The sequence below is a fragment of the Myxine glutinosa genome, chromosome 6 (genome assembly GCF_964187855.1).
Source record: "Myxine glutinosa chromosome 6, kmMyxGlut1.1, whole genome shotgun sequence".
NCBI lineage: Eukaryota > Metazoa > Chordata > Myxini > Myxiniformes > Myxinidae > Myxine > Myxine glutinosa.
Window position 1 is genome coordinate 74292996 of NC_136266.1, and position 72089 is coordinate 74365084.

Genomic DNA, 72089 nt, shown 5'->3' on the forward strand with positions numbered 1-72089 from the left:
GACTGAACATTTTACCTCTTGTATACCACATTCCCACTGATAGGCCAGATCTGGATTCGGACCTGAACCAAAATCTAATTGCTTGTTCTTGTCACTTAACCAACTCATCCACCGAGTTTTATCATAATCCGTCCACACATTTTTGATATATCATGCTATATATCGTTTTTGCCCTCTCACTCAATGGTGAAAAATCACTTTAAAATAAATAAATTAAATTCTCACATCCGGATTTGGATCTTCAACAAAGTCGAATTGATTTGTCCTTGTCACACACCCAACCTGTCCACGAAGTTTTGTCCAAATCCATCCACAACTTTTCGAGATGCAAAGTTAGAGGTGAAAGTTTTTCAGTTATTCCAAGATGGCACCCTACCACGTGACCTATGACGTCATAATTACCATTACGAAAATCTACAGGTGGAGGTGGTCCTATGGTAAAAATTTAATGTCAATCAGACTAACGGTTGCTGAGAAAACCAATTTTAAAGGGAATAACCCCGCTGGTGAAAGGGACATACATACAGTATGTAGTGACTTCGAGTTTTACATGCATAATTTTCTACTTGGACAGACAGTGCATACAGAATCACTTCACGAAGCTTGTTCCTCACGTAATGATTCACTCCTACAAACGTTCGGTTAGTGTGGCATGATTTAAATCCAGGAACAACCAATCAACTCTGAGTACACGAGGAGGAAGCACAAGGATGAAGAAGAAGAGGATTTGTTTTACGCAGACTCTCTTCCCTCGAGGGGCTTGGAGCTAAAAGGCACAATAACGTGGAACTTTTCTTTGGTTTCCCTTGGGACTATTAGCAGAGGGCTACTTCACCACCCGCTCACTGTTCACGACAACCCGACAAACATTTCTACTTCCCGGGGTTTTTTTGTTTTCTTCCACCATTTAGATCACTTTTTCCGGTGGAATATTCATTTTGTTTAACTATTGCACTGGTCACCCCGAAGCATTGCTATTTTTGTTTCCTGAAAATCAACATTTCACAACGGGTTTACCCACCGAGACCTTCAACCAGCTTCTGGGAAACATTGGCTGCATCTTCGTGGAATATCCACATTTACTCCCGTTTCGCCACGTTCGTTGAGCGTAACAGAGACGGAGGATTGCCAGCAAGCATCTAACCATTGAATGACCACACATGAATAGAAATTCACACACACACACATCATTTATACACATACATACACCAGACAGACAGACAAACACTGTTCCAGGCGGCATTGCCCTACGGGCTACGCCATAACAATTCTCAGATCTAGATCCGGATCCAGATCTTCACCAAAATCTAATCGTCCGTCCTTGTTAGATACCCAACTACTCCACCAAATTTTGTCTGAATCCATCCACAACTTTTTGAGATATCCTGTTCACAAACAAACAGACAGGGGTGGAAATTAAAAATCCCTCCCCTAACCTACACAGGGCATTGAATCAGTAGCACAGCTGCTACCTCAGCCAATGATCATATGAGCGTTGTGATGCATAACGAATGAAGAAGAATTCTAAATGAAAAACCAAACCCTTTTAGGGAATTTAAGTGGGCCACTGGTCAAACGCCAGCCTTGACATAGGAACAGTGTGGATGATCATAAATTACATGGGATTCCGCAACACTATGATTTTACCTGCGACATGTCTGTCGCAAGTCTATAGAAGAGCTTCACGTTGCTGTTGTTGGGGTTGTTGTTGTGGGTCGAATGTTGAAATGTGCACCCATTTGTCAGACAGCTGCCAGACCACACCTACAACTGTCGCTTGGTTCCACCCACCATTGTGCCAAGACAAAATTATTTGGCCGCCATCTTGTTCCCCGGTGGGCCTGACACATTCAGCATGACTGTATAGCCCTCTGATGATTATACACTGTCCGGCTTTGTTCCATCAGGTATCCATTGGCTTTGTTTGGGTCGAGTGTTAAATTATTAGTAAGGGTTAAATCAAGCCCATTGAAATGTGCCTCCCCAAAAAAATAGCATTACATAATTTTTGAATGGCGCCATATGTGCATCAATGTGCGTTTCCCAATCAGCCTGTTACCCGAGTTTTTAAGCCAATTCCGTCGCACTTAATCGCTTACCTCGAATGACCATGTACAGGTTTTTATGAACAAAAGTTTTATTACCACAGATAGAGTGGGAGGGTGGAAACTTGGGGCATAACTGAGGACTGTAATCGTATCTACATAACTGAATACTGAAATCGTATCTACATAACTGAATGCTGTAATCGTATCTACATAACTGAATACTGGCACTAGCCTAGATCTACTGTAATCAATATACCACAGAGAGGATAATAACAAAACAATACCCTTCCTGCTGCTCCTGTATGGCATGGGTGCACTGGTGGCCTGAAAACAGACCTAGCTGTCCATCAGATTCGTAATTGATATTGAACCAAACCCTAAAGACTTTCGGAGATGACTTGTATAATACCTTAAACAGCAAGGATGAGGGAGTTGAGTGGACAGAGGAGGTGAAAATATATATATTATGTTGCAGGTTGTGACCACAGTACAGTCATTCTTGTTTTCTTCGTTAATATCAATTATTATTTATGAGAACACTTGCTATGGGAAAGTTGGTCAAGCAGTAATGTGAATGCAAAAGATTCCTGTGAGAACTATGCAAGCACTTTCTTTTTTTTCTTTTTTTACGGGATCCAAGGCTTGTAGTGAAGCTGCCACACACATGTGTCACACACATGGACATACAGACGAATACACGAGACACAGCGCAGGACTGTTAGACAATAGTTGGGCGGATATGTGACAAAATATCAGAAAGATGTTCACCTCTGGCAGGAAGCATAAAAATTGGTATACTGTATAAAGGTTTTAAGGTATGCTGAATTGAAATAGATGTGGAGACATTTGATAGGATCAACGTAACGTTCTCAAAAATGAGGTTTTGGGGGACGGGGTAGTTTTGCATTTTTTGCCAATTTCGCGCTATTCGCGGTAGGAGGGTACAGTTGGTTCTTGGCCTGCCATCTTATTGTGGCTTCAATGATCATTTAGCAGCATACATTACTGGAATGGGTATATAAATACCTCTAATTTGGTGTTTTACTTATCACATTGTGTTAGTTATCTCACTCTACATGGACTCTCAACCATAACTGCTGGCATCAACTGCACTGCGAAATGAGAAAAAATTTCGATTTCTTTAAATGTGCCACAATTTAATAAATTTCAAAATACACCTGCATGTATATTTCTTCCAATCCATGCTAAATGGAATAACAGTCCCAAATAAGTAATATAGAGTGTTCCTCTGGGAACATGTAGTGTTATGTGCTATGCTGCTGGTAGTCGAAAATTGCAAAAAGACAGATACTTTTTTTCTCTTTTTGGAAGTTAGATGTGTGGGCAGTAATATACGTATGTATTCTGTTCAGAAAGTTGACAACAGACAGATATGGAAAGACTTATTTAATTCACAAAAAGATGTAATATGCAACATACAGACTTGGCATTTAATATGGTATATTTTTTTTGTGGGGGTGAACTTACTTTTCAAGATGACTTAGAACCAAAAGTTCATTGGAATTATGTTGAAATTATTCTAGATTTTGTTAATGTGACCTTTAAAAGAAACAAAAACCACATTTGACATTTCAAAGCAAATAAATTGATCCTTGAAAGTGATGTAAACTGATATCGAACTCAATTCACTGACAGTACTGTGTTAAACTTCTGTACGTTTTCCAGAAGTAGCTCTTATTTTGCACATTAGCCAAAAAAAAATTCAACAAAAACAAAAGCTAAATTATGACTGGGATTACGGACAGTAGAATTACAGTTCAGTACTTCATGTAACCCACACGAGCATTCAGGGGAGCACGTACACGTTGAGGCATGCTGTTCACGAGATTTGCCAAGGTTTGGACAGGAATCGCTTGCCATGCAGTGACAATAGTCTGCTGCAATTCACGCACAGAGGCAGGCTGCTGGTCCAAGTTGTCGATTTGACGCGTTAATTCTGCCCACAAGTTCTCTATCGGATTCATATCCGGGGACATGGCAGGCCACTCCATATGCTCTACACCACGGTCAGCAAGAAAGTGTTGGATCATGCGAGCACGATGAGGCCGTGCATTGTCATCTTGGAAGACAAAGTTTCCTCGAAAGGCTGCACGAGCAAATGGAAGCAATGTTTCTTCCAGAATGACCCTGTACTTGAACTGGTTCAGGTTTCCATTCAGAACAACCAGGTCAGTTTTTCCCCCTGCATGAAAAGCAGCCCAAACGGTCACCCTACCACTTCCAGCTTGGACTCTTGGCACTATACAATCTTCGTTGTGGGCTTCCTGCACTTGTCTGTGCACTCGGACGCGGCCATCTTGACGATAGACCAGAAATCTAGACTCGTCACTGAAGGTCACGTGATTCCAGTGTCCTGGCTGCCATTGACGGTGCTCTCTGGCCCACTGCAATCGGCGCTGGCTGTGTTGTCTGGTCAGGCGTGGCTTTCTCAGGGGACGCCTGGCACGATAGCCTGCTTGAACCAGTCGTTGGTTGACTAGCCTTCTGGATACAGGCACATTTGTCAGTTGCTGCCACTCAGCACTAAGCAGATTAGCTGACTTGGTACGGCCATTGCAGACTAACCGGTGCAGCTGGCGATCATCTCTCCTTGTGGTTCTGCGTGGACGTCCTGGCCTCGGTATTGGAGTAGGGACACCCCTCTGAGCATTTCATTTCAGGATCTTTGACACCAGACCTTGAGTGATGCCATACTGCCGAGCAATAGCACGCTGTTTCATGCCAGAATTTTGTAAAGCCACCACTCCATGACAAACAGCATTGTCAAGTTGATGGACCATCTCCAGAGGAAGCGGCAATAACTTTTGTAGACGTGCAGCAGTTGTTTTCCACTAATACAGAACGCAACAACCCTTGTATACCCGATTGTGAAGCCGATCGTCAAATGTACCTGTCCTTACATTTTGTCACGCCACCTGTGATATAATCCTGTTATTGACTTCTTGCTGCGAAAGACAATCAGTGACATGGTTCTTTCAACAAAGACATCACCAAAGGGTAAAATCAACTCACCAGCTTGATATACTGAGTGAAGGAAGTAAACCCAAGTCAAGAAAAAAAAAATTCCATATTAGATGCCAAGTCTGTAGTATACGGCATTTTAAGGCCATTTTCCCTGCAAGAGCGGGGTTAGCCTTGCGGCCCCCATGACAATCTTCTCCATATTGCCCTATTTTCTGCATCTCCCCTTGTTAACCCGCTTGCCCGCATTTCTTCTTCCACCATCTTTAGCCAAGTCTTTCTCGGTCTTCCCCGTCCTCTACTTCCTTCCACATTCATTTCCATCACTCTTCTCAACCAGTCACTTTCATCCTTCCTCAACACCTGACCAAACCATCTCAATCTGTTTCTCTTCACAGCATCCATCACAGGCTCTATTCCCATCATCTTTCGCAATTCATCATTTGGCTTCCTCTCTCTCAACGATACTCCACACATCCACCGAACCATTCGCATTTCCACCCTTTCCAGCCTGCGTTGCTGCTCTACGTTCATTAGAATCATTACCCATGTCTCGCTCCCATAAATCATAACACTTCTCACACATGCAGCATTGCAGCATACACCTTTCCCTTCAGCTTCAACGACACTCCCCTCCTTGTCAGCATGCCACTCAGTTCCCGAAACTTCTTCCAAGCACATCTCCCTCGAGCAACCGTTGCCGAGTCTGATCCACCCTCTCCATTCAGCATGTCTCCTAGGTAACAAAATGTTTTCACACCTTCCAGCTTCAAGCCGTCTCCAAGATCGAACTCAACATTTCCTCCATCTGCAGCTCCCTCTGTGCACACCTTACACTTGAATGTAGCTGCCACACTGGTTAATGACCCTCTCAAACCACTACATTTTTGAGGAACCCACTCAGCGCACATTATACATTGAATTGAGTTCACTCCGACACCCTTCCTGCACATAGCACATGGCCACTTCCCAGTTCTTTCCACCTCACCACATGCTTTACCACTTGTCATCACCTTTGTTTTTCCGATATTCACCTTCAGACCTTTTGCCTCCATACATTCCTTCCACTTGTTCATCTTCTCCTTCAGTCCATCCATACTTTCTGCAATCAACACCAGATCATCTGCATACAACAAATCCCATGGTAAACCCTCCTTTACGTTCCGAGCCAGTACCTCCATCACAGATACAAATAGTCGAGGACTTAGTACCGACCCCTGATGCACTCCCACCTTCACGTCAAACTCACCACTGTTCCCGTCCTTCGTCCTTACAGCTGTGTGGGCTCTTTTGTACATTGCCATCACTACTCTGGTCAACCATTCCTCCACTCCTAACTTCCTCAATGCCCATGTCACTACTTCACGTGGAACCCTCTCAAATGCTTTCTCCAGATCAACAAACCCAAGAAACAACTTCTTCCTCTTCTACATGTACTTCTCCTGCAACTGCCTCACAATAAAAAGAGCATCTGTCGTTCCTCTTCCTGGCATAAATCCAAACTGCATTTCGTCAATCTTCACTTTCTTCCTTATCCTCCTCTCCAACACCCTTTCCAATACCTTAATTCCATGCTCCAATAACTTTATCGCTCGATACGAGCCACAGTCCAGAAGGTCACCTTTCCCCTTGTATAGAGGGACGAGGGTACTCAGTTCCCAATCCACTGGAATGCCACCTTCTTTCACCACCAGATTGCAGGTCTCGGTCATTCTCTTCACACCCCAATTTCCCGCTGCCTTCAACATATCTCCCACAACTCCCGTCGGCCCACCCGCTTTTCTACTCTTCATTGCTTTTATCGCTTCCTCAACTTCCTTCTCGGTTATCTTCTCTGCCGGTCCTAAAACTGGGTTACTCTCTATGTTGCCATCCCATTCATTCTCTGCATTCAACAGTATTTCCATATATCTCTTCCATCTTCCTTTAATCCCATCTGCGTCCACAACGATTTGTCCCACTTCATCCTTCAAGCAACTCACCCCCATCACATCACACCTCTCTTTCGCTATCTGCTTTGCAATCCTGAATGCTGCTCTCTGACCCTCTTCCAAATCCAAGCGTTCTCCGAACGTTTTCCTGCATGCCTCCTGCGCCTTTGCTGCCTCTTTCTTTGCAGCCTACTTGGCTGCCTTATAACTTTCATGCTCTTCCTTTTCTGCCCCCGTACCCTTCGCCTTCTGCCACTCCTTCAACAACTTCCTCTTCTTGTCAATCTTCTTTCCAACTTCATCATCCCACCACCATGTTTCCGAGTGCCTTGGTGGTCCTTTTGTCCATCCACATACCTCACCAACCGCTCCCAACAGACTATCTTTCATTGACATCCAACCACTTTCAAGCTCAACCACATCATCCTCTACCATACTCACCCTCTCTTTTAATGCCTCCCTCACTGTCACCTCTTTCAACCTCCACACCTTCATTCTCGGTTGGTACTTCACCCGCCGAGCTCTCCTCGCACCTTTCAACCTTATGTCGCAGACAACCAAGTGGTGCTGTGAAACACCCTCCTCCCCCGGGATCACCTTTGTGTCCCGGAGGTGCCCCCTATCTCGCCTGCGCACCATCAGGTAGTCAACGGTTGGCGTCGACCCACCTGACGTGTATGTAACAAGCTTATTATCCTCTTTCTGGAACTGAGTATTACAAATCAACAAATCAGCTCCATCAGCAAACTCCAATATCCTTTCCCCTTCTCCATTTCTCACACCATATCCGTAACCCCCATGAACTCCTTTAAAACCGTCCATACTCCTTCCCACATGTCCATTTAGGTCTCCTCCTACCACAACAACTTCCTTATCTTTCACGTTTTCCATCAGCTTCTCTATTGCACACCAGAACTTGTCCTTCTCTTCATCGCTCCGACCAACCTGCGGGGCATATCCCGAGATGACGTTCACCAAGAGCTTTCCAATCATCATTTTCACCATCATCAACCTTTCATTCACTCTCGTCACACTCACCACATTGTCTACAAACTCCTCAGGAAACAGGACACCACCACCATTCACGCCTTCTGGGCACCCTTGCCACACAAACTTGTATTTCTGTCCCTGCCTACCCTTCACCATTCTCACACCACTTCCCTTCCATCTTGTCTCCTGCACAGAATATGCAACATAGTATAAGCATGAAATTTGGTAACAAACATGCAGAGCCCTTGATCGCCTACATTTACCCACAATGTCAGTTTCTGCTTAATTTTCTAAATGCTTGAATATACCCCATGGCTGCTCAAACATAGGCAACAATGTATGACAGGGGAATTTTAAGATACCAATTACTCTGTTACGCAAGTTATCGATATTTAGAAATGCACCAGAAATAAAGCCAACCAGCTGAATTTCATAGAACCAGACAAAATAAAGTCTATGGTTAAACAGTCCACAAGTGCACCTCGATAAGTTATATGTCAAGGACAATGTTAATTAAGAAATAAAAAATTGCATTATTTGTACATAACAAATGTACATGTTGTGTTATGTTATGATTGTGTGTTCTATAATAGACGGACACATCTATTGTTGTATATATAACACAATGGACATGTAAATAAGATGTAAACCTCTAGCAAGAACATTCTCAACCAATTCTCTGACATCATCAAAAATTAGTACCACGTTGAATGGCTGTCAAATGTCAAATGTCAAAAATGTCAAAAGTCAAATGTCTCCACATCAATTTCAATTCAGCATACCTTAAAACCCTTATATACCAATTTTTATGCTTCCTGCCAGAGGTGAACATCTTTTTCACATATCCGCCCAACTCCCAGACAAACAGCCACTGAGCTTGGGGGAAGTGCCGTCACTTCCTGGGGCACTCTGAGTACCACCAACAATGGTGCCGCCTTTCACACCGTACTCAGTGGGGCATTGCCTAAGAAGGAATTTCCTCCTTCCGATGGATGCCAACCTATGGGCATGTCCGTGCTCTATCCTTTAACTGCTGAACATCGAGCAAAGAAGCAGCATGTACCATTTTTTAAGTCTTTGGTATAACTCAGTTGGAGTTTGAACCACTGAACTCCCAGCCTCAGAGCGGACTACTCCAACCATTACACCACTGAGTCTGGTTAACCATTACACCACGAGATACACACCTGAGAGGGGATTAGATGTAAATGAATTATTCATTCATTCATGAGCAGTTTATATGTTTTACTATATATTTCTAGCATTTTTGAATGTTGTAAGAAATAAAAAATCTTTTTTTAAAGAATGATCTCCCCATCATATCCACATTCTACAAAATAAATCGAATTACTCATCCCACTGCATACAGCCTTGAAATTGAATTGTAAGGATTTATTCAATTGTTGCCCACACAATATGGAAGTTATTAGAAACAACTAAAGTTGACACTTCAAGGTTTGTTTTCCAAGATTGCAACAAGTTGACGATGTGCTGTACTTGTTTGTTTAAAGAATTCTTGGCTTCCTGTTTTGTTATGACGCTTCCAAGCCACATATTCTTTGTCTGAAACAACAGTTGGCAAACTTCTGTGGTTGCAGAGTGACACACACTGGATATTGCGAATGCGTTTAGGTTTGTTAACAAGGCAAGTGTGCTACTTTACGAAACCACCTCCATGGGTTGTCATCGCAACTTTGAAATCCACCGAGATTTATTGAACAAAGTCTTCCTTTGGGGTGTTTTGGCCACTAATTAAGTAAGGAACTATTTTCACTTTAATGTTGAGCAATATAATAACAATACATCCAAAGAGACAATGTACTCATAACAACTTTTAGAAACCAATGAAGTCTTAAAAATCATACGAGATGATGCAAACTTCACCTGAACATGCACTGAGTAGTTTTAAGATATTACTTATCATGTAGATTATGACTTAATTTTTATTTTTTTTAGCCAACATCTTACTGGGAACTAAACATTTATCACCACCAGAAGGAAGCAGCACATACCATTATCAAAGCCTTTGCTATGACTCGGCCCGGGTTCAAACCACCGACCTTCCAGACTCAGAGCAGATGCTCTAAATCTAAACATTACGTCACTAAGTCTGCTTCATTTTCTTAAACTTCTTGGTCTCTCCACCAGCGATGACTTCTCTGGAGCTGACCACATCGCAAACCTGCCCTCCAGATCCAGCTGCAGACTGGGCATCCTCTGTTGTTCCAAGTCATTCCTTGAAAAAGGCAGAACGACCTAGCTTACAAGGCCTGTGTCCAGAATTGAATTGCGGTAGTGCTCTCCACTTTGGGTTGGCACCCCAGCCACACATCTTTCTCTCCAGAAATCTGTGTAATCTTTTGCTTTCAACCTAATTGTCATCTTCTATAAAGCAGCTGAAGCCAACACCTGCTACCACTGACTTGCCATTGCAGGCAAGTAAGTGGCCTCGCCCTCTGTTTTATTTTTATTTTTATGCCTCTCCTTCGATAATGCTCCCTCTATTCTCTCACCCCTCAGACCATCTTCAGCAAATCCCTGCTGCAAATGTTCTTGCAGTATCTCTCTCCTAGTTAAACTCCCCAAATTCAGGCTTACTGCACACCTCAACAGCACACCTTTTGTTCCTCTTTTCAATAATTTGTCAAACCGCCTTCTTGAGGCTGGTCAATCCCTCTCTTCCCTCCTAGTTTTCAAAGCAGGTGGTGCATCACCATCTCATGTATTCCTCCATCCCTACTTGCAAATCTTTGCTAGCCCCATTAACTCGACCTAAACGAACCTAACACGTATTTGCAGATAACTGTGATTCCGCTCCTCATCTCCTGTTTGTTCATCCCCTTGCTTATTGTGTCGAATTGGTGCTGCATGTCATTTTGTGCCCTTTTACCCTATATCATCTCACTCTTCCATGAGTTTTGATCTTATATAGAAAGAAAACTTTTCAGGAAGTGTAGTAAAGCTCAAAGGTTGAAATTGGAGGAACCATGAGATTACTGTTAGCAGTAGACATAAACGCATGGAGGGAAGAGCACGAGTAAACACACTGAAAAACGTGAGAATAAAATGGTTAGAGTTTCCGCCATAATGATCACAAGTTGCTGACGTTTCAGCCTATACCCTTCCTCTTTTGCTCCGACGAAGGGGAAAGCCTGTTTCGTCAACACCTTGTGATCCTTTACGGTGGATAACTCCAACCTTTTTATTGTTATATTTTGATCCTCTCGTGCCATTTTACTCAGGAAGAAAGTTTCACAGGTGAGAGAAGAGGAAAATGAATGAATGGAGGCAAATGTTGAGGTCAGGGTTTCTGGTAGAATGTGTGTGACCTTTGGGGTTTGTTCGTAGTTGAGTGGAGAGGCAAGAGGATGGGAGAAGCAAGAACAAGAGAGAAATGGTAGTAGACTGCAAACGCACCCACTTGTCTGTGAGTGAAAAGCAGACCCTGAGACTGTGTCCTTTTGTGAGATACCATTGATACCAAGGGCTTCAGACTACACACTACACAGCCTCATGGAAGGCAAGGCAGGAAGTAGCAGCTGCAGCCGAGAAAGAGAGAGAGGAACCAAAATTCCATGGCACTTCAGATGAACGTTTTGTACACCATTATATGGGGTGTTTCAAAAAGAGTGATACAACTTTAAACGTTTATTTACAAAGAAACAGAAACCTCAGGAATGTGAACCAAACATTTATTGATATCTTATGACATGGTATTTTCTATCACTGATTGTTATTGCAGTAAGTCACTGCTAGAGTTAATGAGAGCCCAAGGTCTGAAATTGGCATTTACGCAAAATCCTTGTAATTGATATTCTCGATGTGTACCCCTTCGGGTTCAGACAGGCATTGATCCTGCCTCCAAAGTTCTGTCCAACTTTCCTGTAGGTCTCAGGTGGTTCTGACCCCAGAAAATGTTGTTGCGGTTGTTGATGGCACTGCTCAAGTGGAAATGGGCTTCATCACTGAACTACATCATGTTGATCCAGTTTGGGTACCACTCCATCCTGTCACTGAGCCAATTGCACATATCAGATCTCCTTCTCATGACACCTTGAATCCGTTCATGCCTAATAGAGATGATGTATGGGAAAAGCTTCAGTTCCTTAGTGAGGATACACCAGACTGATGTTGGTTTGATGCCCAGCTCTTGGGAGCACTGGCGGTGTGACTTAATGGGATTGTCCACTGCAGAATCTCGCACGGCGTCGATGTGGGCTTGGCTCTTGGTTGCTGATGCTGGCCTGCCACTGTTGCCCTTGCTTTGGTTGTTCACTGTACCCTTGTGCTCAAAATATTTCACGATATGTTGAATGGCACAATTTGTGGGTCCATCACGTGCTCTGAGGTTGTATCCCCGGCAGAATCTCCGGCGGGTGTCTGCATATGATTTAGTCTCATACCACAGAGCCACCACTTTTGTCTTCTGCTCCACTGTCAATGGCATAGTTGAGCTATGGAGCTAGAAATCCCAGGAAACAAATACCACAATAACACCACCAAACCCTGAAAAGGAAAACAGTATAGGTCAAAGAACAAGGAAATGGCAGGAAGTCAAAATGTATCAATCTTTTTGAAACACCCTGTACACAGTCACAGAGGATGGATGAGGAAAGGCTTAGTCCTGCAGATAATTCTGAGCAATGGCTGGATTTGAGGGCCAGATTGGCCAGATGAGGCTGTGACTGCCAAATACAGGCTGTAGCTGGTCATGAGTATCTATACATCTCCCTGATGCTTAACAAGTAAATACATTGAGGAATAAACCATCCGGTCACTACGGAGAGATAAAGTGAGAGTGTGGACTTTCCCACAATAATTTTTTTTCCAAGTAATATGGATGACCTGTTGCTCATTGTCTCTACATTAGCAGCAATTATTACGAACAGAGTGGAGGCGTTAGGAGCAGCCCTGCATCAGGTAGAGGCATCTCCAAAATGATGCACTCGGATTTTCCAATGATGAAGAGAGGTCACTAATGTCAACCAAGAACAAGATTGGTTTTCGACAACTATCTTTAGGGATGCTCGTCTCTCATGATAGGGCAAGGGAAAGAATTTAATCCATAGCAACCCCCTGTTTGCTCTTTTAGAGGAAAGATGATAGCCCTATATACTATTAAGTCCCTGAAAAGCATTAGGTTTGAGTCTGGAAAGCAGGGCAAGGTCCCGGATATTGTTGTAAATGTTCAATGAGATGGCCTTGACCTCTTGTTTGACATTAAGGGTATCCATCGATTGTTGACACAGTTGAAGCAGCATGTCCAGACTGGAATGACCTGGGTGAAAGCCAAATTGATGATCCAATATCAGAGAGGTCTGTTCCCAAGATCAATTCCCTTACTTTGCTTATGATAAGGAAAATGCTGACTGGTCTCTAATACTCCACTTTCAAAATGACGTATTGATGCCAATGAGGCCTTTTGCACATGCGCTGTGTGTGTTTATAGTGACTTGGTTTTTCTTGCCAGTCACTTTTAACCTGCTATTACTAGCATGAAACCTGGAAGTGAAAGTGTTTTAAACATCATTTTCAGCATTCAGATGAAAGAGTGGCAATTTCAGAATGGTTAACCGTAATTGTTCTGTTCAGATGTTCTGTTCTCTTCAGATGATGCAAATCCGATTCACGGAAATCCTACTTTATTAAATAAGGCAATTCTCTGTGTATGTATGTGTACGTCTGAAAATCATAGAAAAAAACAGAGCTGGTCTGATCACAACATTTTGCATACATGTTGGTAGTACCCAGGGCCAGGTCATGGGCACAAAAACAATTATTGTAAAGGGGGGAAGGGTGGGGGGGGGGGGGAGATATGACTTACGATTTTCACCTGTACACGTGTCGCAGTGCAAGTGGTTTACTGACTCTTGTTGCAACATGGGGATTATTCGGCAAGATAAAAAATATATTTGCTCCACTTCCCACATTATTCCCTCCCACCCCAGGCTCTTCCCAAAGGGATCAGGTGTTTCTAGTATGGGAAACATAAGAAATATCCATAGATGTGAGGTGTCGAGTTCCTTCCATTTCCTGTTTGTCCAATTGAGTGGTATAAATGGATATAACACACATAGACACACACACACAGATGGACACTTCTCATTTTACCAATAGATGCAAAAATTTAGTATAAATTCTCTTATGGCCCCTGAACCAAACAACAATATACAGTATATTTAAAACGACACCCACAGCCCATACAGCTCCCACTGCCAACACCTCCTCTCCTCCTCCCAAACATGATTAATAGTAAATATCGTAATTTTAAACTTAGCCTGCACATTGTCAAGCACCAGATATGACCTTCCCATTGGTGTGAAGAAGCAACCAAACCAGAGACGGTCCCCCCCCCCCCCACCCCCCCTTTTAGACTTCCTCAATGTTGGGAATGATGGCATCGTCTTTCCGATTGCAGACATCTTTAAATAATTCACTGAGCCTGCCATGTTCATACAAGGTAATCCTGCAAGGTTCAAAGCCCACTCACTGGCAGCAATGGTCGAAGGTTTGGGTAGAACGTGCCTGTCTCCAAACTTTCAGGCCTTGCATTAGTCCATGTCCTCAGGGGTTTGTAGAAGGATCTGCAAGCTATCAGCTTTTCGGACGAGGTCAGAAAGTTATTCAACTCTTTTGTTGCTTCCAAGTATTTTTGGGTTATTTTAGAAGCTTTGGGAACCATTTTAGGTAACAATCCTTGTCTCGCACACACGATATACGTTCACTTGTTCAGCTGCCCTGATGACCCCCATTGCAAGGGGCTTCTACGCATGAGCTCATTCTGGGTCGGATTACATCATTTCAAATGCAGCTTATTAAGAGGGTCAGGTTTGGCACCCTTATGGAGTGGGGGTAACTGGCAATTTTCCATGATGTAAGTACTAGGATTATAATCCTCATACTTCTAGAACTAGTAGTAGTATAGGAGTTAAGATTGGTTAGGAATTCACCACCTTGATGGGAGAGAAGCTCAGATTTCTGTGAGAGGGGGTAAGATGTAGGGGGTTATATGTTGTACAGTTTCGAACATTGTAAAATAAATGAAACTGAATATTTTTTTTCTTAATAGGGATGGTTCCTGAGCATAATATAAGGAGGGGATTTATTGTTAATTGTGAGTAAGTCACGATACAATGGGCAAGGAGGAATTTTCCATCGACCTCTCCACATTTCAAAGGCACTACCCAATACGTTACAGTATCTAATCTGGTGCATGAAGTACCAGACTCAGTGACTTAATTGTCAGAGCATCCACTCTGGGTCTGGGAGGTCAACGGTTCAAACCTGACTCTGGCCAAGTCATACTGGTCAAAGACTAAAAAAAGGAACAAAGTATGACAAACAACCGCGGGTTACCAACGATTGTCAGGTGCAATGGGCACCTTTGGCCTCTTCTTGTGTTGAAATTCTTTGTAAGGGAACTCGTATTAAGTCAATATAATTACTATATTATTACTTACTGTTGATTTACTTTGAGTGACGTTCACTTGAAGGTGGCCCTTTTGGAAGTCACGAACCAATTACAAATTCAGCAAAAAATGATGCCGCTTGCCTATTCTGCCAGGTGATAGTTTTTCTTCAGTTCCTGTAATTGTGCTGATGCAGGGGAACTGAGATATCAGCTGATGGTGTAAGTGCCATCGTGTAAAAGAGTGTCTGTGCCATGAAGAATATGGAGGACAATCACGTGCAGAGCGATGCATATTCCTGAAGAGTTGAACATTCTTGTAGGCCTGTGGACACACTCCACAAATATGGGCCTTTTTGGAAAGTGTGTAAAAGTGTAACTTTGATTAGCACCACTCTCGTGTATCTTAGCAGTTTTTTCTGTACATCATGGTATACCTTTCAATGCACCACAGACGCATATCTTCAATGGTGCATTTCAGACACAAGCTAACTGTTATTAAAGAATCTGAAACCAGTTGCGAACCAGTAAAACTTTTCAGCAGCAATTGATGCCTCTCGAGTGTCCGAAACTTCAGACAGTACTGCGAAACACCGATTCGACAGTTTTGGTCTCGTCGGAAATCAAACCCAGACTTAGACATCGAGCTCACTTTAGTCTGTTAATAAATTAATTTTTTCTCTTTCAGGTATTGAGCGAGGCTCATGGAAGAGCAAAACAACGGAGAGAAATGAACCAACAGCCAAAACGGGTCAAAGGCAACACGGTGGGAGAACAACAAACAGGTGCACCAGAGCATGAGGCGAGGATTTGCAGGACAAGGTGGGAATGTATTTGTATGTTATAATGTTAATAGTAAAATACAGTACCAAGTGTGAGATCGAGCCACATTTAGTGCGGAGAGTAACCCGGATTGTTGCACAACACCAACTGGTTCTTATTTATCATTTTAAAAGCTAATGAGCTAGCTCTTTTTCAACAATTCCATGACCTTGATTCTGATAGGATGCTCCATAAGTGAAGACACACAAACATTCACCTTACAACTTACAAATTTCCTACAATTTGTCTCTGAAATGATGTCGGCCATACTTTCTTAGTGCTTGATCTATAGATTTCAACAAAAATGTTTCTATAGATTTAAACCAAAAATATCACCCCTCCAGCGAAACGAATCCCCCATTCAAATGAGCAAATACAAAGAAATATTTTCATGAAATAAGACCTGCAAGTTGTACATCGTTCCAGCATTCAATTTCCCCTTTCAGGAGCCGGTGCAAAGCATTGCCGACGCTTGTACAGTTTGTGGCCACCGTTGCGATAAAGAGAGAGCTTTATGAGGAACAGAGTGTGTCATGTAGTTTCGTTTTTCTATTATTTTTTGGTGAAAATGGAGTTCACCCCTCCAGTAGTATCAGCGCCCATTGCATAAAGTTCATCTGTTTCGCTCTTTTATCAGAACTCAGCAATCTGAATGCATCGTTTCCTATCCAGCAATCCATACATTTTTAGTTCTACATAAATGCTCCTACAAAATACTATCTGATGACATTCCTAGAAATTAAGTTACACTCAGGGTGGACTTGGCAATCGCCTTTATCTTGGATCATACAACTAGGGCTGATCATGTGACATGACGTGTGAGTCCCAGAGGTACGACATAACAAAAGGCATTTCAAAGGGAATTGAGGATTAGGTGGGAGAAGGAGGGAGATAGAAATAGGTGAAAGACTAGCTGGGTGCTCAGGATTGTGTACCAGGCTTCAAGTGCCCCCACAAAAGTTAAAATTACAGTAAATGAGCGAAGATAAGTAGGAAGAGGTGAAACAAGAAACCTTGGAATGTGATGTTTAAGGCAATCGTAAAATTCACCTCCATCTTCGGAAAGAGTTCGACCCAACAAAACCTGCGTGCGATCAGCTTTAGACTTGCGTTCAGGGACAATGTCAACTGCCATTATTTGAGAACGTTTCCACCAACTATGTCAAAACTCTACTCTCAATCGATCTCGGCCACGGTTACAGAAAGAGAGAGAAACATTTATGATTGCTTCGTGAGTCTGACAGTGGTATGAATATTGAATAAATGGGAATGAACTCATTGAGTGAAGCTCAGTGGGAATTTTCTGACTTACGACATGTGCTATACTATGTGGTGAGTCAAGTGTGGTGGGAGACCTATTCGAGGCAATGCAATTTAATTTCAAAGTTTGTCCATTATGGTTCAGGGCTGTTCACGTTATGGTGGTGGTTTTCTGATGAAACCCCGGGACAAAAACTCGAGAAATGCTTCTAGTGAGTGATTTTGTGGCATTTTACAAATGCGTCTTTAATGGCAAATGTGACAAGACAAGTGATAGCTTAACGTTATTGATTTATAACTTCTGAACTGATGAAAGCAATTTCTTTATGATGATCAACTTATTATTACTATATATTACACTAGCAGAAGTACCCGGCATTGCCGGGCGGGGGAGGGGAGGGGGGAGGGGAGGGGAGGGGAAAGGGGGGGAGGGGAGAAGAGGGGGGGAGGGGAGAAGAGGGGGAGGGGGAGAAGAGGGGGAGGGGGAGGGGGAGAGGGGAGAAGAGGGGGGAGGGGGAGGGGGAGGGGGAGAGGGGAAAAGAGGGGGGGTGGGGAGGGGGAGGGGGAGGGATGGGAGGGGGCAGGGGGTGGGAGGGGCGAAGGGGGTGGGAGGGGGGAGGGGGGTGGGAGGGGAGCGGAGGGGAGGAGAGGGGGGAGGGGAGGAGAAGGGGAAGGGGAAGAGAGGGGGGAGGGGAGAAGAGGGGGGAGGGGAGAAGAGGGGGGAGGGGAGGGGGGAGGGGGGAGGTGAGGGAGAGGGGAGGGGGAAGGGGGAGGGGGAGGGGAGGGGGAGGGGGTGGTGAAGGGGTAGGGAAGAAAGGAAGGGGTAGGGGGGAAAGGGAGGAGCATGGGGGAAAGGGAGGGGGAGGGTATGGGGGAAAGGGAGGGGGAGGGTATGGGGGAGGGGGAGGGGGATGGGGAAGGGGTAGGGCAGAAAGGAAGGGGTAGGGGGAAAGGGAGGGGCATGGGGGAAAGGGAGGGGGAGGGGAGGGGGAGGGGAGGGGGGAAGGGGAGAGGGTAGGGTGGAGGGGGAAGGGTAGGGGGAGGGGAGGGGGGAAAGGGAGGGGGAGCGGGAGGGAGGGGGAGGAGGGAAGGGGAGGGGAGGGATATAGATGGTTACTGGCAATTGATCACATCCACAAATGATGTAATCCACACAATTTATGTACTTTACATAACGTTAATAGGAATACATCTGGCCGTGTAGATGGGAAATACAGTTTGTTTGAAATAAATCACAAATATCAGATGAAAGTGAAAAAAAACCTATGTGGTGTGAATGGCAATGTTCCTCGCTGAAATGTGAAAAACCTGAATTACGGGCGAATGCATAACTGTGAGATTATGGCGGCAAAGTTGGAACATCACGTGATCGCTCTGAGCGAATCAGCGCGCTGCTCTGCGACCAGCTGAGATTCCGTGTATAATGTTACTCGCTGAAATGCGCTGAGGTAAATATGAATAAAAAATTCGATATATTTTCACTTTTACGTTTTGGCTAACTCGCTCGCGAACCTGACGAAGATCCTGAGCAAGGATCGCTACGTTATGCTAACGCTACGTTAGCTACGCTACGTTCGCTACATTATGGCTAAAAATATGGATCTAACGATGAAAGAAAAAAACCCTATGTGGTGTGAATGGCAATGTTCCTCGCTGAAATGTGAAAAAACTGAATTACGTGCGAACGCATAACTGTGAGATTATGGCGGCAAAGTTGGAACATCACGTGATCGCTCTGAGCGAATCAGCGCGCTGCTCTGCCATTCCGGTCATAATATTCCTCGCTGAAATGCGCTGAGGTAAAAATATGGTTAAAAAATATTATGAAATAAATTTTTAGGTCGACCATGTTCGTACCAGGCTCAATGGCCATGTTTGTGCCAAATATCAAGTTTGTGAGCCTCTCCGTTTAGGAGTCTATCGGTAACATTACACACACACACACACACACACACACACACACACACACACACACACACACACACAAACTGTGTTTTATATATATAGATAGAAATAAATATATATATTCTATACAACATTGAGGTTCATTGAAGAACAAGACGACAGAGGATAGAAAGGCAACGGACTGACAGTGGGCCCATATTTGGACAAAACAAGCAAGGGAATAAGCAAAGATAAGGCTGTGAAATTCACTATAACATGTAAGTAAGAGGATTGGATTATGTATGGATAATTGGGGTAGAAAATATCACAGGTTATGATGGTGGAAGACATGGCAAGACCTGAGTTAGATGAATGAGTGGCTGAAAATTAGATGCACCTGAGTGGCTGGGCTACTCAAGGACTTCAAATGTTCTTGTACTGAAGCCATTCCAGTGTTGCTTTGGCTTTTTGCTTGGGGTCATTGTCGTGTTGGAATGCAAATCTTCGCCATAGTCTGAGCTCTTTTGCTTTCTGAAGCAGGTTCTCCTCAAGGATTTGCCTCTATTTTCTGAGGTCTCCATTCATTATTCCCTCTATCCTTACAAGTCTCCCAGTTCCTGATGCTGAAACGCCTCCCCATAGCATGATGCTGCCATCACCATGCTTCACAGTAGGGATGATGTTAGATGGGTGATGAGCTGTGCTCAGTTTCCACCAGACATAGCGCTTTGCATTCAGGCCAAATAATTCAATTTTCACCTCATCAGACCATGGAATATTTTACCTCATGCTCTCAGTGTTTCCCAGGCCTTCTTGCAAATTGCAGGTGTGCTGTCATATGCCTTTTTCTCAGAAGTGGTTTCTGTCTGGCCACTCTCCCATAAGGCTTCGATTTGTGCAGTGCTGCAGAGACTGTTGTCCTTCCAGCATGTTCTCCCATCTCAGCTAAAGAACTCTAGTTCTGTGAGAGTGGTCATTGGGTTCTTGGTCACCTCCCTGACCAAGGTCCTTCTTGCCCGGTTGCTCAGTTTGATCGGACGGTCAGCTCTCGGAAGAGTCTGGGTAGTTCCATATTCTTTCCATTTCCTAATGATGGAGCTCTCTGTGCTCTTGGGAACTTACAACACTCTAGAAAAGAAATTGTTTTATACCCTTTCCCCGATCTCGACCTCCTCACAATTGTACTATCTATGAGTTCTACGGACTGTTCCTTGGACTTTGTGGTAGAGGTTCTGGGTCTGACATGCATTGTCCACCGTGGGACCTTATTTAGAAAGGTGTGTTTCTTTCTAAATCATGTCCAATCAATTGAATTGGCCACAGGTGGACTTCAATCAAGTTGTGGAGACATCTTAAGCATGATCAAAGGAAATTGGATACGCCTGAGCTCAATTTGGAGTGTCTGAGCAAAGGGGTTGAATAACCATTGACTCAAGACAGTACATGGAATAGCCGAGGCAGTATGGTGCACCACACGTACCTTTAAGAATTGGAGTGAAGAGTGCAATTGAAATGTTCTTGGAAAACCTGTTGTGCCTTTCCAATTCCCCTATTAATTTACTTTTTATTTTTTTTCCTTTATGGGAGAGCAAGGCTCATGGAAGAGTAAGGTGTTTCTGGCTGTGGGACAAACATCAAGGGAAATAAAGTATAGGATAAGGAGGGAGGAGTGGAGGATTCACTGAAACTTGCAAATTAGATGGTTGGGTTAAGAAAAGTTAATTGAGGTAATATGGGACGGAATTTGGGTATGGCAAGGGGTGGCAGCTCGTGCACTGCCTGCTTGAAACCTTGAAGAGTGAGACAGAACAGGCTCTGGAAGGTGGTTCCATAGACGGAAGAAGCCAGGAAAAACAGATTTGAGATGTGGAGTCAGCCTGAATTTTGGAAGTTTAACCAGGAGGGGAATTACTGGATAAATGTGTGCATCCTGGAGTAGATATAAGGTCGGATCCTAAACCCTAAGCTTAACTAATCTATGAGAATATGAACATCTTGATATATTATATTGAAACATTTCCTTTGACGTTATATTTCCACCACGTGCACCTCTGGAAGCGATTCAAATACCGTAGGTAGATCAACTTCATGGCAGCCAAGTTCACACTTTGAGAGGAGGTTTCAGTTGAAAAGGTAAACCCTCCAGGTATTCGGATGACGTTGTGATTGGATGTTGAAACAGAAAATCAACGGAAGGTGTTTTATGCCCTCTGACGACAATATGACATCATAGCAGCCCTGCGCAATAATTGTGATTTCAGATTGAAGAAAAACTGTTGGTATTGTCACAGATTCGTGAATGAGAAACGTCACAAGTCGTGAAACAATGTATTGTGCGTCTGTTTTTGCGTCGACGACCTTCAAAGACAAACAACACGTATAATGTATATGATAGCTGAGATTAGATGTATTTATTTGTTGAATTTGTTATTTGTTGGCAACATTAAAAGTTGAGCTGTGCAAAAACAATCCACACATTCTCGAGGAACTGAGGGAAACCATCATCAACGTCTTCCACAATATTCCGCAACGTGAACTCCTGGCCAGTGTTTTGGGAACATAATAAGACGAGTGCTTGGATACCTGTCCTCAAGTTCGTGGAGACCGTTTCCAACATTTACTGTAAGCAGAACAAGCTCAATATAGGTTACTGGCTTGCAGCCTGCAGGTGCACAGGGACTTTTCGATCCCGCTGCAGTATATTCTCCTTATGTCTATATATAGACTATAGTCATATCATTTGTTCATTCATTTGCTCTTCGTTTGGTCCCAGCCCACTTATGCACTTCTCTCCGCCCTCTTATGCACTTGTCTCCGCCCTCGTACGCACTTCTCGACGCCCCTCTTTAAGCTCTTTACTCCGCCCCTTACACAACTCTCAATTCACCTCCCCCAATCTCCCTCTCCACCCATTTCCCAACCTATGCTCCGCCCTGTTGGTCTGCAGCTCTTCCGGGGCGCGGACATTTTGCGAACCGGAGTGAATTTTTTCGATTCGTTTACTCGATTCTGTCTTTATCCCGCCCCTCGTTTTCCTCGTCGTTTTTATTTCTCGTTGCCCCATTTTTTCGAACCTACTTCCCCCTCTCTCTCGTTCTCTCGCTCTCTTTCATTCCGCCCGCTGCCCAGCCATGGCGGGCCAAATGCCGGCTTGTGTGGTCGACTGCGGTACCGGGTGAGACGATGCTTCCTTCACCATGTCTATCTCTGTGTTTGTCTCTCGGTCGTCTCATTCCGTAACCAGCAACACGCTTCAAGCGGAAGGACATGGAGTATCTGGCTTGGTGACACCGCTACTGTCTCATGGTATCCACCCCGCACTAGGCCAAGGGTGTGTGTGTGTGTGTGTGTGTGTGTGTGTGTGTGTGTGTGTGTGTGTGTGTGTGTGTGTGTGTGTGTGTGTGTGTGTGTGTGTGTGTGTGTGTGTGTGTGTGTGTGTGTGTGTGTGTCAGTCACTGTGTGTGTGTCACGGTGTGTGTGTGTGTATGTATGTATGTCTAGCATTTCCTGAGGTGTCCACAGACCCATTATGTTTCCTCTTAATCCTCTCCCCCCCCCCCCCCCCACCTCCCCAACACCACCTCCGCCTCCCAACCTCCACCACCACCTCCTCCCAACCTCCACCACCACCTCCTCCCAACCTCCACCACCACCTCCTCCCAACCTCCACCACCACCTCCTCCCAACCTACACACCACCACCTCCTCCCAACATCCACCACCTCCCCCTCTCAACCGCCACCATCTCCCTCCTCCCAACCTCCACCACCTCTCCCTCCAAACCTCCACCACCTCTCCCTCCAAACCTCCACCACCTCCCCCTCCCAACCTCCACCACCTCCTCCTCCCAACCTCCACCACCTCCTCCTCCCAACCCCCACCAACTCCTCCTCCCAACCCCCACCACCTCCTCCTCCCAACCCCCACCACCTCCTCCCAACCCCCACCACCCCCTCCCAACCCCCACCACCTCCTCCTCCCAACCTCCACCACCTCCGCCTCCCAACCTCCACCACCTCCCCCTCCCAACCTCCACCTCCACCACCTCCTCCTCCCAAACCCCACCACCTCCCCCTCCCAACCCCCACCATCTCCCCCTCCCAACCCCCACCATCTCCCTCTCCCAACCCCCACCACCTCCTCCTCCCAACCTCCACCACCTCCTCCCAACCTCCACCACGTCCCTCCTCCCAACCTCCACCCAACCTCCACCACCTCCTCCTCCCAACCTCCACCCCCTCCTCCTCCCAACCTCCACCCCCTCCTCCTCCCAACCTCCACCCCCTCCTCCTCCCAACCTCCACCACCTACTCCCACACACATATCCTGTAAACTCTTCTTGGTGACCTCTCGTACTTCTAACCCCCGAGGTCGTTGTTGAAGTTGTGGGGATCATCAGGGCGTTGCCGTGCTCATAACGTTTGTTTGTTTGTTTGTTTTTTGTTTTATCCGAATTTCCCGTATGCCGGATGTGTTGGAATGCCATGCACAGGAAGACGTCCAAAAGGTCTTCCCTGGTGCCTTGACCTTTGGGTGAAAGGGACCAACAGCACATTGCAGAGTCTTGGGAGAAATTTGATTCCGATGCAGACATTGAAGGATGCGAATTGGCAATCATGTCTGGCTTTTATCACAATCACTACCACCACCACTACCCACCACCACTACTACCACTACTACTACTACCACCACCACCACTACTACCACCACCACCACCACTACTACCACCACCACCACTACTACCACAACCACCACTACTACCACCACTACGACTACCACCACCACCACTACCCACCATCACCACTACCCACCATCACCACTACCCACCATCACCACTACCCACCATCACCACTACCCACCATCACCACTACTCACCATCACCACTGCTCACCATCACCACTGCTCACCATCACCACTGCTCACCATCACCACTACCCACCATCACCACTACCCACCATCACCACTACCCACCATCACCACTACTCACCATCACCACTGCTCACCATCACCACTGCTCACCATCACCACTGCTCACCATCACCACTACCCACCATCACCACTGCTCACCATCACCACTACCCACCATCACCACTACTCACCACCACGACCAGTAATACTACTACCACTAGTACCTCGATCACTATTGCTACCACTGCTACTTCCAGCACTACCATTATTTCCACGCTCATGTCTAGTTATTCAGGGAACGTTTGGGGTTGGTGGTACAGGGTTTTGTAATATGGGTACCAGCGATAATTCACCTACTCTTTACGAAAGGCACCATCGGATGTTGAACGACCATTGCTGACTCACGGGTCTTCCGGCTTAACATCCTTCCGATGGACGTCGCATTGATACCTCGCCCTGCCTGCAAAACACCAGGACGATAGTTTATAGCCGGGTTGGGATTCAAAATGTAGACTTCACAGCTCAAAGGTGAGTGTACACACCTTTAAGCTATCCTGCCAGCCATACCTGTGTTGTGTTGACTTAACACGGCATTATTTAACTCCATCAGTCTATCGACTTGATTTCACAGGGGTGAAGTGCAAGGACAACATTGGGACAGGTGTGAAGACATTTTAGTTTGGTTTTTGATTAATCTGCAGGTGCAGTGTTGAGCCTCATTCCATGCGGTGCATGCCTGGTCATGACCATTTACCTGCAATGCAATGCAGCCTGTGACTTGCACAGGTGTTCTGTGGCATGCGGTCGGACAGGTCACTCTATCCTTTATAATGCGCAACACCAACCTCCCTGTTGGATAACCAAGTCATTGTGTCTGCATAAGCCTTTTCGTTTAAAAAAAGAAGTCTTTTGTCGTGTCTGCATTTATCTGCTCATTGTCAGAATGCCTTTGTTTAACATTTCCTTCCTTCGTCTGCAGGTACACGAAGATCGGATATGCCGGAAACACGGAGCCGCAGTTTATCATCCCATCTTGTGAGTTCTGCAAATGTTCGACCGAAACCTTTTAATTTTAACGGTGTCCGTGGCTTACCTTACCCTTTGACTCGTAAAAGCTTTGAGTGTGAAACGCATCGTTGCATTGCTTTCTGTGGACCTTCTTCTTGCAAGCTTTCAGTGAGGGTTTTGGAGCTGTAAAGTGAACGGGTTTTGTAATGCATGCTTTGGTTCTCTCTCTGCACCCCGCAGGCATCTCCATCAAGGAGTCCGCTAAGGTTGGAGATAAGGCCCAGCGGCGGGTGATGAAAGGGGTCGATGATCTGGATTTCTTCATCGGAGACGAAGCCATCGATAAGCCGAGCTATGCGACCAAGGTGCCATGCCCTCTCCTCTTCATTATCACGTCATGACTGTTGTGCTGAGATGGAATTTGATGAAAAGGGGACGGTGCTTTTATTTATTTCCTATTCATTTTGTTGTTACAACAACAGGAATTTTAAGGCCATTTTCCCTGCTAGAACAGCGGCTGTTGCGGTTGTTGTTGTTGTTTTTTGTTGTTACCTCTGCCACCGAAGGTTGATGGAGGTTATGTTGTCACCCGTGTCTGTTTGTGTGAACAGGATATCTCAACAAGACTGAAAGTCTAACGGCAGCGTAGCTGGGCTTGTAAAATATTATAAGCCACAAACACACATTATTTGCTTTTTAAACAGTCGCTAATGCTGTTTATAACATTAAACAAAGAAATTTTTGAGGAAGCCCAACATCCATGAGGTACGTTTTACTTACGGAACTGCGCGAAGATCTACTGTAATCTATATACCCCACAGGGGTTGGGTAAATAACATGACCCTGCAGCTAAAGTAGCGTTTTTCGTAGTGGCCTTTTGAAACCCACCAATTAAGGTTTTGTTTTGAAAACCACCAATGAAACACACTTTTCTTGCTGTTTAGCACGAAACTGAAAGAGAGGAATACCTGGTTGTGCTCATTTACCAAGCAGCTAGCTAGCACTTGCCAAGCCAGCCCATCCTTAACGGTTTTGAATGGAGTGCTTGATCGAATGCCAAAACCACTTGGCGATCTCTCCTCAAGAAACTTGGTAAATGAACACACACCCAATGTTCTTGAGACCCGACCATAGATCGACTGTAATCTATATACCCCAAAGAGGCATGACCCTTCCTGCTTGGTGTTACAATTAGATTTACTATAATATTAACGTTACGTTATCATTATTTCAAAAATGATATCACTATCAAAAAACCGAGGCGAATTCCTTACTTCCGTGGTTGTTAGTACCATACACTGCTTATCATTGATTCAAGAACCATACACCGCCTCAATTCATTAACGTTGTATTCACGACATTGGGATTAAAGTGTTATGGTGATATTTACTATATTGTTATTGTTATTATTAATATTATTACGAAAACTATACCACTGAAACGATACACTACTGTATTAAGAAATCTGGCCTTAATTTGTCTGAAGCGGCCAGAAGGTGAGGCATGAAGCCGAAGGCCTATACCTACCGTATTGTTGCAAGAGACGTAACGCCGATGCTTTCGATATTTGATGGTCATTTTAACAATCTGTTTGTTTGTGTTTCACACTGAATGAAAAGCGTAAAGGTGGAGCCGATTGTGATATATGACGGGTTCGACAATATGTTCAGCTTGAACGAAATTAGAATCAAAATGCCGGAGTGTGGAGAGTCAGCTGCCGTATCGCCGTAATGACATCAGACGTAATGACATCACCCTGTCATGTGACCAGATCCACAGCTCTGATTGGTATACGTTTGAGGGGACATACATACATACATGCATACATACGGATAGACAAACACTGTTCTAGACAGCTTTGCCCTATAGGCTACTCCGTTAAAAATTGTGGATGGATTCGGGCGAAATTTGGTGGTGAGGTTGGTTATGTGACAAGGTCGACTAGATTTTTGGTGAAGATCCAGATCTGCGGCCGAGATTTTAAAAAGTGATTCTTCACCATTGAGTGATAGGGCCAAAAGTGCTATATAATATGATATTTCAAAAAGGTATGGACGACATGACAAAGCTTGGGGGATGAGTTGGGTAGGTGACAAGAGCAGGCCAATTATATTTTCGTTCAGGTCTGGATCCAGATCCGGCCTATCGGTGGGATACAAAATGTAAACTGTTCAGCTTGGCGGAGGGATGTGCTCTCTACTGAGTGGCGTTCGAGTTAATTTTGTTATGAATTGGAGCAGTTTTGAATGAATGGGGAAGTTGAGGATTTTACAGGTTTTCTTCAATTTCAGACAAAATGTGTTTTTCATTTTTCACTTCATCAACTCTACTTTATGGTTGAAAATGGGATGTTTGAGATAATTTCGGTTATTAACGGGATGTTTTTAGATGATTTTAGTTATTAATGGGATGTTTGAAATGATTTTGGTTATTAATGGGATGTTTGAAATGATTTTGGTTATTAACGGGATGTTTTTAGATAATTTTAGTTATTAATGGGATGTTTGAACTGATTTTGTTTTTTTAATTGGATGTTTGAAATGATTTTGGTTATTAATGGGATGTTTGAAATGATTTTGGTTATTAACGGGATGTTTTTAGATAATTTTAGTTATTAATGGGATGTTTGAACTGATTTTGTTTTTTTAATTGGATGTTTGAAATGATTTTGGTTATTAATGGGATGTTTGAAATTATTTTGATTATAAACGGGATGTTTGAGATGATTTTGGTTATTAACGGGATGTTTGTGATAATTTTGGTTATTAATGGGATGTTTGAGATAATTTTGGTTATTAATGGGATGTTTGGGATGATTTTGGTTATTAACGGGATGTTTGAGATGATTTTGGTTATTAACAGGATGTTTGTGATCATTTTGGTTATTAATGGGATGTTTGAGATAATTTTGGTTATTAATGGGATGTTTGAGATAATTTTGGTTATTAACGGGATGTTTTTAGATAATTTTAGTTATTAATGGGATGTTTGAACTGATTTTGTTTTTTTAATTGGATGTTTGAAATGATTTTGGTTATTAATGGGATGTTTGAAATGATTTTGGTTATTAACGGGATGTTTGTGATAATTTTGGTTATTAATGGGATGTTTGAGATAATTTTGGTTATTAATGGGATGTTTGGGATGATTTTGGTTATTAACGGGATGTTTGAGATGATTTTGGTTATTAACAGGATGTTTGTGATCATTTTGGTTATTAATGGGATGTTTGAGATAATTTTGGTTATTAATGGGATGTTTGAGATAATTTTGGTTATTAACGGGATGTTTTTAGATAATTTTAGTTATTAATGGGATGTTTGAACTGATTTTGTTTTTTTAATTGGATGTTTGAAATGATTTTGGTTATTAATGGGATGTTTGAAATGATTTTGGTTATTAACGGGATGTTTTTAGATAATTTTAGTTATTAATGGGATGTTTGAACTGATTTTGTTTTTTTAATTGGATGTTTGAAATGATTTTGGTTATTAATGGGATGTTTGAAATTATTTTGATTATAAACGGGATGTTTGTGATCATTTTGGTTATTAACGGGATGTTTGTGATAATTTTGGTTATTAATGGGATGTTTGAGATAATTTTGGTTATTAATGGGATGTTTGGGATGATTTTGGTTATTAACGGGATGTTTGAGATGATTTTGGTTATTAACAGGATGTTTGTGATCATTTTGGTTATTAATGGGATGTTTGAGATAATTTTGGTTATTAACAGGATGTTTGAGATAATTTTGGTTATTACCCGGATGTTTGAGATGATTTGGGTTATTATCGGGATGTTTCAGATGATTTTGGTTATTAATGGGATGTTTGAGATGATTTTGGTTATTAACAGGATGTTTGAGATGATTTTGGTTATTAATGGGATGTTTGAGATGATTTTGGTTATTATTGGATGTTTGAGATAATTATGGTTATTAATGGGATGTATGGGATGTTTGAGATGATTTTTGTTTTTAATGGGATGTTTGAGACGATTATGGTTATTAACGTGATGTTTGAGATGATTTTAGTTTGGTTTAATGAACTTTGACACGTGACAATAAATGTGACCATCGTGCCTTTTTGCTTTGTCTCAAATCCACATTGTCTCAAAATGAAAGCTGTGTTCGTTTGCTCACCTGTGCTCCCCAGTGGCCCATCCGCCATGGCATTGTGGAAGATTGGGACCTCATGGAACGCTTCATGGAGCAAGTAATCTTCAAATACCTGCATGCAGAGCCAGAAGATCACTATTTCCTGTTGGTAAGGCTCTGGTGGGGCGAATGCAGGAAGATAATGTGCGGGTGATGTGGCTGAATGGATTGTGAAACCTTGCCTCATCCACCACCCACTTCCTCAGCTGGCTCGTTTTCTGGTTGGCTAGTATGCCTGTGGCCAGGCACTGTGGGTCTGTATGGCCTTCTCTGATAGCGAGTTCACTTGTCCAAAAAAGAAAATTTCCTATTTCTCATTTGTGCTCAGTGCTAAAAATAAAAGGGGGTGGAAAGCAGTTTGTGAGTTTGTATGGCATCCAAGAAATGTTCGCCTTTTCTGACTTGTCGCCATGTTTTTTTTGTTTTTTTTGTTTTTGTTTTTTTGTATACAAGATCGAGGCTCGTGAAAGAGCGAACATTAATCACACAGAAAGACAAACAGACACACAAAACAAATAACATCGGGAGCGGTAGACAAGATGGGGAGAGAGGGGGAAGGACACAAACACATGTTTGACTTTCAAAGTTGGCTTGTTTGATTGATATTATTGTTTTTTCATACTTTTATGAAGAAAAAACACGATGCCTATGGAGCATTCTCTTGTGGTCTGTTTCATGCTCTCCAAAATTTTCAATGCAGGATAGCATTTGGAATCTGCTCTGGCTGGTACGGTTTATATTCAGATATATTTTGTAATATTTGAGTAGCATTTATGGACAGCAAAGGTTTTGCCAGTTCCCTTAACCGCTGGAACCTTATCCTTAGGTGTTACAATTGAAGGGCAGGTGCTCGATTGTGCCTCCATTAGCAGGTTCCATATTCGGTGCATACAAGGCATCGAAATGTTTTGGGTTTCTTGCTGTTCGTGACGTATCACCGACACCAACATTTCACCAACATGCCGATAACGGGTATTTGAATGCCAAAATCAGCCGATACTGATAATGGGCTGTTCAACTCAGGAGGGACTCACGGTTTAGCTTATGGAGTACTCAAAATGTCGGTAGTGAAACAAAACCAGGAAATGTTGCAAAGTTACTTTCGCACCTCTGACTTCACACCATCACAAATTTTGGTGACATTCGTCTTTCGTACAGTAGTGTGGTTCGAGCGTTTTCAACAAGCAAAAGAACATCATCTGTCATCCACGATTGAAAATGCTTGACGATCTGATGCTATCATTTTGCCAATTCCCTGGTGGTTACGTTGGGCTCTATGATTGCATACGATCTGCGCTCTTCCAAAAACAACTCATCATCTTCTTTTCTCCACATCTTTTTCTGACTCGCTGGATTTCAGCACCTCCTTGTATTCCTGAAAGTTTCGCTTGTTTGTTTCTCAAATGAAGCACAATATTTGTTGTGTTGAAACTGTTTGTTGTCTTTCTTCCATGTGAAATGGATTGTCGACAAACATTGCAGACAGCAAACCTACTGGTGTTTTCCCCTCACTTAAAGAAGTCCCAGATGACCGACCGCTTCTTTCTATTGATCTTGGTTCTTCCAGTCTCTAATGTGCATGATCTGTTATCGGTATCAGAATGTGGTGTCGTTACCAACACCGATATTCTACAATGGAAGCAATTATGGTTTGTTACCAATAGCTGATACAATTATCTGTGCAACACCAGCTGTTCTTTAGGTATTGTCTTGTTTCATTTGTAGGAATATATTTTCTTCTTCTTCTTCTTCATTTCCTTCTTCTTGTTTTCTTCTTCTTCAACGACCATAATTATTCCTATGAAGCTTGGCCCAAGTTTTTCATGAACCGGTGGGCCAGGCCTGATGTTCAAATAAGCTTGGGACAGGATAGATCACCTACTCTTCACAAAGAAGAGTGGGAACTTTAACGTAACTAATGCCAGCAGACGGGATGCCCAGTTTCGCATCCATCCAAGGAACGGCACACATTGATGAATCACCCGGCCTGTGAAAGTTTACACAGTGATGGCAGTTTACAGCTCGGTCATGATTCTAACCCAGGATAGACAGCTTAAAGGGAGTGTACATACGTCTCGGTCATCCTGCCAACCCAGGAATATATTCTTTGTAATTTTTTTTTTTTTGGATCCATGTGTGCAGACAGAGCCTCCGCTGAACACCCCAGAAAATAGAGAGTATACTGCAGAGATTATGTTTGAGTCTTTCAACATCCCAGGGCTTTACATTGCTGTGCAGGTAAGCTAACAACTTTTTAAGATCTGGATTATGCAGGTCAATTTAATGATTTTATTTTATGAATATGATTTTTATGAATTTTATGAATCTGCAGATTATGCAGATTTGGTACCAATTTGAATTTGTCCTTTTGATCGTTAATTACCTCCGCCACCGAAGGTGGATGGAGGTTATGTTTTCACCTCTGTCTGTTTGTTTGTCTGTGAGCAGGATATCTCAAAAAGTTGTTGACGGATTCGGACAAAACTTGGTGGACAGGTTGGGTGTGTGACGACGAATTTATTTGATTTTGGTGTGGATCCGAATCCGGATATAAGAATGTTTTTAAGTGATTCTTCACCATTGAGAGACGGGGCCAAAAATGATATATCAAAAAGTTGTGGACGAGTTGTGACAAAACTTTGTGGACGAGTTAGTTGGTTAACTAGAACAAGCTGATTAAATTTTGAACAGGTCCTAATCCAGATCGGCCTTTCAGTGGAATACAAAATGTAAACTGTTCAGCCTGACCGAGGTGTGCGCTCTGCCAAATGCTGTTCTATTTTATATTGTTTTGTCTCTGTTCCTCTGCCTCACACCCAGTCCTCACACCTTGTATGTTATTTCCATGAGTTTCACCTTCACAATCTGAGTGCAATTGTAGACTATTTTTGTTTACAAAGAGTGAGGTGAGGGAGAGCAGGCAACATAGAGACAGTAAGACAAAGTGATGAAAGAATTAGGAAGATGACAGAGAGTATAGGGAAGTGAACAGCAACCTCGGGGGGGGGGGGGGGGGGGCAGGGTGGGATAGACAAGATACCACAAAAGTCGGGGGTTGGAATGGAGGAGCACCTGAGGTTGGTGTACTGTCAACTTGAAGTGTTCGGGTGAAGTTTGGGATTAAATAAAATGAGTAAGACTCTTCCTCAAGTTCAAGAAACAAGGAGCAAAGGGATGGAAGTGAGTTGTGAGCTTGGATTTTTAGGAGTTCACAGAGTGGGGTTTCTGAAAGGATGCTTGTGACATGGAGGGATGGAGAGTTGATGTGTTTGAGGGAGCAAGACCTGACGAGAGGTGCTAGAAAATGAAGAGGTCACCAACCTCTCTGCGATGATTGAACCAGCAGCAGGTCATTTGCTTCTGCGGGTGATGGCAATGATGTTGACACCTTTGGATTCCACAGCATCCAGGAATGAGGTGTGAAGTTGTGGCACCAGACTTGAATATAACAATACAATGAGTTTCTTTACTAGGAACAATGCAGGAGGAGGTCATTAAGCTCATCAAAGCCTGTGCTGTGGTTGCCAACCTAATATATATATATATAGATTTTTTTTTTTTGTCCATGCTCCATCTCTTTTAAATGCTGAGGTTTGAGCAATTAAGCAAGTGCACTATCCATTTTCTTCTGCCTTTTGAAGAAGTGGAATAGTAGAACAGGATTCACTCTTTCATACACTTTCTTTCAGTCCCTGGTGTTGGGCTAGCGGCTAGGGTGCCAGCTTAGGATCCAAGGATCCTGGTTTCGAATCCTGGTCGATCGCTGAATTAACGCCAGGGGGGTTGACTCAGCCTGTCATCCTTCCGAGGTCGGCTAATTGAGTACCAGTTCACTGGTAATTCCCTGCTTGTCGTAAAATGCGACAAACAGGGTTGGCGGCAGGAAGGGCATCTGGCCGTAAAACATTGCTTCAAAAAGGGGACCAAAAAACAACAACAACCACGGTCCCCGAAAAGGCCAACCCCTGCTTTGCGGGGAAAAATGGCCTCTAAACGGTGGTATACACAATGGTCAAGGCTCATGGAGGAGTTATAACATTGAATGGATCAGTATGTAACAGACCAAAAGGAACAGCAGAAAGAGGGGGGGAGGGACACAACAGCAGGGATGAGGAGAAAATGGAGGGAGATTTGGAGAATAAGGGATGTGTGGAAGAGCACGGGCTAGGGTAGAACACACAGGGTGGATAAAATGGATACCGCCTCAAACTCTGACCAGTGAGAAAGCGGAAACTTGGAAAGAGGAGGCCTTGGAGGGTTTGGGGGTGGGGAGGAAGGGGAGTTAATGAGGGTAGAAAAAAATCATGGTTTTAGATGGGGGATGATCCAAGATAGTGGTGAACAGCTGTCTTGAAGACCTGGAGGGAACAATGAGATTGAACGGAATGTGAAGGTTGATTCAACCAGTGGGGAATAAAGAGGAACGGATGCGTGGAGGTGAGCAGTGATTCCGGATGTTTGTAGTTTCACCCCAAAGGATTATTTGTCGACCGTGTGCTCCCCTCATAAACCTGGGGGGAGGGGTGGGAGGCATGGAAAGAGCAGAGGTTGCAAGACCAGAAAGGAGGTGGTAGAAGCCAGAGAGACCACCGACCTGTCTGCGATGTGAAAGTGAAGTCCAAATGTCATTTACTTCCACAAAGGGATTTTCTTTTTTTGTGCGTAATGAATCAGCATTGCCGAATTACACGATGGGACATTATCAAAATAGCCTCCCGCGGTTCTGACCGTGAGCAAAGTATTTATACTTTCAAATTCCTAACCAATATTTAATGACGAGGTTTCGATGGGAGTCAAATGACAAGACTGGTGACGCGAGTAAACATTACCTTGATAAACTTCTGCTCGTCACCAGGATCACTGGTATACAAGGTAAGCAAGCACATGGTGCTGCCATGCATGTCTTGGCCTTCGTTTATGTCATGATTTTATTGAACATTCTCCCATTTACTGGTTAAAATATCAGTGAATCAGTAGGACTGTAGTTTATATTGGTTAGTTTATGTCTTTCCAATCTTGTGTCTAGACAGATTGACTGGCTTTGTTGGATTTGGATGATGCCAGTTTTAGAGGTATAAATAATTAAATCTGATTTGAGTGTCGGCCGCATGCTCCTCTGTTTTCCCCAGGCGGTGCTTGCCCTGGCGGCTTCGTGGACATCACGGCAGGTCGGGGAACGAACCCTGACCGGGACGGTGATAGACAGCGGGGACGGAGTTACGCATGTCATCCCTGTGGTGGGTGAAGCGATGCAGTCGAAACGGGAAACGGAGATTTCACACCATTCTCAGCTGCTTATTTAGCATTGCTGGGCATGTTCTGTTGCCAGGAAAATGTAGTGCCCCTCTTGATAGATCGAGCTGTACCCAAGCGTCACTCTTGCTTTTTTAACTTCTGTTGGCAAAAGTCTCAAATGGGTGGAGCACCAAATGAAATACATTGGCTGGTGGTACCAGCGGGATCTTGGTGGTTGCAGCACTATCAGCAAAAAACGTTTGTTTCCCCACTCTGTGGAAAGGCAGTTCCTTATCATGCAAAACAATCTGTTTAATCACTGCAACTGTGCTAAATTACAGTTTGCTCAAAAACATGAAGGAAGTACAAATGCTGATTTGACAGTCCATAAGTCATGTGATCCAAAGCTGCTGTGGTGCCAAAATATTGCAAGGAGAAGCCCATCACGTTGCAAAATGGTATTGGATATTGCAAGGATATTGGAAGGATATTGGATATATATTGGATATATATTGGATAATGGATATATATTGGATAATGGATATATATTGGATAATGGATATATATTGGATAATGGATATATATTGGATAATGGATATATATTGGATAATGGATATATATTGGATAATGGATATATATTGGATAATGGATATATATTGGATATATATTGGATAAAAAAATATATAAAAAAACACCTTTAGAGGCCATTTTTCCCCGCAAAGCGGGGGTTGGCCTTTTTTGGGAACCGTGGTTGTTGTTGTTTTTCGGTCCCCTTTTTGAAGCAATGTTTTACAGCCGGATGCCCTTCCTGACGCCAACCCTTTTTGCCGCCTTTAACGACAAACAGGAAATTACCAGTGAACTGGTACTCAATTTGCCGCCCTCGAAAGGATGACAGGCTGAGTCAACCCCGCTGGCGTTAATTCAGCGATCGACCGGGATTCGAACCCAGGATCGTAGGATCCTAAGCCGGCACCCTAGCCGCTAGCCCAACACCAGGGTTAAATTGGATATATAATATATAAAAAATATAAATTGGGTTAAATTATCCAGGGTTAAATTGGATAATGGATATATATTGGATAATGGATATATACAACAACATGCATTTTAAAGGCCATTTTCCCTGCTAGAGCGGGGGTTAGCCTTGCGGTCCCCATGACAATCTTCTCCATTTTGCCCTATTTTCTGCATCTCTCCTTGTTAACCCCCTTGCCCGCATGGATATATATTGGATAATGGATATATATTGGATATATATTGGATAATGGATATATATTGGATAATGGATATATATTGGATAAAACCACCTTTAGGTATTAAAGGATATATATTGGATAATGGATATATATTGGATTATGGATATATATTGGATAAAACCACCTTTAGGTATTAAAGGATATATATTGGATAATGGATATATATTGGATAATGGATATATATTGGATAATGGATATATATTGGATAATGGATATATATTGGATAATGGATATATATTGGATAATGGATATATATTGGATATATATTGGATAATGGATATATATTGGATATTGCAAGGATATTGGATATTGGTATTGCAAAATATTGCAAGGAGAAGCCCATCACGTTGCCAGTTTCATAGCTCAACTTTTCTTAACTTGTAGAACCTAAAGAATGAACAAACTGAAGTGATATTTAATTTGTGCATTGTGTCCATGATTGTGTATTTACTCTGGATGCTGCATGTGTTTTGTGGTGTTGTTGAGAATGCATTTGAATGTGGTGCTGCAGGCAGAGGGTTACGTCATTGGAAGCTGCATAAAGCACATCCCCATCGCGGGTAGGGACATCACGTATTTCATCCAGCAGCTTTTACGTGAGCGTGAAGTCGGAATCCCACCGGAGCAGTCCCTCGAGACGGCCAAAGCCATAAAGGTTGACAATAAATAAAATATAACGGGCCTGCTTGGACGACGCGGCATTTTGCTCATGTCGATGAACTCCTTCTGAATTTGATTTGCTTTCCTTCCAGGAGCGTTACTCGTACATCTGTCCTGATATTGTGAAGGAGTTTAGCAAGTTCGACACTGACCCTGGGAAGTGGATAAAGCAACACACGGGTGTAAATGCCATCACAAAGAAAGAATTTGTTATCGACGTTGGTTATGAGCGCTTCCTCGGACCAGAAATCTTCTTCCACCCTGAGGTTGGTACTTGATTCACGTAACATTTGCTTGTATGCTCACAAGATCGAGGCAAGGTTAATGGGTGTGAGAACTGACAGTGGGGTAACAGATGCACGCAATAAGGGAATGAACGAACAGGAAAAGAGAGAGGAGAGGATGGGATGGCACACGGTAACCTGCAGGTAAGAGGGTTTCGCTAGGCAGGGTCAGTGGGGGGTTAAAGGAGATTGTGGGACCTTTCCCACTTCCTTTCAGAACTGAAATATTTAATATTATTATGAAGGTGCTGGAGGCATTTTGTTTTCAGGTTGTCTGTCTGTCCATGATCAATTTTTGTTACCATGACATAAACTTGTGAACCACTGAAGGGATTTTTTCCAAATTTAGTACAAGGTTGTATCATGATGAGGAGATGAACTGATTCGACTTTCGGTTCGAAGGGTCAAATACCATGTGACCTTTAGCTTAAAGTAGTTAGCAGAATAACTTGTTGGTTACCATGATAACAGATTTTTGTTACCACGGTAACTTGTCAACTGCTGAAGGGATTTTGACCAAATTTGGCATAATTATGGACTGTAATACAAAGGTTAACTGATTACATTTTGGGTTGAAAAGGTCAAGTGCCCTTTGATTGAAAATATATGCTACTGCATTAACTTATAAACTACTTGAAATATTTCAACCATAATTGACACACTTATTGATTGTAATACAAAGATGAACTGATTGAATTTTTGATTGAACAGGTCAAACATCACGTGTACTTTGGGAATCATTTTGCACACCATAACTCGAGTTAGAAGGTTTTGATGTTATTACCTCTCTCTATTTCTACCTCTCTCTACCTCTACGTCTCTCTACCTCTATCGCTACCTCTATCGCTACCTCTATCGCTACCTCTATCGCTACCTCTATCTCTACCTCTACCTCTACCTCTCTCGCTACCTATCTCTCTCTACCTATCTCTCTCTACCTCTCTCTACCTATTATTGAGATATAACATGGGCGGAGACATTACCATTGACGCATTCACATTAAATTATACTTTATAGTTACCTATGCCACCGAAGGTGGTTGGAGGTTATGTTCTCTCACCTCTGTCTGTCTGTGAGCAGGATATCTCAAAAAGTTATTGATGGATTCATACAACTTCGCGGACTGGTTGGATGTGTGACAAGGACGAATTTGTGTGTGTGTGTGTGTGTGTGTGTGTGTGTGTGTGTGTGTGTGTGTGTGTGTGTGTGTGTGTGTGTGTGTGTGTGTCCGTGTGTGTCCGTGTGTGTCCGTGTGTGTCCGTGTGTGTGTGTCCGTGTCCGTGTCCATGTCCGTCCGTGTCCCCGTCCCTTCCGCCGGCATTTTGCGGGGTTATTCCCTTTAGAATTCGTTTTCTCTGCAACCGTTGGTCCGATTCACACAATTTTCACCATTGAGCACCGCCTCCTGTGGAATTTTAGTGATAATTATGATGTCATAGGTCGTGTGGTATGGGCGCCATTTTGGGAAAACTAAAAAACTTTGCACCTCTAAACCTCCAGAACCGCTCAATGGAAAAAAAGAAAAGAATGGTGGCCCATTGTAAAGTACTCCCCATGGGGAATAACATATGTTAATGATGATGTCATAGGTGCCTTCATTATGTTGTCATAAATCGACAAGTAGAATACTTGATCCGATCAGTATGAAATTTTTTGAGCGTGATTTAGGGATAATTTGGTAGAGAAAGAAAATTGATGATGTCATCGGTCACGTGGTTCGGCTGCCATATTTGTACGGCGTAGCCCGTTGGGGCAATGCCGTCTGGAACAGCGTTTGTCTGTCTGTCTCTGGTGTATTATGTTCCTCACAAAAGTCCACCAATCAGAGCTGAGGATATGGTCACATGACAGGGGGACAGCAGATCCTCCACCGAGCAGGTCAAAGTGTATTACACTCAGCAGATATGCCGTTGCTAGACTCCCGGTCTTGTTTTTAATTTTAAAGTGGTTCTTCGTCATTGAGAGGCAGTGCCGAAAACTATATATATAGCATGATACTGTATTAAAAAAAAATTGTGGACGGATTTGGATGAAACTTAGTGGATAATTTGGGTCGGTGACGAGGATTAAATTTTGGTTCAGGTTAGGATGCAGATCTGGCCTATCAGTGGGATACGAAACGTAAACTGTTCAGCCTGGCAGAGGTATTCGCTCTACTGAGTGCAGTTCTAGTTTTCACTGTTTTGCTTCACTTCTCATGTTTATATTTCGTTGTAAATCGCTTTTTACCAAGGCACATTGATGAAGTTATCGGAGGCATTATGTTGTTGGGTTGTCCATCTATCCGTCTGCGGTAGGTTTTTCGTTGCCTTGATAACTTAGGAATGGCTGAAGGGATCCAAGTCAAACTTGGTACAAGTATGTACAATGATGCAAAGATGAACTGATTAGATTTAGGTCAAATGTCAGAGGTCGCATGAGGTAAAAATTCTGTTACCACACTAACTTGTGAACCAGTGATGGGATTTTCACCAAACTTGGTATGCGTATATATTATGAAGATTAACTCATTCGATTTCGGCATCAAGAGGTCAAAGGCCAGAGCTCGTGGCGAGTAAAAATTTGATACTTGAGAACAGCTGAAGGGATTTAAATCAAAGTTGGTACAAGTATATATAATGATGTAATAATGTGGGTGGAGGAATATTGGCATGACGTCGAATGATGTCTAGTTCATTGTCATGCTGTTTCTAATCGCATGACCCTGGTCAGGTACTCTTTGATATCTGTTGCAAACCTGCCCAATATCTTGGGTGTTGTTATGGCATAGCCCATAGGGCAATGCCGTCTAGAATAACGTTTGTCTGTCCATATGTCACCACAAAAGTACACCAATCAGAGCTGAGGATCTGGTCACATGACAGGGGGAAGCATCTGGTAACCATTACAGTTAGGTAGGTAGGAGGTTTCAGAAATTCCTCAATACAATTATGATTGATACGGACCTTGCTCCCGAATCCGGAAGTGAACAGATGATGACGGTTCGCTAGTTTGATAATGTCTCAATACAATGGTGATTTAACATTATATATTGATATATTTACACTATAGTATTAATTTGTGATTGGAATGATGAATGATGCTGTTTGGAATGAAAATATAGAGAACGTGCTGTCACTGCCTGACTTGAAACGTGTTCGCCTGATGGTGGCACATGAATGTGGAATTTATTGGTTCATGGTTTGCCATTCACCATTTTTTACCGAAGTCATTCACGAACTGGCTGTCCATGTCTGAAGTCAAAAAATTTAATACTTACATTATTTGCTAACAGGTATCCCCAGCCAGGTCATACTATCCTCTTCAACTAAAGTATCAAACAAGCCTGGCTACGCCGGTGCTCGACTTTCGGTCTTGGTTAAGAAAAAATAAAGCTGCAGCCTTGCAATGATTTGTCAGAATGACCCCTTTTTCACTGTTAGTTGTTAAGCTTGCATTACAAAGGTAGTTTTTGATGAAATAATTTTTTATGCAAAGGTATGTGATTCCACCCCCATGCACAGGTTTCCAATCAATGATGTGCTTTGAATGAATTTCTTGTTTTTCCAAAATGCTAGTTTAAATGCAATGCTGAATAGAAAAGTGCATTGTGTTCACTGTGGCCTTCATATTGCCCACTGCTAAAAGATCGCCAAGCTGAATGCAAGAAGTAACGAACCCGTTCCAAAGCTTCTTTGTGAACACGGTGTCTTGTGGGTGTACGATTGGGCTATTTGCACACTGCCGCTGTAAATCCAATCCCCTCACCTTTACACCACTTGTAGCATCAAAGTTTGTGACCTAACATTTTACCGGCCCTCACATCAACACAATGATGGTTTATCGAAACATTTCACAACTTTATTGTGCTGAACTCACTCTTTAAAGTGGGTCAAAGGCTGGAGTTTGAATAAAAGCCGGCGGTTAAGGGTAGGGTTGTTATTATTTTATTATTATTAGCCTTCCCCACCTCTACTTGTAAGCAGCGGTCTTGTTGATTGGGAGAGAGGGTAGGAGAGATGAATGAAGCAACATGCACGAGCTGAAAACCAAGCAGCATACGGTTGGAGCTTAAAGCCAAGGTTGTAGTTTGAATTCTGTGCATTTGGTTACTAGCACGATATGTTTTGAGGCGATAACTGTGCTTGATAAAACACCAGGAATGCTTAGGCATAGTAGATGCTCTTAAGGCCTGCATTCATGTCACTCTGGGCCTTGGCAGGAGAACTTGCACCGAGCGTACACTAGGGGTTGCCAATATTCGATGTTTTATTGGTTTAGGATCACAGCCGTTTGAGAAATTTGTTCTGATCTATAAAGTTGTGTAGATTTTGAGGTTAGAGATCGTCTATATTGCACAAAGAAGGATGGGGATGGGGGTTATGATGGGGGACAGGGAGGGGAGTCTATGGGAAAGGGCAAAATAAAATATAAAAGTTCGAAATGTGTAGATGGCCCTGAAAAGTATAGCGAGAAGGGGCCTGCTGAACAGTTTTATTCTAAGCATGTTGGGAGGTATAAATGTGGCCTTTGGTGGGATGGCTGGTTTAAAATTGCTGAGGTGTTCATTAACCATGTAAGTAACTAGTGAGTTTTGAAAAGGTAGTGTCGGAGAAATAAGGAGAAACTGGTGCAATGTGAGCGTAAGAATTCTCCCTCCCCTTTGCTCACTGGTAAATACAAAATCATGTTGGTTGCATCTTTTGGCTCAATGTGGTGTCCCCTATTTTATCCCCCACTCTCCAGTTCTGCAACCCAGACTTCACCCAGCCGATATCGGAAGTTGTGGACGATGTCATCCAGAACTGTCCAATTGACGTTCGACGTCCATTGTACAAGGTTTGTTGAAGAGACCTGAATGGTGTATCTTGCTTTTGATCTTGCTGACAAAGGTAACAAGCTGATTGTGATTTAGAGATGTTTAGAACATCTCTAAATCACAGATTCACCTGTGATTTAGAGATGATGGAACTAGTACGGTGTTGTTTCCTGAATACCTGATTATAATTTATTAATGAAGAAAGAAATCTCAAGCAATTAACTCCCCTCCTTGGATCCACCTTCCCGTTCCCCATTTTTCTTTAGAAAGTGCATTGTGGATTGACCACCTCACAAGGCAGTTCCTCTTCCATTTGCTCTTTCATCCCACACCTCCTCCCCATCCCCCCGCACTCCTCCACCTCTTCTTTCTCTTGCTTTCTCTCTTTCAGTGCCTTGTATCCATCGGCAAAAGGCGTTCCAATCAATAAAAAAAAACTTTTTTTTTTTTTTTTTTTTGTGTAAAATGATCGAGGCTCTTGTAAGAGCTAACATTTATCATAAAAAGACAAACTGACACATGAAACGTAAAACATATAAAGAGAGCGGGAGACGATATGGAGAGCAGGGACAGCCGGAGATCTGTGGGAGGGAGAGGGCTTGGGGGGAGGAGACATGGGGAAGAGGGGGGGGGGTGGGTGGGAGAGGTATAAAACATGGACACTGCTAGGACTTCAAGGGAAGAAGTCGGTATTTCAAAAAAGTGGATCTGGGGTGAAATTAACAGGGATAGAAAGATCAAGGTTTTGGATCGGGGAAGATAAGAGATGGTGGTGAACAGCTGTTTTAAAGACCTGGAGGGAGGAGTAGGATTTAAGAGAGTGAGGGAGTTTGTTCCAGAGGCGGGAGAAAAGAGGAATGAAAGAGTGAAGGTGAGCAGAGAGTCTTGATTTTGGCAGTTTCACCAGAAGAGGGTTGCTAGCAGATCTTGTGCGACCTGCAGGAATATTTTTGGGGGACAGAGCACAGACTGGAGGAGCTACGCTAGGTAAGTAGGCACGCTAGGTAAGTAGGCTATGTGAGGCTATGTACGTGATTGCTAAATTGTTAGGGTATTTTTTATACCAGTTGCCGATTATAGATGTAAAAGTAATTCTGCTCGTTGCTGACATCCCGGTGTGTACCCCGGTTTAGAATAGGTACACCGTATCCCTGTGTCGTAAGAGGCGACTAAAAGGGTTGGCGTCAGGAAGGGCATCCGGCCATAAAAAACACTGCCTCAAAAAGGGAACCATGACAATTACAACTACATATGGGCAGGGTACAGTCCGAAGTACCCCGTGGGGGACCCCACTCCCTCTCGACAAAACTCAAGGTGGGGAACCCGATCGAAGCAAGGGTGGAAATCACTCCATTTATGACGACGAAACGTCTGATGCCCGACGTGGAGATCAGTTTCTGAGGTTTGGGACATGGAATGTAGGGATAATGACAGGGAGATCAGGAGAAGTGGTGGAAGTATTGGTCAGAAGAAGAGTGGACATATGTTGTGTGCAGGAGACAAGATGGAAGGGAAGTGGTGTGAGAATGGTGAAGGGCAGGCAGGGACAGAAATACAAGTTTGTGTGGCAAGGGTGCCCAGAAGGCGTGAATGGTGTTGTTGTCCTGTTTTCTGAGGAGTTTGTAGACAGTGTGGCGAGTGTGACTGGAGTGAGTGAAAGGTTGATGATGGTGAAAATGATGATTGGAAAGCTCTTGGTGCACGTCATCTCGGGATATGCTCCTCAGGTTGGTCGTAGCGTTGAAGAGAAGGACAAATTCTGGTGTGCAATAGAGAAGCTGATGGAAAACGTGAAAGATGAGGAAGTTGTTGTGGTAGGAGGAGACCTAAATGGACATGTGGGAAGGAGTATGGACGGTTTTGAGGGAGTTCATGGGGGTTACGGATATGGTGTGAGAAATGGAGAAGGTGAAAGGATTTTGAGTTTGGTGATGGAGCTGATTTGTTGATTTGTAATACTCAGTTCCAGAAAGAGGATAATAAGCTTGTTACATACACGCCAGGTGGGTCGACGACAACCGTTCACTACCTGCTAGTGCGTAGGCGAGATAGGGGGCACCTCCGGGACACAAAGGTGATCCCAGTGGAGGAGGCTGTTTCACAGCACCACTTGCTTGTCTCTGACATAAGGGTGAAAGGTGCGAGGAGAGCTTGGCGGGTGAAGTACCAACCGAGAATGAAGGTGTGGATGTTGAAAGAGGTGACAGTGAGGGAGGCATTAAAAGAGAGGGTGAGTATGATTGAGGATGAAGTGATTGAGTTTGAAAGTGGTTGGATGTCAATGAAAGATAGTCTGTTGGGAGCCGTTGGTGAGGTATGTGGATGGACAAAAGGACCACCGAGGCACTCGGAAACATGGTGGTGGGATGATGAAGTTGGAAAGAAGATTGACGAGAAGAGGAAGAAGTTCAAGGAGTGGCTGAAGGCGAAGGGTATGGGGGCAGAAAAGGCAGAGCATAAAAGTTATAAGGCAGCCAAGAAGGCTGCAATGAAAGAGGTAGCAAAGGCGCAGGAGGCATGTAGGAAAATGTTCGGAGAACGCTTGGGTTTGGAAGAGGATCAGAGAGCGGTATTCAGGATTGCAAAGCAGATAGCGAAAGAGAAGTGTGATGTGATGGGGGTGAGTTGCTTGAAGGATGAAGTGGGACAAATCGTTGTGGACCCAGATGGAATTAAAGGAAGATGGAAGAGATATATGGAAATACTGTTGAATGCAGAGAATGAATGGGATGGCAACATCGAGAGTAACCAAGTTTTAGGACCGGCAGAGAAGATAACCGAGAAGGAAGTTGAGGAAGCGATAAAAGCAATGAAGAGTAGAAAAGCGGGAGGGCCGACGGGAGTTGTGGGAGATATGTTGAAGGCAGCTGGAAATTGCGATGTGAAGAGAATGACAGAGATCTGCAATCTGGTGGTGAAAGAAGGCCACATTCGAGTGGATTGGGAACTGAGTACCCTCGTCCCTCTATACAAGGGGAAAGGTGACCCTCTGGACTGTGGCTCATATCGAGCGATAAAGTTATTGGAGCATGGAATGAAGGTTTTGGAAAGGGTGTTGGAGAGGAGGATAAGGTAGAAATTGAAGATTGACGAAATGCAGTTTGGATTTATGCCAGGAAGAGGAACGACATACCCACTTTTTATTGTGAGGCAGTTGCAGGAGAAGTATATGGAGAAGAGGAAGAAGTTGTTTCTTGGGTTTGTTGATCTGGAGAAAGCATTCGATAGGGTTCCACGTGAAGTAGTGACATGGGCATTGAGGAAGTTGGGAGTGGAGCAATGGTTGATCAGAGTAGTGATGGCAATGTACAAAAGAGCACGCACAGCTGTAAGGACAAAGGACGGGAACAGTCGTGAGTTTGAGGTGAAGGTGGGAGTGCATCAGGGGTCGGTACTAAGTCCACCACTATTTGTAGCTGTGATGGAGGTGCTGGCTCGGAACGTATAGGAGGGTTTACCGTTGGAGTTGTATGCAGATGATCTGTTGTTGATTGCAGAAAGTATGGATGGACTGATGTGCATGGAAGAAGTTTCGGGAACTGAGTGGCGTGCTGATGAGGAGGGGAGTGTCGTTGAAGCTGAAGGGAAAGGTGTATGCTGCATGTGTGAGAAGTTTTGATTTATGGGAGCGAGACATGGGTAATGAAGGTAGAGCAGCAACGAAGTCTGGAAAGGGTGGAAATGCGAATGGTTCGGTGGATGTGTGGAGTATTAGTCTACTTGCCAGCAATGTGAACCCGGAAATGTTGAGTACCCCAAAGTTTTAAGTTAGAAATGTACAGTATGGGTCCCCAGCACTTAGAAACTGCCGGATGCTAACTTGCATATGTTGGGCAATTAGCAAAATTAGCATTAATAGCATTAACCCTATCAAACATAGGCCCGGGACACTGAAATTTCTGTTTCGCTCTATTGCTCCACTTTTATTCACAGGTATTAGAGGTAACAAAGGCAAGTACCATACCAAACTAGAATAATATGACTATGGGTAAATAATATCCTCAAAATTAAAACACAAGTATACCCAAAATTATCAGAGCTGAAAAATATGTGCACTAGTTACACAACATAAAACTTCCATCAAGAAAGAGCGTCTTGCACTTCTACTACTCTGCACTGTTGTAAAGCATATCCTCATCATAAAACTCATCCTCATCGTCTTCATCTTCTTCTCCTGACTCTACATTCTTGTCATATTGCTCTTCTTGCTGTGAGTGTGTTGCAACATGTACTATCAGAGCCTTTGCAGAAGCAGTAGCTGGTACAGGCCAGGCCTGCAGCTACGCAGCTGCATTTTGCTGTTAAACAGGGCTTTAACCCAGCTTTGCAGCTACAGCTGATCATTTCCAACACGGCAGGAGGAGCAACGGGGCTTGCATCCAGGATGGGCATGATGACTTCCTCTCCCTTCTCGCCTTCCTTCTTATTCCATCCAAACTCTGTTATGTCCACAGCTGGTGGGTCAGGGCAGTCTGCTGCTTTCCAAAGCAGCACCTGTAGATGGGCATGCCGTCCATTGAGGAGAGCGTTGCGCTCTGTAGGAGGCAGTGTCTTCAGTGCTGGGGGGGTTTTGCGCTTTCGGTAGATGTCATATCTGGCGACGTTCAGAGATGCCGACTCCCTCCGTTGTACAGAGCCAGGAAGAAACCACTCACTGCCTCTGTAATCTGTAAATCAGTAGCTCCCTCCTCTCCGATGAAGTGAAGCAGGTCACCAGGTACTACTCTCATGGCCTTGAGTGCGGACACCTTCCCTTTCCCCGCGGGATAGGAGGTGGTGTCACATTCGGAGAGAGCATGCATAGCCAGGATGGAGCGACACTGCTCACTGAGATTCTCTACTGTCGAATTGATGTTGAGAATAGTGCCATCCCATCTCTCCATCTGCAGGTTACATGTGATACCCACCTTCCAGCACCAATAGACCATGAGTACGAAAACATCAGTGTCGTCGCTGAGAATGCGGACAGTTTCAGCTCCGCGACTGGCTGCATTCAACATGTATGAGATGAGGGAGACGTCAGCCTCGTCATGAGTGACAATACTGTCTGCTTTGCTGACCATCTTGATGTGATCTCCTATGCTGTGTGTGCACAGGAGCTCACCCAGTCTCTGTTTGTTTGTCTTGTTCTTCATCACTTTGTCACGGCTAGGTAGAGGGGTTGTCAGTGAGAGTCGGTACTCTGTTGAGCTCTCCCCAGCTCTTCTCTGCCTCTCGTGGTCTTTGGCAGAGACTTACTCATACCGGTCAAAGATGACAAATGTTTCGGTGATATAGCGATTAAGCCGGCGCCCCATGCTGGCTGCGAGGTCAGCCACAGTGTCTGACGATGGCCACACCACGTGGTAGATGAGCTGCGATGCATCATTGAGTACAACATGTGGTGGGTGGGGATTGGGGGCAAGGATTCCAAGATGCTGGACGATCACAGACTTGTTACCCTTCCTGAGGCATCCATACTCATCGATGATGGATGCAGGGACCGGGCCGAGCTCGTAGTCAAAGAGGGCAGAGAGCTCCATTCTTCTCTTGCTCCCCACCACCAGCAGCCGAGCAAACAACGCCTCAAGGTCACATATGATCTTCGCATTGACCTTCACTCTTTTTTTGGTGAATGTCATTGTCACCACCTTATTTGAGATGGGCGCATGAAATCTCTCAGGAAGTGATGAAGCGAACAGTGTGCTCATGTCCTGTCCGATCTTCAATGCATCTTGCACATTCACCTTTTCATCTGCCACCTGGCCATTTATGATATGGTGGAGGGTCGCGGTCTCTATGGTGAGTGGATGGGAGTTTTCCTGTAGCACTCTCAGGATTTTAGCCCGGTCCTCCGTGTCCAATTCCCGCCATCCTTTACCCTCTTCTTTGTGTCTGTTGGGCTTCATTGTCTTATCCGGTGCTTCAGCATCATCGTAAATCTCATCCAATGACTTGGAGAGATAGGAGCAGATGCCGAAAGATTGGATCCACACGGCGACCTGCTCAGGGTTGGTGGAGATGCCCTTCATGCCTCCTACTCCCTTCCCTTGCTTGATGCATGTCTGCTCCCCAAACATGTCTCCACTCACTGCAGCTGCACCATCAGAGTGGCGGCACACATGGCTTCCAGCGTAAAGGTCATCCTTGGCAGTAGCAGGAAGGTACTGCATATCACGCAGATGCCATGTGATCCATCTTGCGTAGTGCTGATGACCGGCAGCAAAGAAATAGGGCAGCATCTCTTCAAGGCAGTGTTGTTGCAGCATCCAATCACCCTCTCTTTCTGCTCGCCAGAACCTGTGAGCTATTAGGGTAGGGGTGATGAAACAATCCACCCATAGCCGGCCTGTGGGGTGCTCCCTGGCTTTCTCCAGGAATGCCGTTATCTGCTCGTGAGTCTTCTCTCCCTCCTCTAAGAAGTCATGAAGAAGAGCAGACACAACCATACGGAAGGCTCGCATAGCCTTGGGCCAGTCTTTCCCGTTGAAGATGGATTTCAGGCCTCCAAATGATGCACCGACTAGCTCCTCCACACCTGTTGAATTCATCAGTTGTCCGATTGAGCCGATGAATGACATGAGAGTGTGCATCATCCCAGGTCTGAGAACTACTGATGACCATCGCTGCAGATCACTCCACTTGATCAGGCAAGCAATCACGTACAGCTGCATGTCAAACGTGATATGACTGTGGCTCATGCCAAGCTGCCTCAGTGATGTGTCTAAGTAGGCAATGGTACCGAGCACTGTATCAGGGTGGGCAGGGGGCGAGTCGAGCAGTGGTCCAAAGACACTTATCGTCTTCAGCTTTGGAGCACTGTCATCACCATTGCGATCTTGCCATTGTCATCACCATTGCGATCTTGCACAACATTGTAGGCTGCCCAATCCAGGGGAAGAGGGGAAGAGTGGAGCTTTCATCCAGGACGTACCAGGTTACGATCTGTTCAAATAAACACTAACATTGAAACTAGCTCAACATGAGAGTAGGGGCACTAACCGCGCAAAAAAATGTTGTGTGAAAATAAATCCACGGCTTTTACATCCCTTTTTTCACATGAAATTTTGATCGCAGGAAATTTTTATAAGAACATATGGTGTACGTGGGGTAGTTGGGGTGATAGATAGTGGGTGCGTTATGGAGTTCGGATTGAGTCGGGTTGGAAAAGGGGTGTGTGCCCAGTATGGAACCTGAAGAAGCCAGGTGACAAAATGAAGCAGAGAGAGAAAGGGTGGGAGAAGCGAGAAGGGGAAGGAAGCCTGCAGTGGGAGAGATAAGGTGAGATGAGCGAAGGAAACGGGGATGAGGTGAGAAAGGGGAAAGTATTGGGGGTGGAGGGTAGTGATTATTTGATATTGATACCATCTAAACGGTGGTATTGAAACTAGCTCAACATGAGAGTAGGGGCACTAACCGCGCAAAAAAATGTTGTGTGAAAATAAATCCACGGCTTTTACATCCCTTTTTTCACATGAAATTTTGATCGCAGGAAATTTTTATAAGAACACTCACGTAAAGCATATCTGTCTAAGTGTATTATGTCCAAATTTCATACAGATCCTTCAAATAGTTTGCTCACACGAAGCATTCAAACGGAGCAATAGAGCGAAACAGAAATTTCAGTGTCCCAGGCCTATGTTTGATAGGGTTAATGCTATTAATGCTAATTTTGCTAATTGCCCAACATATGCAAGTTAGCATCCGGCAGTTTCTAAGTGCTGGGGACCCATACTGTACATTTCTAACTTAAAACGTTGGGGTACTCAACATTTCCGGGTTCACAGAGGGCTCTATAGGCTTGGCAAGTAGACTATATCGTTGAGAGAGAGGAAGACAAATGATGAATTGCGAAAGATGATGGGAATAGAGCCTGTGATGGATGCTGTGAAGAGAAACAGTTTGAGATGGTTTGGTCCTGTGTTGAGGAAGGATGAAAGTGACTGGTTGAGAAGAGTGATGGAAATGAATGTAGAAGGAAGTAGAGGACGGGGAAGACCGAGAAAGACTTGGCTAAAGATGGTCGAAGAAGAAATGCAGGCAAGGGGGTTAACGAGGGGAGATGCAGAAAATAAGGCAAAATGGAGAAGATTGTCATGGGGACCACAAGGCTAACCCCCACTCTTGCAGGGAAAGTGGCCTTAAAATGCCTGTTGTTTTTGTTGTTGCTGACATTGCAATTTTGCTAACCTTCTTGGTGAATGACATCACCATCTTACAATGGTTAATGGATTGTTTGTGCGAGTGCAAAGGACCCTCTTTGATCTCCTGCAGAATGTCGTGCTGTCCGGTGGTTCGACCATGTTCCGGGACTTTGGGCGGCGGATGCAGCGAGATCTGAAGCGAACGGTCGACGGGCGACTGCGGCTTAGCGAGGAGCTCAGCAGTGGTCGCATTAAGGCATGAGAACGTACACCCATGCAAGACACTCGACTCCAGCTTTTGAACGTTTGTCTCATTCGGCCTACGGCTGCCACTTTTGTGTCAGTTAGCTTGGCAGTCGGGGTGATGGATGATATCCTGATGAGCACTTTTTGACATTTGTTAGTCATAAATGATTACGAACTTTGTCCTGATTTTCCATATTTTTGAGGCTATGTAAGTGACTGTGCTCCTCACCCTATGTCGTTTGCTCTTGCAGCCGAAACCAATGGAGGTCCAAGTGATTTCGCACCACATGCAGCGATATGCTGTGTGGTTTGGTGGCTCCATGCTTGCATCCACTGTAAGTCACAGGACATTAGGTCTTCACAGTAAAATTTGGGAATTATAGATGTATGTATGGTGATCATTTGAACTCTGAACCTTATCGAATGTATGTCTGTCAGAACGTTTTGGAATCGAATGGCATGGCCGATCCACTAAATTCTCATACACGCTGGGGATACTTATGGTCAGGTCATGGGCATAAAATATAAACATGCACTCCAACCCCCCCGCCCCCACCATTTCCCACCCCCCCCCCCCTCCTCACTCCCATGTGGGTGGGGAGGGGAGATGACTTGTGGTTTTTCACTGCACACGTGAAATAATAAAAGTGCTTTAACCAGTGCCCCCTGCTGGAGAGAGAAGGTATTGACATTCCTGAAGGGAATATGTATTATTGTTTTGAGAAATTTAACTTTTTCACTGTTTTCTATGAGCATAAATAATTATTTGACAAGCTCTGAATTTGACAACCTTAGTCCTATTCCCAAGAAGCGAAAATGCTATTTCTAGCCTCGAGGTACTCGCCATTAGATTTTTATTGGACTATTTCCATGAGTATGGTCCCAGTGTGGGTCGATGCAGTTTTACCCGAATCCTTCCTGCAGGTTCCATTAGGCCTCAGTCACACTGGATCGTACGATTTCTGGATCGTGCGATTGATGGCAATCTGGCCGAGGTACGACCAATCGTCAATGTTTGCTCCGCTCTCCATTTGCGATCGCAAACCGATTGGTCTTAGGGGTCATCGTACGATTGGTGGTACGCGTGGTTGTGCGATCACCAACGATTGGAGAAGATCGATCGCAAGATCAATCGTAGGTAATCGTACGGTCAATCGTGGCGACTTGCGACCGCTCGGACTACCCATCGTGAGGTTGTACGACAGGTGGCACCACCAATCATCAGGTGGCAGGACCAGTAGCACGACCAATCGTGCGACTACTTGACCCGCGATCATGCACGACTGGTGGTGCGTCCATGCGCGACTGGTGGTACGACCATGTAAGACCTGTCTGCAACCTCATGATTTGGAGTCGCAGGTCAGAAGTTTTGAACATGACCATCGACCTTGCTGCGACTGATTTTGCTCTGGCAATCACCCACGACCTCTGCGACCAGTCGCGCGCTCTTTCTACGATTTGCCCGCGATTCACAAAATTTTCGGTCGCAGCTATGTCGTAACCTGGTCGCCGGCCCGGTGTGACTGGGGCTTTAGCGATCAATGTTTGATCACCGTTGATACTCGTGCTGATTAAATCTATTTTACTGGAGCTTGTCCTGAGGATGGCAACAGTCTTTATAGCTTAGCATGGAGTTTATTTTCATTTATGTCCTGGATCTGGTGAAGCAATGGCCTGGATTTTTGATGGTCAGTTTGTCAGCTAAACAGCAGATGTTGGTGTATAGCGATTTGTTCATTTTCATTTTTGTGATATTTGTCTCATTAGCAAGTTGTAAATGAATACATGGTAAACTTTAGTGAATTGATGCAATTCATAAATGGATAATCTCTGCCAAACTTGGCAGGAATGTACATTCTGTGATTCCACTGTGGACTTCCACGATCCATCGGTCACAAACCATTATTCGGCCAACCATGTTTGTCTTGCTCTTGTTCTCTCTAATCCCGAACCATGTCCACAGCCCGAGTTCTACCAAGTGTGCCACACCAAGAAGGATTATGAAGAGTACGGCCCAAGCATTTGTCGCCACAACCCGGTCTTTGGGGCCATGTCTTAATGGAGTCCTTTTATGCCACATTGGAAGCGGTCAATAAGGGTCGCCCAATGCACGTGAAGGGCTGTCCATTTGTGTGTCCAAATTCTGACTGTGTCAGCTATTCTTCATGTGTTTGTTCCTCATTTGATTTTTCCACGTTCCTCAACACCCTTGCTGCGAAGCTTTTACTCACTTACTCCTTGGACTCAGCTTGTAGACCTTTGCACACCTGCAGCCTGTCCTGGTCTAATAGCTGCAAAAACCAAGATGACGCCACGTGCTGTCACGGCTCATGGTCGGTCGAAAAGAAAAAACTTAGCGGGGTTTACCTGCGCACTGCACCGATGAAGTGCTTTAATCTCCCTTTTCATCTAGTCCCTCATCCTCAACTGCTCTCTCTCGACCCTCAAGAACTGCCCCTCTCTCCTTTCCTCCCCTAGCCATCCGTACCACTAGTTTGCAAATATCTTGTACATTTCTGTGAATTGGTCATGACAATACATCCTGTACAGGTTTTCAATCTGCATGTTTTGCATTGTTGTATGTCTCTTCTTTAGCAAAAAATTTTTTTTCTGTTTTCAAATCGGTTTTTGTTCCGAGAATTGTGCATGCCCAAAGGAAAACAAACAAATATTGTGTAAATAATGCAAATGGCATTTTATTATTGAAAGAAAATTGATAGAAATACCACATGAGATGAGGTACTATAACGTGGCAGTGTCTCGAGGAGATTTATCATTGTTTAATAATCCCTTTTTCTAAACCTCGATTCCCGATGGCAATCCGGGCAGGTGCGCGTGCGTGCATACTGCCGTGTCCGGCTTCTATGTTCAGCCTTGATTGATTTCGGCCCATTTTTGTTTTTGTATCGCCAATTTTGATCTCTGGAAGGTGCAAGATTTCAATAAAATTCCTTGGAGCTTTGAAGCAAGACTAATTGATGGAAACGTTATTTCTTTTGGATTTTGTTTAGTCCGGGATGCCTTGTTAATTATAACTACTGTATTGATGGCCACGGTGTGAGCATGTAATTTAATTCCAGTTAGGTTATCAAACTGAGCTTTCTTGGCAATGCAAGGTTGTCATTTGGAAACAAACCGCAATGTCGTTGCATTTTGTGGTTGGCTCTTTAATGCCTCCAGGTAACTTGGGAGGCAGATTGAAATGCTACCTGTAAATGCTGTCCACACATCGGTGCTGGCCACCTATATTTGTGGTGATTAAAGACAAACACAACTCAAATTTTCAATGCAAAAGGTGCTGTTTAATCTTCGTTCATGCGCAGCACAAGGTTGCAGAGTATCATTATTGGCTGAGGGGGCGGCTGTGTTGCTGATGCAATGCCCTCAGTTGGTTGGGGCAGGGATTTGGAATTTGTTCATGGTACTGGAGATAGCTCGCCTACTCTTCACAAAGGACACCATGGGATCTTTAACGTCCACCAACAAATTCCGACGGATTGTGTAACGTCCCGTCCATCCGAGGGACGGCACACACATTTATGAATCGCCCTGCTTGTGAAACACTGGGATGACAGTTCAAGATTCAAACCCAGGCTAGACAGCAGGTGAATGAGAGTACCTATAGGCCTTCCTGTCAGTCCTGCTGTTTAATTAATTTCTGAGTTGTTCTATGGAGACAACAATTTGCTTTCTTGAATCCAGCAATGGCCGTGGAGCATCGCCGACTCAAAGGCAAGACATGGCTTCCTCCATAGATTACAACTATGGAAATCCGCTAGAATCTATTTCCTGCTTAGTGTTACATTTTCCATATTATGGTTTAAAGTGAAAAATTATGATCAAATCTAGTTCCCACTTTTTTTTTACTTTTTGAATATTTTCAAGTTTACTGGGTTGTTGGGATAGTTTGGAATAATTGGTACAACACTGAGAACTGTCAGGATAGTTCAGGCGTAGCATAAGTCACCCTGGAGTGGTCAAGTCTGGGTTAATTCCTGACCTGTGTTACGTATTACCTCCCTAAACCCCGGTTACGGTGCACCTCAGAGTTTCGAGAGGGAATGCGGCAGAAAGATTTGTTATTTTGAGTGTTCTAATAAACCATGGTAAAACCACACCAATGCAATTGTAGAACAAAACAAGTAATTGTATTAAGAACTCTCACATACACAATAATAACACGATGAAAGAGTATAATGAAAATGTCCCTTGCATCAAATGAACAATACATATGATGGTGCCATCATTCCGCAATGCTCTCAAAGCAATGAACTCACGATACACCAAACGTGAGTGGAATGTAACATTTCCCAAAGTCCGTGCATGGATCCCCACGCTGGTTGAAGATGGAGGGCGTGCAGAACGGCAAAACAATAGGCAGGTATTGGCGCGACTGTGGATGAGTTACGAGGTGAGAGGTTGATTTGGGAATTGAGCCGATATGTAAACCAACGGCAATCCACACAATGATGTCGATATTGGAATCCCAATGACAAGACAAGATGCACCAAGCGGCCAGACTTTGAGGACTAAATGGCATATAGGCCTGTAATGGAGGCTCTTGATTTTTCTCCAACAATACCTGAGACGCAGGTTTAATTGCAATTGCAATATAGGACGATGTCGCGGGCAATCCCCCCCCCCCCCCCCCCCCCGGGAAGCCTCGACTCATTTGCGACCAATGTCAAAAAAAAGTCAGCTGGCAGCCTCGATGCGACTCACAGCTGTCTCCTCCTCTCCCTGCCAATCTCGATCTCTCTCATGGCTGTCTCCTCCTCCTCCTCTCTTCTCTTGCGGTTCTTTGCCGCGTTGTTCTTTTTCCTCCACAAACATTTATTTTTACCTTTTACTAAAGTCATATCCTAGTAGCCTGGTGTTGGCTTCGCGGTTAGGGTGCCGGCTTGGGATCCTACGATCCTGTGTTCTAATTCCGGTCGATCACTGAATTAACACCAGGGGGGTTGACTCAGCCTGTCATCCTTCTGAGGTCGGCAAATTGAGTACCAGTTCATTGGTAATTCCCTGTGTGTCACAAGAGGTGACTAACAGGGTTGGTGGCAGGAAAGGCATCCGGCCATAAAACATTGCTTCAAAAAGGGGACCACAGTGCCCGAAAAAGGCCAACCCCTGCTCTGCGGGGAAAAATGGCCTCTAAAGGTGGTTCTTTGCTAAAGTCATCTGGTGGTGCGTCCAATCTGGTGGTGCGCTCAAATTATAGTCGGAATCCTCAAGGTTAATTCACTCTGGATAGAACATCGGTGACTACATTGTCTCTGCCCTTTACATGCCTAATTTCAAAGTTGAACTCTTGCAAAGACAAGCTCCATCTCATCAACCTTTGATTTTTATTTTTCATGTTTTGAATGAAGGTTAAGGGGTTGTGATCAGTGAAAACCTTTATAGGAAAGGTAGTAGTTCCCAGATGCACCTCATAATGCTGCAGAGCTAGTAGGAGAGCAAGTGTCTCTTTTTCCACAGTGGCCTAATTTTTCTGAGGTCTGTCAAACTTCCTCGAATAGTAAGACACCGGGTGATCATTGCCATCATCATCTTCCTGCAGTTGAACTGCCCCAGCTCCCACATCACTTGCATCGATGGCCAACTTGAAAGGTTTTTGAAAATCTGGCACTGCAAGGACAGGAGAGCTCATCAATATCGCTTTGACTTGGGCAAAGGCAGCCTGGCATTTGTCATCCCAAACAAACTTGGTCTCTTTCCTCAGCAAATGTGTTAACGGGGCTACCACGTCAGAAAAATTCCTTCAGAACTGCCATTACCAACCCGCCATACCCAAGAATCTCATAAGCTAAATTTTCCCTTTTGGAATTTGGAAGCGATCAATGACTTTTATCTTGGCTGTCACTGGTTGCACCTAACCCTGATCTACTACATGGCCTCGGAACACCACCTGTGCTTTTTCAAACTCGCTCTTAGCGAAGTTGATGGTCAACCTTGCCTCGGTCAATTTCTTGAAGAATGCATGAATTTGTTTAAGATGATCTTCCATTGTCATGGTGTGGATGATGACATCATCCAGATAAGCCTCCACCTCCTCAAGGTTGGCAAAAAGCTTATTTATTAGTCGTTGAAACGTAGCAGGAACGTTTTTCAACCCAAAGGGAAGAACCTTGTACTGATACAACCCATTTGGTATGACTAAGGCCGAAATTTCCTTTGCCCGATCGGTAAGAGGAATCTGCCAATACCCCTTCAGCAAATCAAATTTGCTCACAAATTTAGCTGGGCCTATTCTATCAATACAGTCATCAATCCTCGGGATGGGATATGAGTCTGTCTTTGTCACTGCATTAACCCGTTTTAAATCCGTACAACAGTGAAAACTGCCATCGCGTTTGGGAACCAACCCACATGGTGATCTCCATTCACTGCTGCTTGGTTCGATGATGTCGTTCTCCAACATATACTGAACCTCTTTCTGGAGATAATCCATCTTAACAGGGTTCATCCGGTAGGGGTGTTGTTTCATGGGAATGGCCTCCCCCACATCAATATCATGACATACCAGATCGGTATGACCAGGTACATCTGTAAACAAATGCGCAAACTCAGAAATGAGGTTGGATAATTGTCCTGGTTGTTGCCTCATCAATGACCTAATTTCTGGTCTCGGTTCCTTAACACTTCAGTGTTCGTCAATCTGGGGCAAGCCTGGTCATCAATGCTATCGAACTTCACACTGGCCTCAAACTCTGGATTCTCTTGCACACCGACTACAGGTACGACAGGTGAGACAGAAGCCATTTTTTCCACAGGCTTCCTCATAATATTTCTGAAGCCGATTCACGTGACACAGCTGCTGCTTTTTCCGCCAGTCAGGAGTTGTCACCACATAATCCGTTTCATTGACCCTCCTTTCGTATGCATCGGGACCAAAATACCTAACCTGTAGCGGCTGACCTGGAACTGGAAGCAACACTAGCATTCGGTCCTCAGGACTGAAATTTCTTATCTGAGATTTCTTGTCCTGTCTCACTTTCATTTTGTCTTGTGCTGCTTTCAAGTTTCCTCTCGCTACCTCACAGGCCTTATCCAATCTGTGCCAAACAGTTGTTACATACTCTGACACAGTTGACTGTGACTCCTCTTGTAGCCACTGTTCCTTCACCAGTTTCAACGGTCCTCGAACTGTGTGTCCAAACACGAGTTCAAAAGGACTGAATCCCAATGACTCCTGAACAGAATCCCTCATAGCAAACAGTAACTAGAACGCCACTCAGTAGAGCGTATACTCCCGCCGTGGGTGGCCGCTGCTGAGCCCAATCTTCCAATGGTAAAAAAATCCTTCAAAAAATTACTGGATCTGGAATAATATCCTGAGCTTCACCAAAAACGAATCAATTCTTCCATATCCCAAGGGCAATTATCCCAACAACTTTCATCCAAATCCGTTCAGAACTTTTCCATATATCTTGTTCACAAACACACGAACACACACACGGACGGCCACGATCGAATGCATTACTCCTTGGCGGGAGTAATAAAGGTATTCCCTCGTCCCAATCCTTGTCGCATTCAAAGCAGTAAGTTCTGATTATATTATTTAATGTCTGGTGAAACCTTTCCAAGGCCCCTTGGCTCTCTGGATCGTAAGTACTTGACCTCACTTGCTTCACTCCCAACAGGTGTACAACTTGCTGAAAAAGCTTTGACATGAAGTTGGAACCCTGATCAGACTGGATGACCTTAGGTAGGCCAACCAGGGTGAAAAATTTGATCAAGGCCTTCGCAATAACTGTTGCAGTAATTTTCCTAAGAGGTACCGCTTCTGGGAACCTCGTGGAAGCACACATGATGGTCAGCATATACTGATGCCCAGCCTTAGTTTTAGGTAAAGGACCTACACAGTCAATAATGACCCAGCTGAATGGTTCTTCAAAAGCTGGAATCGGTTTTAAAGGCGCTGAAGGGGCTTTCCGATTAGGTTTGCCCACCAGCTGACAAGAATGACAAGATTTACAGGATTCCGCCACATCACGTCGCAATCCTGGCCAGAAAAAATGTGCCAGAATTCTTTCACACGTCTTATTCACTCCAAGGTGCCCGGCCAAAGGTGCCTGATGTGCCAACCTCAATATCTCCTTCCGGTACGGTTGTGGCACCACAATTTGGTGATGGACTTTCCACTCGTATTCACTGGCACCTCAGGTGGTCTCCATTTTCTCATATGTATTTCCCCTTTCAGGAAGTAACCAATAGGTACCTTCATAGCCTCTTCCTCTGTAATGGCTTTACCAATCAGACTCCGGAGTTTGGAATCTCTGTGTTGCTCTTCAACAAGTCTCTTTCGTACAAGCACGTTTGTTCAACCTCATTCCCAGATGTCTCCGACGGACACTCCATTTTATCCTTTGGACCAGATGAAACCTTATCATTGTGTTTTTTGGTGTCACTCCCTTTACTACCGTGTCTCCCAGACGTTTCCTCCAATACCTCCATGGAACCCCAATCCACATCACCTTCCTTCTCATTCACTTCAGAGCACTTCCTACCCATAGCACGAGCCACTGCACATGATGGAAAGATACCCGGAATCTTCTGCTCCAAACTAGTGGTTTAGTTATGCTATTAGATTAAGAAATATTTTATGACAATCTTTTATTGATTTTAATTATGCAATTAATCAATCAAATACTGTGCACCTCTCCCTCCAAATACAGTCTCTATGAGCTGCACAGTGGTATTGCCGGGCACCCTGGCAATGCCGCGCTGGAGGATATTTAATTATTTGGCATGTACGGTGTACTTTGAATGCATCTGCACTTGTTTGCTTTCTTGTTTTCTTGTTTTCTTGTTTGTCCGGGCGATATCTCAGCCATCATTTGAGATAGGAAGCTGAAATTTGGGCACAATAATAATTTGGAAATTTGGGCTCTATCTCACCCTCTCTCTGTTCTTTTCACCCTATCTTTTGCTCAAGGTCATCTGCCAGCATCCTGGAAATCAGCTAACATTACCGCTTTACACAAAAAAGGTGCAAAAACAGATCCTTGCAACTACAGACCAATCAGCCTGCTCCCAATTATCAGCAAAGTCATGGAATCCATCATTGCTTCGGATATGAAATCTTTCCTCTTCTCCAATGGCTTGATCTCTGATCATCAATTTGGTTTCAGACCAGGTCACTCTACTCTGGACATGCTGCTTCTGCTGTCTCAACAATGGATGGAGGTCCTCAATGCCAAACAGGAAATCAGAGCTGTCTCCCTTGACATATCAAGAGCCTTTGATACGGTCTGGCACCCCGCTCTGCTCACCAAACTCTCCTCCTATGGTATCCATGGAAATCTCCATGCATGGCTTGCGGACTTCCTCTCTGGTCGTAGTCAACGTGTGGCCCTGAATGGATTTCTCTCATCTCCCCTTCCTGTTCAGGCTGGAGTTCCCCAAGGAAGTGTGCTGGGCCCTGTGCTTTTTCTGGTCTTTATCAATGATCTCTCTGACTCTCTGGAAAATCCTCTCTATCTCTTTGCTGATGACTCCACTCTCTGCCGCTCCATTCCTCTTCCCTCAGATCGGCAGTCTGCAGCCTCCTCACTCTCTGAAGACCTGGACAAAATCACAGACTGGTCAAACAAGTGGAACATGTCTTTCAATCCTGCCAAATCTCACTCTCTTACTATGTCTCTCCGAAAAGATCGACTGGACAACCCTCCCATCTACTTTCTCAACAATCCTCTCCAAGAAGTTCTGTCACTCAAGCTTTTGGGTCTCACTATCTGCCATGATCTTTCTTGGGAAAACCACATTTCCAAGCTGGCCTCCAAAGCCAGTCGCCGACTGGGCATCCTCCGTCGTGCGAAGTCCTTCCTCGGCACACCTGAGCTCCTCACCACATACAAGGCTTTCATCCGCAGCTCTATGGAATACTGTTCTCCCCTATGGGCTGGTGCTCCTGCCTCACACCTGGCTCGGCTTCACGCTGTTGAATCCAAAGCTTTCAAAATCATTGGAATCTCCCGCGATGAAGCTATCTCTGAGGGCCTTTCACTCACTCACCGCAGGCAGGTAGGTGGTCTTTCTGTCTTCTACCGACTCCTCTCCGGCCTTGCTCCCCCAGCTCTCTCTGTGCTCTGTCCCCCAAATATTCCTACAGGTCGCACAAGATCTGCCAGCAACCCTCTGATGGTTAAACTGCCGAAATCTCGGCTCTCTGCTCACCTTCACTCTTTCATTCCTCTTTTCTCCCGCCTGTGGAACAAACTCCCACACTCCCTTCAATCCCTCTCCTCCCTCCAGGTCTTTAAAACAGCTGTTCACCACCATCTCTTATCTTCCCCCATCCATAACCTTGATCTTTTCTACCCCCACTAATTCACCCCAGATCCACCTTGTTTGAAATTCCAACTTATTTCCTGGAAATCCTGGCAGTGTCCATATGTTTATACCTCTCCCACCCCCCCCCCCCCCTTCACATGCCTCCCCCCCTTCACATGCCTCCCCCCCAAAGCCCTCTCCCTCCCACAGATCTCTCGATGTCTCCATGTCTCTCGGTCCCTGCTCTCAAATGTTGTGTTTGTGTCCTTCCCCCTCTCTCCCCATCTTGTCTACCGCTCCCGATGTTATTTGTTTTATGTGTCTGTTTGTCTTTCTGTGTGATTAATGTTCGCTCTTTCACGAGCCTCGATCTTGTATACAAAAAAAAAAAAAAAAAAAAATAATAATAATAATAATAATGAAAAGTACTTTGTCAAAAATGTTATTTTTTGTTTTTTGATTAATCAATTAATTGATTAGTTACTTATTTATTATCAATTAATTAAGTACTTATTTATTTCCTTTCTCTTCTGGGCAATATCTCAGGCACCTTTTGAGTTAGGAAGCTGATATTTGGACATGCCAATGACCAAGTGGTTTGGCTGTAGTGGCTATTTTTTCATTTATTCATTAATCAAATAATCGATGAATTATTTATTTATTCGATTAATGACAAAAAATTTTATTTTTTTTAAGTTACAGATTCCGATGAAACGCTGGTGGTTTATCTTCTATATATATACACTGGAACCCCGCTATAACGAACACCAGTATTACGAACTTCCGGATATAACGAACGAACTTCCTGTCCCCCGCATATTTAATGACATTCTATTGTTTAACGTAAGGCAAATCAATATGGCTACACCGTCCCGTAAACGCAATATCTTGTCAGTTGAAGACAAGCTCCGTATCATTGATCGTCTCAGCCTTGGTGAGAAAGCAGCAAACCTTTCCAGAGAACCGATGAAGAAATTATCGCCTCCGTTCGTGAAACAACACTGCAGTGTGACATCGAAAGTGACTGATGACACCAATGAACCACAAGAAGTTCCAGCAACATTTGATGTAATTGCCGGACTTGAAACAGCACTTTCCTGGTTTGAAGGGCAACCAGTCGACAGCATTAAAATTTTACAGCTCCGTCAGATACTAGTACCGACTGCAAAGCCACAATGAGCCGGCGAAGCCAAAACCTCTTGCCACTATTTTACCCATCACCATGGCATCAGTAGGTTAGGTAGTTGGTAGTAGGTAGGTAGGTAGTTGGTAGTAGGTAGGTAGGTAGTTGGTAGTAGGTAGGTGTAGTAGGTACCGTACCTGGTAAGACTTGGTAAAAGAGAAGAGCAGACAGTCCTCCCCAATGGCAATACCTGCATACAATAAATGTCACAAGAAGCTTCAGGAAGTAACTATACGATGTGCGAGCTTAAGGCCTATTTTTAACTGGGCTTAACATACGTTTTCACAGTAAGTGTGTAGTCTTCTAACTTCAGTCGCTGTCAGGCGCCAGGGCTGGTTCTCTGACCCTCTGGGCACGGCAGATTCCTCCACCAGCAGACGTTAGCTTGCAGGGATTAATTCGGTGACTTCCGTCTCAACTTCGGATATTTCCGGCCGTGAAAAACTATCCGTATTTCTAAACTAAATATGTAAACCGCTTATACCGTATTTCTGGCCGTGAAAAACTATCCCATACGGCCGCGAGATTTCTAAAAAATAATTCTTCGTCAATGTTAGAATATTTGACGCCGTTTTCACCGTCCGAAACGCGTAATAATATTTTTTCAAATGCTCGAATCTCATTGGTTCTGGCAAACATGATCGCTTATATGTAAATATGTAAACCGCTTATACCATATTTCTGGCCGTGAAAAACTATCCCATACGGCCGCGAGATTTCTAAAAAATAATTCTTCGTCAATGTTAGAATATTTGACGCCGTTTTCACCGTCCGAAACGCGTAATAATATTTTTTTAAATGCTCGAATCTCATTGGTTCTGGTGTTTGATGACGATTTTCGTTGAAGATAACGAGGTTGGTCTTAACGTATTTTAATTACTAATTAGAGGTTTCATGAGATTGTGAATCAAAGAACGACGGGTGAAACAAACTCCTATTGAACTTTTTCGCAATTGTTTTATGCAAACTTCCGCATCCGGTCGATGGCTGTCTCCAGCACTCCATCCAGTGAGTGATTTCATTTTAGAAATATTTTTTCAAATGCTCGAATCTCATTGGGTCCGGTGTTTGGTGACGCGTTTCGTTGAAGATAACCAGGCCCGTGCGGGCCGATGTTGGTCTTAAAGTATTTTAATAATACATTGGAGGTGCATAAGATTGTGAATCAAACAATGACGGGTGAAATAAACTCCTAATGAACGTTTTAAATTTGTTATGCATACTTCCGAATCCGCAAGATGGCTGCGTCCACTGCGCTTCGGATTCTCGAGCCAAGGCATAATCAGGTTTTCAACATAATACGTACTCGTTTATTGACAACACCGGCTTCGCCGGCTACTAGTACCGACTGCAAAGCCGCAATGAGCCGGCGAAGCCAAAACCTCTTGCCACTATTTTACCCATCACCATGGCATCAGTAGGTTAGGTAGTTGGTAGTAGGGAGGTATAGTAGGTACTGTACCTGGTAAGACTTGGTAAAAGAGAAGAGCAGATCGTCCTCCCCAATACCTGCATACAATAAATGTCACAAGAAGCTTAAGGAAGTAACTATACGATGTGCTAGCTTAAGGCCTATTTTTAACTGGGCTTAACATACGTTTTCACAGTAAGTGTGTAGTCTTCTAACTTCAGTCGCTGTCAGGCGCCAGGGCTGGTTCTCTGACTCTCCGGGCACGGCGGCTTCGTCCACTAGAAGAAGTTCGCTTGCAGTGATTAATTCGGTGAATTCCGTCTCAACTTCGGATATTTCCGGCCGTGAAACACTATCCGTATTTCTAAACTAAATATGTAAACCGCTTATACCATATTTCTGGCCGTGAAAAACTATCCCATACGGCCGCGAGATTTCTAAAAATGAATTCTTCGTCAATGTTGGAATATTTGACGCCGTTTTCACCGTCCGAAACGCGTAATAATATTTTTTCAAATGCTCGAATCTCATTGGTTCTGGTGTTTCATGACGATTTTCGTTGAAGATAACGAGGTTGGTCTTAACGTATTTTAATTACTAATTAGAGGTTTCATGAGATTGTGAATCAAAGAACGATGGGTGAAACACACTCCTATTGAACTTATTCGCATTTGTTTTATGCAAACTTCCGCATCCGGTCGATGGCTGTCTCCAGCTCTCCATCCAGTGCGGGATTTCATTTTAGAAATATTTTTTCAAATGCTCGAATCTCATACCGTATTTCTGGCCGTGAAACACTATCCCATACGGCCGCGAGATTTCTAAAAAATAATTCTTCGTCAATGTTGGAATATTTGACGCCGTTTTCACCGTCCGAAACGCGTAATAATATTTTTTCAAATGCTCGAATCTCATTGGTTCTGGTGTTTGATGACGATTTTCGTTGAAGATAACGAGGTTGGTCTTAACGTATTTTAATTACTAATTAGAGGTTTCATGAGATTGTGAATCAAAGAACGATGGGTGAAACACACTCCTATTGAACTTTTTCGCCATTGTTTTATGCAAACTTCCGCATCCGGTCGATGGCTGTCTCCAGCACTCCATCCAGTGAATGATTTCATTTTAGAAATAGTTTTTCAAATGCTCGAATCTCATTGGGTCCGGTGTTTGGTGACGCGTTTTGTTGAAGATAACCAGGCCCGTGCGGGCCGATGTTGGTCTTAAATCATTTTGTTAATACATCGGAGGTGCAAACGATTGTGAATCAAACGACGACGGGTGAAAGAAACTCCTAATGAACGTTTTAAATTTGCTATGCATACTTCCGCCTCCGCAAGATGGTTGCGTCCACTGCGCTTCGGAATCTCGAGCCAAGGCATAATCAGGTTTCAACATAATACGTACTCGTTTATTGACAACACCGGCTTCGCCGGCTACTAGTACCGACTGCAAAGCCGCAATGAGCCGGCGAAGCCAAAACCTCTTGCCACTATTTTACCCATCACCATGGCATCAGTAGGTTAGGTAGTTGGTAGTAGGTAGGTAGGTAGTTGGTAGTAGGTAGGTAGGTAGTTGGTAGTAGGTAGGTGTAGCAGGTACCGTACCTGGTAAGACTTGGTAAAAGAGAAGAGCAGACAGTCCTCCCCAATGGCAATACCTGCATACAATAAATGTCACAAGAAGCTTAAGGAAGTAACTATACGATGTGCTAGCTTAAGGCCTATTTTTAACTGGGCTTAACATACGTTTTTACAGTAAGTGTGTAGTCTTCTAACTTCAGTCGCTGTCAGGCGCCAGGGCTGGTTCTCTGACCCTCCGGGCATGGCAGCTTCCTCCACCAGCAGACGTTAGCTTGCAGTGATTAATTCGGTGACTTCCGTCTCAACTTCGGATATTTCCGGCCGTGAAAAACTATCCGTATTTCTAAACTAAATATGTAAACCGCTTATACCGTATTTCTGGCCATGAAAAACGATCCCATACGGCCGCGAGATTTCTAAAAAATAATTCTTCGTCAATGTTACAAAATTTGACGCCGTTTTCACCGTCCGAAACGCGTAATAATATTTTTTCAAATGCTCGAATCTCATTGGTTCTGGTGTTTGATGACGATTTTCGTTGAAGATAACGAGGTTGGTTTTAACGTATTTTAATTACTAATTAGAGGTTTCATGAGATTGTGAATCAAAGAACGACGGGTGAAACAAACTCCTATTGAACTTTTTCGCAATTGTTTTATGCAAACTTCCGCATCCGGTCGATGGCTGTCTCCAGCACTCCATCCAGTGAGTGATTTCATTTTAGAAATATTTTTTCAAATGCTCGAATCTCATACCGTATTTCTGGCCGTGAAACACTATCCCATACGGCCGCGAGATTTCTAAAAAAAATTCTTCGTCAATGTTCGAATATTTGATGCCGTTTTCACCGTCCGAAACGCGTAATAATATTTTTTCAAATGCTCGAATCTCATTGGTTCTGGTGTTTGATGACGATTTTCGTTGAAGATAACGAGGTTGGTGTTAACGTATTTTAATTACTAATGAGAGGTTTCATTAGATTGTGAATCAAAGAACGACGGGTGAAACAAACTCCTATTGAACTTTTTCGCAATTGTTTTATGCAAACTTCCGCATCCGGTCGATGGCGCCCACCATTGAGCGCTTTCATTTTAGAAATATTTTTGCAAATGCTCGACTCTCATTGGGTCCGGTGTTTGGTGACGCCTTTTGTTGAAGATAACCAGGCCTGTGCGGGCCGATGTTGGTCTTAAATTATTTTATTAATACATTGGAGGTGCATAAGATTGTGAATCAAACGACGACGGGTGAAAGAAACTCCTAATGAACGTTTTAAATTTGTTATGCATACTTCCGCCTCCGCAAGATGGCTGCGCCCACTGCGCTTCGGATTCTCGAGCCAAGGCATAATCAGGTTTTCAATATAATACGTACTCGTTTATTGACACCGGCTTCGCCGGCTATTATCTTATGCACGCAAAGAAAACGCCACCTCCAAGAGTAAACAATCCAAGATTACCAGTTTCCTCACGCAGTAAATTGAACATTCGGTGAATATTACATGTGCTTGAACATTTTATTTATGTGCTTGAACATGTGCATGTACTTGAACATGTACTTGAATATTACATGTACTTGAACAATGACACAACAGCAATGCTTTTTTCAGTTTTTTATTCCTACAATCGAACAATAAAATGTACATGAATGAACAATACAAAGAGTTTGTTGTTTTGCATATGAATAGGTGTGATAGTATGGTCATTCGTACGTTATGCAGTATTACGAACACTTCAAAATAACGAACTTTTTTATGTCTCCCGAGCAGTTCGTTATATCGGGGTTACAGTGTATATAGAAAGTTTTTGTTTGTTTGTTTGTTTGTTTGTTTGCTTGTCTGCACGTGCTAATCTCCTGAACGGTGAAAGATAGGAGGAAACCTCTGAAACAAAAAATGTCGGTACGGGCCCCGGGAATGTTATAGGCTAGATGGCGAGGCCGGTCGAGGTCACCTCGGACGGGCTGGGCCAAATTCGCAATTAAAAGCTGAGCTGAATTGTAGAAGTCAATCTTCTATGGCCATGAGTAAAAGCTGAATTATAGTAGTAAATTCATTCAAAAAGAACCAAAGATGTCGGGATGGGCCCCAGGAAGGGTATAAGCTAGGTGGTGAGGCCGGTCGAGGCCGCTTCGGCCAGGCTGGGCCCATTTCGCAATTAAAAGCTGAGCTGAATTATAGTAATCAATCTTTTACGGCCACGCGTAAAAGGTGAATTATAGTAGTAAATTCATTCAAAAAGAACTAAAAATGTCGGGACGGTCCCCAGGAAGGTTATTGTCTTGGGAGCGAGGCTGGTCGAAGCCACCTCGGCCGGGCTGGGCCCATTTCGCAATTAAAAGCTGAGTTGAATTGTAGTAGTCAATCTTCTATGGCCGTGAGTAAAAGCTGAATTATAGTAGTAAATTCATTCAAAAAGAACCAAAAATGTCAGGACGGGCCCCAGGAAGGGTACAGGCCAGGTGGTGAGGCCGGTCGAGGCTGCTTCGGCCAGGCTGGGCCCATTTCGCAATTAAAAGCTGAGCTGAATTATAGTAGTCAATCTTCTACGGCCAAGAGTAAAAGGTGAATTATAGTAGTAAATTCATTCAAAAAGAACCAAAAATGTCAGGACGGGCCGCGGGAAGGTTATAGGCTAGGTGGCGAGGCCGGTCGAGGGCACATTGGCTGGGCTGGGCCCATTTCACAATTAAAAGCTGAGCTGAATTATAGTAGTCAATCTTCTATGGCCGCAGGTAAAAGCTGAATTATAGTAGTAAATTCATTCAAAAAGAACCCGGGCAACGCCGGGTGCATTCGGCTGGTCTTCTATCTTCTATCTTCTATCTATCTATCTATATATGTATACGTACGGTCACGTGAAAAAGTAAGTACACCCCATGTAAAGTTTTGACTTTTTCAACATATTTCAATATACAGCTATTTGGTCTTCATTTCAACAATATTGACAGATAATGTGATATAATATAACAAATATCATCAAACATTTACATTTTGTAGTCCATTGTATAATTTAAATAAACATAAATGCAAATTTCACATGTGGAAAAAGTAAGTACACCCTTGGCTCTCATAGGTGGTATTGCCCCCTTTGGCATAAACAACCTCAAGTAGGCGTTTCTTATAACTGTCTACCAGTCTCTGACATCGACTGGGAGAAATTTTTGCCCACGCCTCCATGCAGAATTATTTCAGCTGTGCGATGTTTGAGGGGTTTCTTGCATGCACAGCTCGTTTCAAATCCTCCCACAACATCTCGATGGGATTTAGATCCGGGCTTTGACTTGGCCATTCCAGAACCCTCCATTTCTTTCTTTTCAGCCATTCCTTGGTGGATTTACTGGTATGTTTAGGGTCATTGTCATGTTGGAAGGTCTACCTTCGGTTGAGCTTCAACTTTCCGACAGAAGGCCTCACATTATCCTGAAGCCTCCTCTGGTACAATGAAGAATTCATAGTGGATTCTATGATGGTGAGCTGCCCAGGCCCTGATGCAGCAAAGCTGCCCCAAACCATAAAATTTCCACCACCATGCTTTACAGTTGGTATCAGGTTCTTGTGGTCAAATGCTGTCTTTGGTTTTCGCCAAACATGTCTTCTGGTACTGTGGCCAAATAGATCTACCTTTGACTCATCTGTCCATAGCACATTGTTCCAGAAGTGCTGGTCTTTGCCTCGGTGTTCATTGGCAAACTTTAGTCTTGCCCTGATGTTCTTTCTGGACAGCAAAGGTTTCCTCCTGGTACACCTCCCATGTAGATCAAATGTGTGCAGCCTCTTTCTAATGGTAGACTCGTGCACTTTGAAAACAAGAGTGGCAAGACCTACCTGTAGGTCCCGTGATGACATTCTGGGGTTCTTAGAGACTTCTTTCAGCATCTTGCAGTCTGCTCTCGGGCTGAACTTGCCGGGGCGGACTGGCCTGAACAAGTTGGCAGTTGTTTGGAATATTCTCCACTTGTAGATGATCTTACGGACAGTCGAATGATTGATTTCAAATTGTTTGGAGATCTTTTTAAATCCCTTCCCAGACTCGTAGGCATCTATAATCTACTTTCTGAAGGCCTCAGATAACTATTTTCATCTAGGCATGGTGACGCTGCACACTTCAACAACAAAGAGCAAACCAAACTAAATGTCTGAGGTTTAAATAAGACAGGTTCCTCCAAGATCCTCTCTAATGATGTTCGAATTATTTGCACCTGAGTTGGTGCACCTGATTCTAATTTTAGGTATTTGAAGTAGTGCTAAATGTAGGGGTGTACTTACTTTTTCCACATGCGAAATTTGCATTTATGTGTATTTAAATTATACAATGGACGACAAAATGTAAATGTTTCATGATATTTGTTATATTATATCACCTTTATATATCAATATTGTTGAAATGAAGATCAAATGGGGTGTACTTACTTTTTCATATGACTATATATATATATATATATATATATATATATATATATATATATATATATATATATATATATATATATATGTATGTATGTATGTATGTATGTATGTATGTATGTATGTATGTATATATATATATATATATATATATATATATATATATATATATATATATTGTTACAGACGCAGATTAAAGATGTTATTTTACCGAGCGGTTTGGTATTACCACGTCCGAACAGTTACTCCACGATTAGAACCCGATCCCGCCCGACGTTGACCAAATCGCGCTATGCTAAATCAATGAAGGAAAGGACACAACGGCTGGGATTAATGAAACGACACAAGGGGGTACAGTTCTCAAGACCTCCGGAGGAGGATATAATTGGTGGTGCAGAAAAGGGGTAGATTACAAGGTAAGAGGTAAAGCACAGAAAAGATGGGCACTTAGACACAATCTTATCTTATCCCCGACAGACCACAGACAAACGGAACAAGACTGACTTACACAGGGATTGATGGCAAGGAAGGACAGGCAGTCGATAGCACAAGGTGCACCTTGGCTCAGGGGCAGAATCAAACACGGTCCGGTCCAGAGATGCGGGGAGGTATTGCAGCGCTCGGAGGTGGCGTCTTCTCTCTCCAAGCTGAGGGCGCATCTGACGTCACCTCCCTCTTCCTGCGCATGCTCAGCGGGGAGTGACACGCCCTCGGCTCGTTGGCTCCGCCCCAGATGGAATCGGTCCGCCGCTTCTATTGGGTGCGGGGGGTTACCGGGCTCCGCCCCTTGATGAGGAGCTGACAGCGAGCCCCTGCGTGGTAACCCCGTCAGAGCACATGTTCAATGGCGGCTAACCAAGCCGGAGTGAGGACGCACACTCCCCGCGCCGCCGCCGCTGTTGTTGTTGTTGTTGTTGTACCATGAGGAAGAGCTGCGGGGAGGTATTGGGAGGTCCTAAATTTCTAACGGTGCCATACAATCACATTCTGGTGCAACGAAGAGTCAGAATTAATGGAAACGAGTCCTTAACTGACATACACTAAGAATAACTAGCAAGATGTCCTATAGTTGTCTACGTGAGATGCGGTGGACCTGGATGCGACATTTAATGGGGGAAATAGGGGGAGGTCGGGTCTACAGAGTGTTGTTTACAGAAAATGGGACTAGGGCATGGGGGATTGGGGATAGTTGGGAAGTATTGGGGAAATAGGGGAATATTTACAAGCGGATATGGATGGAGGCCAATCTCATATCCGCAACATTGCACCCTTCTCTACCTCGGGGCGTCCCGACCCGATAAATTTTTACTTACTTTAGTGTGGCACTCAGATGTAGTTCCCTCTACTATTAACTCAACCCTGAGTGCGACAGTTTTACAGATGTTCACAAATGAGTAAATATGTCCCCCTGCGACGTTGCACCCTTCTCCTCACAGAAACACACCCACAGGATAACCGAATCGCGGAAAGAATCCTCAAACTAAACATACAGCCGGTAGGGAGCATTATTTACACAAGACTGATATTTACACTACGATCCAGGACCTGTTCTTTGAGGAACACATGCAGATGTTATGCATAGAGAGAGCACGCATGCCAGCATCGATACACCAACCCACGAGTGCCCTGTGGCCCTACGGCCTTTAATAATATGCAGAGCACCCCATCCAAGCACCAAAAGCACCACCCCATACATACAGTCAGCACCATCCGGTGCACCAATAAAGTGTTCATAGTCACCGGTGGTGTCGCAGCCGGCCGATGTTCTGCCGCTGGTCTTGCCTTCTTGAAGCACTTGGCCTTCTGGCTTCTTTAAAAATAAAGAAAGGCACCAACCGCGTCCATTTCTAAATTGTGGCCGTCAGGGGGGCCAACTATAAGTGGTTCACCTGTATGGCATAGGTGCCACGTTGACCCAGAGGTCCATCCACGGGTGGTGCTTGCCCGCAGAAGAACTGCGGTCCATGGTGGGCGGCCACAAAAATTGCGGTCCATATGGTGTATCGATCCAGGCAGCAAGCAGCGAAAGTACAGGCCCACAACTGCGGAGCCAGCACCTCTCGCTCCTCTCCCTCTGCCCCAAAGCCAGATCCTCGGAGGTGGGAGACAAAAGAAGACAATTGAGTAAGGTGGTAAGGGCGCAAAAGTGCACGCAATACAAGGTAATGCACACTGGGGGCACATGGGAACCAGGTGAGACAGGTACGTTCCTACCGTACGCCCCCCCCCCCCCCCACCAGGTAACCTACATTGCCCCTCCCTTACCCCTTACTGTATCCACAAAACACAACACTACCCATAAACATCTACTTTACACATCAACAAACGTCCCTACTGTCTTCCCCGTTCCTCCCATAAACCAAATTCGTCTTCTCTCCCTCCTAACCAATCAAATTTGCCATTTCCAACTCTCATCACAATTTGCCATCTCCAACTCAACATCAAAATTTGCCATCACCAATTCATCATCAGTCCCTCCTAAGGAGGGAGAGATGGAATCACCCCAATGTCTCATCCACGTCGTGATGCGTCTCACAAATCCACACAGCAATTCCCACTTCCTGCAACACAAAACAAAGAAACACAGGTGTGGAGTCATCATCATCACCTCAGGTAAGTGGCTGCGTATGGTGCGACAGGTTCATCAATCCTAACTATTTCCTAAATGACTTTAACAACATTACATTACCCGGGGTCTTTCCCTGCCAATCCATTGGCCAACTTACACTATGGGTTCTAAAAACCAATTCCCATTGACCAAACTGTGGTGCTTCTCAATTTGGGGTCTCACTCCCCCGATTCAACACTCGGTGCTCTCGCACAATTTCTGGGCTGTGACGTGTAGCTCTCCCAGCAGGTCTACCCACCTGCACACCTCCACCACTGCAGTTGCCACCCGAGCTTACCTGCTCCTCACCCTAACCTAACTAACTGGGGAAGGCCCTCTCGCATTCTCACCCCCTCAGTGCCCTCTCTGGCACGGGCTGCCCGATCCACACCCGGGATCCTCAGGCACCCACTGACACTAACGGCTCCCAGAGCCCACCTGCGGCCTCACCTGGCCGACATCCTCACAGTGGTGGAGTGCCCAAACCAACTACACACACTAACAGGCTACACGCCCAGCCATTTCCACAACACTAATGCACCCATCCACAATACCATTTTACAACCGCACCACAAATGCCAATATCCAACCACAATTTACCTATACCCTCTACCTAACAC

At 44.1% G+C, this 72089-nt stretch overlaps 1 protein-coding gene across 1 annotated transcript; it reads left to right on the forward strand.

Moving 5' to 3' along the window:
• Positions 1–22232: 22232 nt before the first annotated feature.
• On the forward strand, positions 22233–52969 carry LOC137429980 (actin-related protein 3). Its single transcript, XM_068120408.2, has 12 exons — positions 22233–22500; positions 25212–25267; positions 25481–25605; positions 29398–29508; positions 31542–31637; positions 34529–34636; positions 36405–36548; positions 36646–36819; positions 41563–41655; positions 49889–50014; positions 50256–50339; positions 51968–52969. Exons 1-12 carry the CDS (start codon positions 22457–22459, stop codon positions 52061–52063), a joined length of 1257 nt encoding a protein of 418 aa, XP_067976509.1. The 5' UTR covers positions 22233–22456; the 3' UTR covers positions 52064–52969.
• The last annotated feature ends 19120 nt before the right edge of the window (positions 52970–72089 follow it).

Coding starts and splice junctions, on each gene's coding strand:
- LOC137429980 (XM_068120408.2), top strand. CDS start 22,457: ATGGCGGGCCAAATGCCGGCTTGTGTGGTCGACTGCGGTACCGG. Junction 34,637..36,404: donor TTACGCATGTCATCCCTGTG/GTGGGTGAAGCG, acceptor GTGGTGCTGCAG/GCAGAGGGTTACGTCATTGG. Junction 41,656..49,888: donor TTCGACGTCCATTGTACAAG/GTTTGTTGAAGA, acceptor GATCTCCTGCAG/AATGTCGTGCTGTCCGGTGG.